At 42.0% G+C, this 70,896-nt stretch overlaps 5 protein-coding genes across 8 annotated transcripts; 1 reads left to right on the top strand and 4 right to left on the bottom strand.

The window, feature by feature from the left end:
* Positions 1–11,828: 11,828 nt before the first annotated feature.
* Positions 11,829–13,336, bottom strand: LOC310992216 (uncharacterized protein; the record flags this gene model as incomplete). Its single annotated transcript, XM_083980235.1, has 4 exons — positions 11,829–11,866; positions 11,946–12,470; positions 12,767–13,057; positions 13,277–13,336. 4 exons carry the CDS (start codon positions 13,334–13,336, stop codon positions 11,855–11,857), a joined length of 888 nt encoding a protein of 295 aa, XP_083836361.1. The 3' UTR covers positions 11,829–11,854.
* Positions 13,337–19,623: 6,287 nt separating this feature from the next.
* Positions 19,624–34,016, bottom strand: LOC310992215 (uncharacterized protein; the record flags this gene model as incomplete). Its single annotated transcript, XM_083980234.1, has 7 exons — positions 19,624–19,656; positions 19,732–20,348; positions 20,527–20,820; positions 20,890–20,945; positions 33,277–33,431; positions 33,478–33,771; positions 33,990–34,016. 7 exons carry the CDS (start codon positions 34,014–34,016, stop codon positions 19,651–19,653), a joined length of 1,449 nt encoding a protein of 482 aa, XP_083836360.1. The 3' UTR covers positions 19,624–19,650.
* An 88-nt stretch (positions 34,017–34,104) lies between these two features.
* On the bottom strand, positions 34,105–42,027 carry LOC310992639 (uncharacterized protein). Of its 3 annotated transcripts, XM_083980750.1 has the most exons (6): positions 41,718–41,800; positions 41,141–41,204; positions 39,779–39,834; positions 39,410–39,703; positions 38,607–39,223; positions 38,464–38,531 (listed from the first exon to the last, which is right to left on the bottom strand). In XM_083980750.1, exons 3-6 carry the CDS (start codon positions 39,807–39,809, stop codon positions 38,526–38,528), a joined length of 948 nt encoding a protein of 315 aa, XP_083836876.1. In that variant the 5' UTR covers positions 39,810–39,834; positions 41,141–41,204; positions 41,718–41,800; the 3' UTR covers positions 38,464–38,525. The 3 variants fall into 3 exon arrangements, 2 of the variants coding, with proteins under 2 accessions (XP_083836876.1, XP_083836877.1); XM_083980751.1 differs by lacking the exons at positions 41,141–41,204; positions 41,718–41,800 and adding an exon at positions 41,898–42,027; XR_014595705.1 differs by lacking the exons at positions 38,464–38,531; positions 38,607–39,223; positions 39,410–39,703; positions 39,779–39,834; positions 41,718–41,800 and adding exons at positions 34,105–34,361; positions 34,431–34,486 and having other exon boundaries at positions 41,141–41,244.
* Positions 41,903–59,194, top strand: LOC310992637 (equilibrative nucleobase transporter 1-like). 2 transcript variants are annotated; one of them, XM_083980747.1, is made up of 13 exons: positions 41,903–42,036; positions 46,976–47,200; positions 47,388–47,517; positions 52,206–52,252; positions 52,345–52,421; positions 53,577–53,669; positions 53,770–53,909; positions 54,246–54,358; positions 55,694–55,837; positions 56,440–56,547; positions 56,796–56,982; positions 57,549–57,672; positions 57,772–59,194. In XM_083980747.1, exons 2-13 carry the CDS (start codon positions 47,014–47,016, stop codon positions 57,901–57,903), a joined length of 1,482 nt encoding a protein of 493 aa, XP_083836873.1. In that variant the 5' UTR covers positions 41,903–42,036; positions 46,976–47,013; the 3' UTR covers positions 57,904–59,194. The 2 variants fall into 2 exon arrangements, with proteins under 2 accessions (XP_083836873.1, XP_083836874.1); XM_083980748.1 differs by lacking the exon at positions 41,903–42,036 and adding an exon at positions 46,369–46,491.
* Positions 59,195–59,965: 771 nt separating this feature from the next.
* LOC310992214 (uncharacterized protein) lies at positions 59,966–61,395 on the bottom strand (the record flags this gene model as incomplete). Its single annotated transcript, XM_083980233.1, has 5 exons — positions 59,966–59,971; positions 60,050–60,669; positions 60,856–61,149; positions 61,222–61,277; positions 61,370–61,395. 5 exons carry the CDS (start codon positions 61,393–61,395, stop codon positions 59,966–59,968), a joined length of 1,002 nt encoding a protein of 333 aa, XP_083836359.1.
* Positions 61,396–70,896: the final 9,501 nt, after the last annotated feature.

Genomic DNA, 70,896 nt, shown 5'->3' with positions numbered 1-70,896 from the left:
AGATGCGTCGTACAATGCCCCTGCTGAAGTTGTCTCCAGAGGATCTTACCAGCCGGTGCCACAACCTGAACCTCAGCCTGCTGTTCATAGAGCGCCAGCTGCACCTGCTGCATTCAGCTCTGTTTCAGGACCTGCTGAGTCAGGACACAGCAGGGAGAGACGGCCTTTTGGTGCTGTACCCCCAGGAGCTGCTCATCACCCTGGTTCTCGAGGTAACAAATGTTAAACTTTCTGGACAGCAGTGGAAAGAAACTACTGTAAACATGAGTTTTGATGCCATGTAGGCAACTGGGTAGCTGCGACTAATATTTAAAGGTCATGTCTCTAGAAATTTTGGTTTGGGTTTGCCAATGGTTTCAATTGCCAGGTCAAATAACTCTTGTGGTCTTGTCTCTTTCAGAAACTGAATGGGCTGTTGCACCTCCAAGTTTCTCTGGTGGGGCAAGGCCAGCTGCTGCTGCTGCTTCAGGTTACGTTAGTCCACCTTTTCCACCACCTGAACCTCTGTACCAGGCAGGAGAGTTGGCCCATTCTGAGCACAGCTTTGAGTCCGGTGACTTCGAGAGGGAGACGGAGGAGACGGGCTCCCAGCCCCCACTGCCACCACTTTACAACTCTCCTGGACCAAGCCACACCAGCCCGCCTTACCCAATGCCTGGACCGATGCCTGGGCCGATGCGTTATGGCTGGGGTTTCTATCCTCCTCACTACGACTACATGTTCCTGACTGGCCAGTATCCCCCCGGCACAGTCACTCACGCCAGCAGCAGCTTTGAGCAGGGGCGGGACCACTGGCAAGATGTTCACTATGTGAGAGACCACTTCGCGCAATACTCTCCATCTGTGCCACAGGCCGAGCCCATCAAAGGTCAGTTTGCACCCCGTCAAAGCGTGAAGGCAGCAGGACCTCCTATAACTCCCTATGGAAAAGGAGCTGCAGCAGGTTCACCTGGGCCTTCCCATGGACGCCCTGCACAGGCACCTGGCAGGCACAGGTAAGCTTGTATAACTTGGCACAAATGACATGTAGCTCTGATTATCATGTCCTAATGTTGTCTTCTCCCTGTCTTAAGGTATAGGCGATGGCTCGCTCCAGCACAAGAACAAATGTTTCTGAACCAATAAATCTTCTTAAAGTACTTTGGCTTGTTTGCTCTTTTGACCTAACAGTGACAACTATGGGGAAGCACATTACTAAATGTCAAGCTGGTCAAAGTCTTGTGACTAACCCTGAGGGGTATTGCACAAAACCTAGATAAGGGATTAAGCCGGGATATGTTGGGTATCCTGGCTGACATTAGCCTCACGTCGGTTGTTCAAAAGCAGGCTAAATGTATCCTGGTCAAGTTACTATGGTGATTTATTCTCTCTGCAGCCAGTGGGTCAGCAGTCACTTGATCAAAAATCAATGTGTTTCATACAGTTATTCCATGTTTTCTAAACAAACAAAATACATTTACAATATTTCCATGACCGCTATACTGTACATCACTGGCTTCTCATAAAAAGCAATGGCGCAAACACGTGGGTGCACTTTTTTTTTTTTTTTCTTTTGACACAAAATACATAACGCATTTAAAAGAGTTTTAACGTCTTTTACACACAAGCTCAACTAGGACCACAACAGCAGACGTTAACTGCTATATTTTCTATTGCTTTCACACAGTTTGTCAACACAGAAAACCTCATGTTCAAAGCTGAACATACAAGGCTGAAGGGAGCAGCAGTTCACTTTGTAGATTAGATTGAAACAAATGTATTTTGTTTCATTGCTTTTGAAAAACAGTTTGAGCTCACGCAAATACATCAATCTCAGCTGATTCCCATCTTTATACTGTAACATAGGAAACACACTCAGGTGTTGAGGCTCTTTCAGTCACATGGCCTATTTGGGCAGATGTTGTACAAAAGATGTGAAAAAAAGACCTGGCAGATTAGCATTGACTTTGTATTTGTCATTTTTACTGTATTTCTTCTGTTTGTAAATTGCATTTTCACACATCTGTGAATGACCAGCAGTTACAGTATGATACAGATTTTTTGCTTTACTGTAGAAATTTTTTCTCTTTTTTGTAAGGTGTTAATTCTGCAAAGCTGCTCTGAGAAGGGTTGTTCATTTTTTGTAGTGTTTGCAAAAAATAAACAAAATACCCACATTTACTAAACCCAACAAAAGCAAAATGTGGAGAGGTTCAACGAAACTACTAGATTAGACTGTCTGCTTTTGAACATGAAATTAACTGTTTTGGGAATTGTGTGTTTTAGGTGTGATGTGCGTTAACAGTTTTGAAAAAGTGTTTGACAAATGGGTCATAGGGATCGTAAAAAAAAAACTGTCATGTGAGCACATGGAAACTTCCAAAACAAAGAGGAAAACACATAAAAAGCACTGTCAGTGATCTTTTTGAGTCATCATTATCCTTCATTATTCAATGCAGGTCTTTATGTGATTGAACACAGGAATTTGCAGGATGATCGAGATGGATGTGCAGGGATAAAATCCTTAAAGTCCCCCTCCCGCGACCCTTTTTGGTTATTTTAAAACATTCTCTGTGGTCTTTAAATTGTGATTATGAAGTTTTTAGCCAAAATCACAAAACCTGTGCCATTTCCCAGGGCTCTTCTTCTGCACAGCACTAGCTCATTAGTAATGCACCTCTGGAGGGTGGGCGGAGACTGCGCTGCCCGGCACAGGCACCCCCGCCCCGCTCGCTCGCTTGCTGACAGCTGGATATTGTACAATTACCGATTCAGCGCATTTAGCGTAAAACTGCACACTGGGATTTGATCCCAGACTGGAATATGATCCTTGCTCATGGTGCAAGCTGCTCTACCAGGTGAGCTATACCTGTTATACAGATGGAAGATACACCGAGCTGTCAAGGCTTTCACCTCTGAGAGGTGAGAGATGCAGAGTGGGGCGGGAGCTTGTAGCACTAGTGCCCTCCCCTGGAGCTGTGACACGTCAACCCCAGTCTCCCTGAAACTGCCAGTTTGCGTCTGCCATTGGTTCACAGCAGTTTGAAGGCAGAAAAACTCAGAAATGCAATTTTGCACTTCCTTTTCTGCTGATATGTCCTCTTACATAAGAAAAATGCCACAGGAACATGTGAGAAGCACGATTTTCATGGGAGGGGGTCTTTAACTCATCATCACCTGTGGAACATTCAACAACACATCAAGGAGCATGGGAAGAGATTAGTGAGTCAGCTTGATGTGTAGAGACCAATCAGGCACTTTGCTGCAGTGACCTTGATGTGATTCGAACATGCAAACTTCAGAGTCAGACGCACTACCGTTGCACCACGAGGTCTGGGAGCTGTATACGCAATGGCATTTTATATGGATCGATACAGCAGGAATTCAGTACAAAGTTTATCTAATCTTAGCTCAGTAATCGCTCTAGTAATCGCTCCCCAATATAAAATCATGATGAAGTAGAAGAAGTTGAAGAAATGAGGATTCAACATTTTACCTATTAGAGTGATCTTTGTCCAAATAATATTTTCTGATTTGGGGAACTAATGATGGTGGCGGAGAGTGTGGAAAGTGCCATCTAATACAACAGCTCAATGTTTATCAGAGCTGTTAAATTTACATGAGATGGTAACTTGTATGTTCATAGATATGTAAGTGCTCTTTCATGGTCTTCTACTAAATGTTGCAGATAGAGATCCCTATTTGACCCTGATGTGATTTGAACACGCAACCTTCTGATCTGGAGTCAGACGCGCTACCGTTGCGCCACAAGGTCTAGAAGAACAGATGTAACGGCCCTTTAAATGAACGGCAATTGCTGAAGCTGGACTGAAGGCTGAGCTATGACGCTTGCTGCAGTTTGTCTTGGTTCTCACTGAAGTGAATCATTATCCCATATGCCATGGTGTTTCTAACGCTATATATTTTCCTTTATGAGGATTTGTTTTAACTTTCACTGGCTCAGATTCTAAACTTCTCACTGGCAATTGCACAGTCAACATTCTCCATGAAGTCAACTGTTTGACCACGACATGCAGCTTCTGAGATGGAGGTAGATGCCTCTGCCTGTGTATCACAAAGTCAGCATCAAGTTGCTGTTATAGGATTTAGGCTGGGCCGTACAATTGCAAAAGTGATCCTTGACACCTAACTTCTGAGCTTCAGTCAGTGACACCTTGAGCCACTGCTAAGTGATGCTGTTTGCTCCGCCTTCACTGGAGCCACTGACCAGCAGCTGCTCATGGTTAGCTCATTAAACTCTAACTAATTAGGGTGGCATCCTTTATAAGCCTCCATGGTTCACTGTGTCTTCAGTGTCGGCATTCAACATGATGTCTGCACAGGTTTTCTTGGGGTAAGTAGTGCTCTTATGTAGCCTTTTGTTTTCTTGTTGGTGAAGTTTTTTTTTCATTCTGTTGTCTTGTTTTTAAAACTGTTTCAGGGCTTCCCTCTTTGCTCTGCTGGCTGTGAGCGTACACTGTGGCCCTGTCAAAAAAGGTAAATGACTTATTTGTGTTTTTAAACCGTTGTTTAAATTCACTTCTGATTAACCTTTCTTGTTCTCAGGCAACGACCCCTCAGGCTTCTATGGTGGTGGTCACACAAACGACTATGGCTATGGCGCTTCTTCTGGCTCCTATGCGCCTGGAGATGCAACGTACAATGCCCCTGCTGAAGTTGTCTCCAGAGGATCTTACCAGCCGGTGCCACAACCTGAACCTCAGCCTGCTGTTCATAGAGCGCCAGCTGCACCTGCTGCATTCAGCTCTGTTTCAGGACCTGCTGAGTCAGGACACAGCAGCGAGAGACGGCCTTTTGGTGCTGTACCCCCAGGAGCTGCTCATCACCCTGGTTCTCGAGGTAACAAATGTTAAACTTTCTGGACAGCAGTGGAAAGAAACTACTGTGAACATGAGTTTTGATGCAATAGGCAACTGGGTAGCTGCGACTAATATTTAAAGGTCATGTCTCTAGAAATTTTGGTTTGGGTTTGCCAATGGTTTCAATTGCCAGGTCAAATAACTCTTGTGGTCTTGTCTCTTTCAGAAACTGAATGGGCTGTTGCACCTCCAAGTTTCTCTGGTGGGGCAAGGCCAGCTGCTGCTGCTGCTGCTTCAGGTTACGTTAGTCCACCTTTTCCACCACCTGAACCTCTATACCAGGCAGGAGAGTTGGCCCATTCTGAGCACAGCTTTGAGTCCGGTGACTTCGAGAGGGAGACGGAGGAGACAGGCTCCCAGCCCCCACTGCCACCACCCCCTCCACTTCCTGTTCACAACTGTCCTGGACCAAGCCACACCAGCCCGCCTTACCCGATGCCCGGACCGATGCCTGGGCCGATGCCTTATGGCTGGGGTTTCTATCCTCACTACGACTACATGTTCCTGACTGGCCAGTATCCCCCCGGCACATTCACTCACGCCAGCAGCAGCTTTGAGCAGGGGCGGGACCACTGGCAAGATGTTCACTATGTGAGAGACCACTACCCGCAATACACTCCCTCTGTGCCACAGGCCGAGCCCATCAAAGGTCAGTTTGCATCCCGTCAAAGCGTGAAGGCAGCAGGACCTCCTGCAACTCCCTATGGAAAAGGAGCTGCAGCAGGTTCACCTGGGCCTTCCCATGGACGCCCTGCACAGGCACCTGGCAGGCACAGGTAAGCTTGTATAACTTGGCACAAATGACATGTAGCTCTGATTATGTCCTAATGTTGTCTTCTCCCTGTCTTAAGGTATAGGCGATGGCTCGCTCCAGCACAAGAACAAATGTTTCTGAACCAATAAATCTTCTTAAAGTACTTTGGCTTGTTTGCTCTTTTGACCTAACAGTGACACCTATGGGGAAGCACATTACTAAATGTCAAGCTGGTCAAAGTCTTGTGACTAACCCTGAGGGGTATTGCACAAAACCTAGATAAGGGATTAAGCCGGGATATGTTGGGTATCCTGGCTGACATTAGCCTCAAGTCGGTTGTTCAAAAGCAGGCTAAATGTATCCTGGTCAAGTTACTATGGTGGTTTATTCTCTCTGCAGCCAGTTGGTTTATCTGCGAAGTCGGCAGTCACTTGATCAATGTGTTTCCATGTTTTCTAAACAAACAAAATTTACAATATTTTCCATGACCGCTATACATCACTGGCTTCTCATAAAAAGCAATGGCGCAAAAAATAGCATATCGATGGCCAAAACCTCCGAATTGTGGATTTCACTTAATGCTCCTATTTTAGTCGGTTTGCAAGATAACCCTGCCCTTAATTGTGACAGAAAAGTCACCTAACCAAAACCCTATCAGGTTTGCTGGGAAAATTTTGAAGCGCAAACCTCCATCTGCTGCAGCAGCCCTAGCTGGAATTTGGGATGCCTGTGTTGTGTAGCCCTGTCTAAATTTCTGTTGGGTTGTATTCCATTGTTCTAAATAAGACGACTAGTGAAGTATTTGATATAGTATCTTTGTCAAGTTAATGATAAGAATAGTCTGAATCATGCAGGATAGCATATTGGCACCCAAAAGGGTGAGTTTATCAAAAACCTGAGGAAATAATGCTTGAAACGGCACTGTAGAATGTCATAATTGCATAATTGAGCATACTAAATAAGCATTATTTTGTAAATATCGTGTTTGTTAGCCTAACTATTGCTAGGTAAAAACCTCCTTTCTGCATGTAGATTTGGCGTTGAGCATTTTGAACTTGTGGTTTAAGGTTGTCATGCTGCTTTGATGTGAACGTCATCATGGTTAATTGTTGATCAACTATGCAACACCATGGCAGACAGTTCAGTGTTTAAAATTTCTACATAATACAACTGTATTAGTAAGATTCTGCCTACAAAGAGATAGATTAAAGATGGCCGTCACAATTATAGATTTTCTTGGTAGGATTCACGTTTACGATTTTTTTATACATTAAATAATTTTACAACACTATGAATGTGTAAAATTAAATTGCTACAATAAAAATGCAATTACAATTCTGATTATATAAGAAATGTATTAAGTATTTATTAATATAGGACCAATTATTAATGTGGAAATGTTTGAAATATTCAAGTCATTAATTGTCAACAAATGTTTTTTGGTTTGTTTTTTTTCCCCCTACAAACACCCCTATATATATATATATTTATCAGTAGTTTATAGTAGTATAGTAGTTTATATATATATATATATATATATATATATATATATATATATATATATATATATATATATATATATATATATATATATATATATATATATATATATATATATAGGGATTATGGCAATAGTCGAATTTGCCAAAATGGTGAGCTATTCCTTGAAATTCCTGCCAATTCAGTGTTATGTTAGGTATAGGTGCCAATTCCTGGGTGCTCTGGTGCTCGAGCATCCACTGAAAAGGTTAACCTATGGGGCAGGGCTTCATTTGAATCAGTACCTATTCACCTGATTGGATGCAAAATTAATTTAATTTAGCATCCAATCATCTAACCCTTTTTCTTTTTTGCAGGAGTACATTGTAGTCACCATGTGAATGGTATTTTGTTCAGTTTGTTGTATTACTGGAGGATTTTGAATGAAATAATAAATACAGTATTCCATGCAATGTTTTGAGTTGAAAATAATGTTATTAGGCAAGTCAAGTTCATTTATATACAGCATCATAACAATATCCTCTGCCGTTAGACCCTCACATCAACTGAAGAAAAACTCCCAATATTATTTCTACAGAGTTTATTTACATCCAGTACTCTTTGTCATTATTTAGTAAAAAACTTGACCATGTTCATTTCCAGTGCATAAGAAAGCAAAGACACAGAATTTCAGGAGTTTCCCATTTAAGGGGATGGTTCAACATTTTGGCAAATTCTCCTATCACCATAATCCCTATAGTCATAGGAGTAGGTTAATCCCCTTTAATTATCGATGTATGTTTCGAGATCTGCGGGGCAGAGACGTGAGCTGCTCAGTGAACACACATGAAACTACATTTTTGAAATCACTCTGCCCAGCAGCTGGCAGCTGGCTATGCATTTGTCTCGAAAACAACTGAATGTTACATGATTATTTCATTGCGTGGTGAATGTGCAGATCACAATTTGTCCATGAGAGGTGGACAAAGATGGTTGGATTGTGTATTTGATGAGTTTTGAGGGACAGAGGACCTGTACCGTTCACCTCCATTGTGTTCCCTTAGCACCTTGCGTCTCTACCCCACAAATCTCAAAGGGTGTTATGTGAACAAGTGGAAAATGTTCAAATTTTTGACAAAAAACTATGCATCACTTTGGACCCCTCTATACATAATTACATCCAAATGACTCACAATTATATAAAGTAGACTTTGACTTTTTATTATGAAAGGAGCCTGATTGAGCCTTACACCGCTGACCAGCAAGACAGACTTGTCCTGTGGTTTTCAGCCTTCTAACATCATTATTTTATTTTATTTTTTATTGTATGGCAGCCATCTAGGGAAGGTTTTCACCACTGTTCTAAGCTTAGCGTTCTCCTTTAGTGGATAAAGGCGCCTTTCACCGTGATTCACTGGCGTCCCAAAGCTTTAGAAATGTCTTTGTAACACTTTCCAGACCGGTACAGTAGGTGTCACTTATTAGTTTTTTCATCTGTTCTTGAATGTCTTTCATTTCATTATCACAGTTAGTTCATGATTTAACTATGCATCACTTTGGACCCCCCTATAAAGTAGAGTTTTTATTATGAAAGGAGCCTGATTGAGCCTTACCGCTGACCAGCAGTGAAAAAGTATTTGCCCTCTTCCAAATTTCTTACTTTCTTGCAGATTTGTCACACTTAAATGTTTTTATTTTATTTTATTTTTTTTTTATAGTATTTTGGCAGGATTTTTGGGGATGTGTGAAAGTTATGGATGTGTGTGCAAAAGACGCTATATCTGACCCCCCCCATGCACACACACACACACACACACACACACACACACACACACACACACACACACACACACACACACACACACACACACACACACACACACACACACACACACACACACACACACACACACACACACACACACACACACACGTTTTAACCAAGGCGCCTGTCATCTCAACTTCAGTTTTCTGCGTTCCGCCAATACATCAATTTTCCGCGCGTAGTTTCTAAATAAAAGCTGACCGATATGTTTATCATGCTATTTAGGCACTGTCTTCTATTTTTTTCTCACAGAAATTTTTACCGAGGTCCAGACCTGTGTGTATCATGGCCTCGTAAACCAGCCTCTCGCGGAAATGCATTTCATTTCATTCCGAGGGAGAGTCTGGCCTCATTGCCGCTGTAAGCGTTTGGCCTGAAGGCCGAGCCAATCAGCGTCGCCGCTGTGATTGACACAGCACGTTGGCCAATCAGGGACCAACTGGTGCAAAGCCCCGTCACTACACCAACTTGCTGATTGGCTGAATGGGGTTGTCTGTCAACACTACTACCAAAGATATTAAACCGTCTTTGCTATTACTCCCGCCCAGCTCCCGCCCACCCCAAACGCTTACAGGGGGGATGAGGCCAGACCCTCCCGAGAAATGAAATGAAATGCATTTCCGTGAGAGGCTGGTTTACGAGGCTATATGTGTATCATGCATTGGATACCATTGACAAATAGCATTCTGCAAGAAAATATGTTTTTTTTAGTTTTCTCAAAAAAGTTATTTTTGATAGATAGATAGGTTTTGCATTTCAGCCATCGATATAGATTTATTTTTATTTTTTATAAAATGTTACAAAATATATTGGCCTAAATATTGGTTGAGGTAATAAGAAAAGAGTGGTGTGAGCACCTTCCAAATTTATACACTTCATCTGAACATTGTTATCAGCAATTTATTGAAGCACCAGACTGCATAATGTTTTTAATCAATTTTCACCTTTTGCACTTTAGCCACTTTTGCTGTATGAACTTGTTATGTACTTTAGATTACAAGGAATTTGTGCAATTAATCAACTTCCACTGCTCATTAAGGCAAAGTGCACAACTGTTCATTTGTGAAAGGAACGTGAGTTGTGATTATAATTTTCAGTCTGCAGTTGTAGCTGGGTGAGCCAACCAGCGTTTCCTGCTTTTGGTTTCGCGGACGCTGCCCGGCAGGTCATGGGAATAACGCCGCCGAATCGCCGTTTATGGTCGGAACTACGACGGTATCTGATCGTCTTCGAACCTCTGACTTTCATTCTTGATGAATGAAAACATTCTTGGCAAGACGTCCATCTTGCGCCGGTACAATAATTTCACCGTGCGTGTGGAGGCTCATGGGAAATGTAGTGTGAAAACACTTCGTTTTCCAAAACTCCTCGTTGTCCCTTTAAGACATGCTGAATACCCACATTGTTGTACGTAATTATGCAGTAGAGTGCAGATAGGGACTAGTCTGTCTAGCCTCTACCTGCTCTTTTTACTACTTAACCAACTCCTTTCATCATTGCCTAAGCCCAACCAGTGCAAAATGTTTTTTGGGGAAAAAAAGGCTATTAAAGGAACTGTCGGAAAGGTGAAAAAAGAAAAAAATACCATCATTCCAACCATAGAAGGCAAGAAGTGTTGAAATGATGGGACATTTGATAGAAAATTAATGTTGCCATTTAGACAAAAATAGAGGCCTATGTCGGACTGGTGGGATGTCGGAATGGCGGTTGCCCTGTAATTTTGTGATTACATGATTATTAAACAATGTTTTTGTCAAAATCATCCCTAAGTTGCCTCAAATATATTATATCTCTTAGCCATACAAATATTACACAGTTATTACCACAAATCATTAGTAGTTACTAATGCTAGAGGAAGAGAGACAGCTGTTGAATTTTCTGTCAAATATTCTAGATTTCCGCCTGGACATCTAAGCACTAAAATTTGTGCAGTGTTGCACTGTCTCACACTATAAGCTTTAAACTTGGCATGACTTATTCCCATACATTTGGGTACTGATTGATACAGGTTTGAGGCTGCTATCTTGTGTTTCCAAGTTGAAATTCACTTTAAAAACTGGCTCTTTAGGCGGAGATTGATTTTTACAAGTTCTAGCCCTATTTGCTCTTACACTGTTAAATACATTTTCATTTTGACACTTCCACAGACATCCCCTGAGTGTAATCTTTCATTTGATATCAAGTTTATGTATGTGGTCCTTGTGGTTGTGTAGATATTTGACATTTATTGTGGGCAGGTCATGTTAAGCAGGAAACCTGAAAATTTGCTTCCAAAACTCACAAAAATATTTTTCCATGTTGACAACCACCCTAGAATTTCACTTATAGGCCCCCCTCTAACAAAAAAAAAAAAAAAAAAAAAAAAAAAGTCGTCATCTTGTACCAACATGTCCGCAAAAGTCTTAACGGAAGCACTTTTCAGAATTGGCCCCCTGACTATCAGACAGCACCTCGTGGTCTGAGTTTAGAGATGTTTCGGAACCAAAGTCAGGGTCAACTTATAGTAAAGAAATGCATCTAACATGTGCGAGTTCAGCCATCAGTTGTGCTTGATCTGATTTCCTTGAGTTAGATGTAGCATGTGTGGGCTGGCAGCTGACAGTTACATTGAAGGTGTTGCTAGTGGCGCGCTTCCAGGCTAAAATAGATGTTCAACCACAGGCAAGGGAGTGAGCTTTGACGCAGTATCAAAAACTACATTCATTTTCAGCTCTAATGTATTACCACTGCATTCGTGACTGCCAAATCAATGTTCAAGAGCCACTATCACACATTTCTCATGTACACAGTCACAAGGCTTTGACCAGCTTGACATAGTCATGTGCTTCCCCATAGGTGTAGCCGTTAAGGTCAAAGAGCAAACAAGCCAGCCAAGTACTTTTTAAGAAGATTTATTGGTTCAGAAACATTTGTTCTTGTGCTGCAGCGAGCCATCAACTAGTAGCCAACCTTAAAGACAGGAAGACGACAACATTAGGACATGATAATCAGAGCTACATGTCATTTGTGACAAGTTATACGAGCTTACCTTGACTCTGTTGTAGTCCATGTGCCTGCCAGGTCCCTTTGCAGGGCGTCCATGGGAAGGCCCAGGTGAAGCTGCTGCAGCTCCTTTTCCATAGGGAGTTGCAGGAGGTCCTGCTGCCTTCACGCTTTGACGGGAAGCAAACTGACCTTTGACGGGCTCGGCCTGTGGCACAGAGGGAGAGTTTTGCGGGTAGTGGTCTCTCACATAGTGAACATCTTGCCAGTGGTCCCGCCCCTGCTCAAAGCTGCTGCTGGCGTGAGTGACTGTGCCGGGGGGATACTGGCCAGTCAGGAACATGTAGTCGTAGTGAGGATAGAAACCCCAGCCAGGGTAAGGCTTCGGTCCGGGCATCGGTCCGGGCATCGGTCCAGGCATCGGTCCGGGCATCGGGTAAGGCGGGCTGGTGTGGCTTGGTCCAGGAGAGTTGTAAAGTGGTGGCAGTGGGGGCTGGGAGCCCGTCTCCTCCGTCTCCCTCTCGAAGTCACCGGACTCAAAGCTGTGCTCAGAATGGGCCAACTCTCCTGCCTGGTACAGAGGTTCAGGTGGTGGAAAAGGTGGACTAACGTAACCTGAAGCAGCAGCAGCTGGCCTTGCCCCACCAGAGAAAATTGGAGGTGCAACAGCCCATTCAGTTTCTGAAAGAGACAAGACCACAAGAGTTATTTGACCTGGCAATTGAAACCATTGGCAAACCCAAACCAAAATTTCTAGAGACATGACCTTTAAATATTAGTCGCAGCTACCCAGTTGCCTATTGCATCAAAACTCATGTTCACAGTAGTTTCTTTCCACTGCCGTCCAGAAAGTTTAACATTTGTTACCTCGAGAACCAGGGTGATGAGCAGCTCCTGGGGGTACAGCACCAAAAGGCCGTCTCTCGCTGCTGTGTCCTGACTCAGCAGGTCCTGAAACAGAGCTGAATGCAGCAGGTGCAGCTGGCGCTCTAACAGCAGGCTGAGGTTCAGGTTGTGGCACCGGCTGGTAAGATCCTCTGGAGACAACTTCAGCAGGGGCATTGTACGACGCATCTCCAGGCGCATAGGAGCCAGAAGAAGCGCCATAGCCATAGTCGTTTGTGTGACCACCACCATAGAAGCCCGAGGGGTCGTTGCCTGAGAACAAGAAAGGTTAATCAGAAGTGAATTTAAACAACGGTTTAAAAACACAAATAAGTCATTTACCTTTTTTGACAGGGCCACAGTGTACGCTCACAGCCAGCAGAGCAAAGAGGGAAGCCCTGAAACAGTTTTAAAAACAAGACAACAGAATGAAAAAAAAAAAAAAAACTTTACCAACAAGAAAACAAAAGGCTACATAAGAGCACTACTTACCCCAAGAAAACCTGTGCAGACATCATGTTGAATGCCGACACTGAAGACACAGTGAACCATGGAGGCTTATAAAGGATGCCACCCTAATTAGTTAGAGTTTAATGAGCTAACCATGAGCAGCTGCTGGTCAGTGGCTCCAGTGAAGGCGGAGCAAACAGCATCACTTAGTCTAAACGAGGATCAGGTGCTGCCTTATCTCACTTTGTGCCCACGCTGATACATAAAGAAATCGTGTTTTATTTGCCTGTGTATCACAATGTCAGCATCAAGTTGCTGTTATAGGATTTAGACTGGGCCATACAAGTGCAAAGACGATCACAGCAGCAGAAGCCTTGACACCTAACTTCTGAACTCCAGTGACACCTTGAGTTTTGGTTGATGCCCAGAAAGACCACTGCCAAGTTTAAATCACGATCTGAGTTTAGAGAGATGGTTTTGAAACAAAATTCAGTTGTCCACTGGGTCAACTTAGCCAGTTACATTAAGGGAAACATGGTGTGGCAACTTTTCCTTAACATTTCCACAGAATGAGTTCAGTCATCAGTAGTGCTCAAATTCAGACCAGATTTTCTTGGCCTTTTGACCTCGAGTGAGAGTGCGATGTACCATGTGTAGGCTGGCAGCTGACAGTTATGTCCTTAACACATGACAATGGTTTTCCATTTGCTAGTAGAGCCCTTCCAGTTTAAAGTAGATGTTCAACCACAGGCAAAGGAGTGAGCTGTGACGCAGTGTGAAAATTCCATTCAATTTCAGTACTAGTGAGGTGTAATGTACCACCACTGCATTAGTGACTGCCTGACTGCCAGTTGCATGTGTTCATGTTCAAAAGCCAGTATCAGACCAGTACATTTCTCATGCACACATTCACAGCAAGGCTTTGACCAGCTTGACTTTTAGTCTTCAAGATGTGCTACTATGGCAAACCGTTTGAGCATTTATTCCATATCCTTGATATCAGGCGTCACTAGTTCAAGCATTGTCAGCACTAGTTGGACATCTGGTCACACTAGTTAGACATTTTGTCAAACTAGTTGAACAAACTAGTAACAACTTAAGCCTTACCAGTGAAGCCAAGAGCCAATGGTAATTTGTGCCATGGGGCAAGTAGTTCCACCCCTGTTATCTAGAAAACCATAGAAGAAGTTGGTCATGTGACCACATATTCTATATATATCCTATCAAGAAGGGAGACACATGGCTTGCGAGGAAAGCACATTTATGTTCAAAAAACAAGTTTTTGCCCTCCAAAGTAAAATTTCTATGATCAAGGTTTTTTGATTGCCGTGTTTGAACAATTATAGATAACTTTGAAAACAGTTCACACATGTTTTAGTGCTTTATTAAGCTAGACCATGAGTCTATACAGTTAGCATGATGCCAGCTCAAAACAGCTGGGGAATCCTTTTTTCTCAAAATGCTGGGCTTGGGGTAATTTGTGCCAAAGGGCCTGGGTTAAGTTGTGCCAGTGGCAGTGCTGTCTGTGTATAGGAGAAACATGGCAGTGGGCACTGATTTGCTTGAAACTTAACATGTGTGATGAGGGACCGCCCCTGAACACACCTGCCCAGTCTGGTTGTGCTCGTAGCCTGGTGGATGAACAAAGCATTGTGTTTCTTTGCGCCACAGCCCCCAGCGTGCCTCAGGCCTCCGCGACTGCATGGGGACAAGCGAGGGTCCGATCTTCGCCGCTTCTGGCTTTAATTTTGTATTGAATGTCTTGCTTTTATATAGTATTATCATTTGTGAGATTAAAATGATCTGTTTTACTTCAATTATCAATGGCACAATTTACCCCAGTGTATTTTCTCTAATGGCACAACTTACCCCGCACCGGGGGCAAGTCCTGCTGTAACATGTTATGTCAAAATGTCATAAGTAAAAGAATGTTATATCAAAATGCAAAAAAGGGGGGGGGGGGGGGGGGGGGAGCAAAAAAGATAAGATTATGATAAATATTTTTTATTCTGTGGGTAATGGGGGCGGGACTAGATAAGCTTTTGCTTCTCCCGCTTTCCCTTTCGGCCATGTGTATTGTATTATTTGAACTAGGATGAAGTGTGCTGACGATGATTTAAATTGACATGCCCGAAATAAACAAACTGATTGATTGATTGAAGTTGTGCCACAAAACCACTTTTTTTTCTAAAGCTATATTTCTGAAACATTCAAGATTCAAAGTGATTGTTCCCAGGGATGCACAACATCCTAAACTATATGTACATATATTAGTTGGGGGCATTATTATAATCCCCTTGCTTTAAAGGCAATTTAAGTAAAAATTGGCACTACTTACCCCGCTCTCCCCTACACTTGAAAGAGCCAAAATCACCAGTAGTGTGACTAGTAAGGATTTGCACCTTGCTAGTTAAACTAGAAAAAGTCACCTTGACCTTATTAGTTAACTAATGGGGCTTAAAATGTTTACTAGATGAACTCTAAGATGCTCACTAGTCACACTAGTAACACCTTTTTCTGGATCTCCCTAGTTAACTAGTGAAGTAAAAACATTTACTAGTTGAACTAGTGAAAGCCAATATATCCCCTAGAAGATGTCAACTAGTGTGACAAAAAGTCCTAACATTACATGTAGCTAGTGTGTCTCACTTGCTGTGCACAGACGTAGTTTACAGCAAGGACGTCCTTTCGGTTATCTATTTATTTATTTAGTGATCATGGTGTTTGGTGCAGAATAATCAATCAATAAATAAATAAATCAGGTCGGAAGCTACGTCAGACCGGGGGGGGAGGGGGGGGTTGTGGATTCTACAGGTGAAGACCACTTCCGCGTTCAAAAAGCTGCTCTGTTTAATCAATATTCTGAAGAAAGATCTGATTATTAGCCATAACGCTGTAACCATCCAAGGAAGACTGTGTAACAATATTATGTGCTTCTGCTGAGTCCAAAAGCCCTGTGTAATATCAACTTTATTTTAAGAAAACACGTTTTGTTTCCAATGTCATATCACGGAGAAGCACTACATTACCCATAATCCTCATATTTATCAGCGACGTGTCTAATTGGTTGAGCTTGCTGTTACCAGCAAATGAAAAAATAAAACAAATTGAGCTTATATTATTTTCTTAGTAACTAAAAGGTCTTAACATCTTTTTTGTTTTCAACATTGAATAAAAAAACGGTGCTATATTGTTAAAATTCAACAATAAAGTGCATACAAGTTGGCTTGACTTCTTTCTTTTTTTCATAATTTTCACCAGCATCTTTCTGGTCCACATCACATCACATTTAATGTAATTTTTAATTCAATGAGTGAAATTTTATTTTTTATCTGAAAAACATTATTATGAATTCAAGGGTCAGAGGTAACTGATTAGTGTTAAATTTAACCTTTTTGACCCTGTTTCCTTGAATAAATCACTAAGACTTTGATGCGGGAAGCTGAGATTTTGATTTGATTTTGTTCAGAGCACTAGGGACAAAGTTTCTGTAGAATTTCAGACCTGTCGGACGTCCAGAAGGGTCACAGCTGACAGTCCAGGCTAGTTTCTCGGCCTTCAAAGCCTAGATTTAGAAGCCTTTTGTCTAATAACGTCCACATTCTTGGGGTTATAAGGCTGAAAGTTTAATGCATTTGTCCGGGGCCTAAGGCCATCCACCATGTGCAATTTCAAACCCGTGCGACCTTCACAAGTGTCAAAGGTCACTGATTTGTGACCTTTTTGACCCCGTTTCCTTGAATAAAACACCAAGACTTTGATGCGGGAAGCTGAGATTTTAAAATGTGGTCCAGAATCTCTAGTAGATTGTGTGTGCAAAGATTCAGAGCTCTGTGACATTCAGAAGGGTCACAAATAGCCAAAAAGCAATGCTCCTTTCTCTGACCTCTTATTAACTCATTGGCTGCCATTGACGTCTATAGACGTCAATCTAATTACAACCGTTCACTGCCATTGACGTCGATAGACGTCAATTGCGTTTTTCAACGGGAAGGGCTGGAGGACGGTCTGGCGGAGCTTGTCCATCAATATCAGGCTTGTAAACTAGTGTAAAGATGTGTAGCGGCCTGTAGGGGGCAGCAGTGCCCTCTTTGGATGAGAGATCAGCATGTATTACGGTATGAGAAGAAGAAGCGAGATGACAAGAGATATGCTAAAGAAACTTATGCACGGAGCCTATGTGTTCCGCACGTCGGCTCATTATGTACCGTGGGTGTCGCGGTAGTTCGGAGAGGAAGAGGGTCGCGATCGTGAGAAAATGACGGAGATCATTGAAAAAGACACCGACGACCGACACCGACGCTGGACACCGGCGATCAAGCCGGGCCGAGCGGTGAGAATCAGCAGCTGACGGTGCGTCACCACAGACCAGAGCCCAGCTCAACTGACGGCTCGGTGGACGTGACCCGAGCGATTCCGTCCGGATCAACCAGGAGCAGCAGAGACTCGTCCCCACGCTCCAGAAAGACATGAAGGTAATAATATAATACATCAATGGTAAAAATAATAAAATAAACTAACTTGCTAGCGAGCTAACTTTTACTGCTTAGAGAAGGGCGGATCGCTTTGATCGGAAAGGTTAAAAAAAAAAAAAAACTCCACATCACACTTGACTACATCTATAAGAGATGTATTTTTATGGTAATTCTATATATTTCTATAATTTACAGGTGGTGGATCGAGCAGTGGTCGACCATGGGGCAGAGGTCATGTGACAGCTACAAACGTACAACAAAGTTCATGCATTTTTACTGATATTTGTAAATAAATTATTATTTTGCCATCAAAAGTCCTTTCTCAGTGTTGTTTTTGTTGTTTTATAGAAGGAGAACACTGTTCAGATGTGTGAGGTGTCACTAAAGCAAAAAATATCAACGTCAAAGTCACTGATCTGCTTGACATGTTTCTTTCCACAAAAAGCTCGTTTTCTCAGTGTTTTGGTCAAAAACTGCTGTTTTTGGCGAAACCAGCCTACGTTCTACTGCTGTTTACAAAAGAACGGAAAAAGGTAGAAACAAACTTTTTTTTTCCTATTGAACAAAGAGAGTCTACTTTTCTCTTGGTAGTTTTGGTGTTTATATAGTCATAGAACACAATATTCTGTGGGTCTTATAAGATCGTTCAAAATGCTCTAAAATGGCTGGCAGTATGGGGCTCTCTGCTCTGAAAATGGCTGGCAGCCAATGAGTTAAAGGAGAAATGTTTAAGCAGCAATTCTATAATAGCTTCCAGATGCTTTGGCCCAGGCTGAATTTTTAGCTAAAGGAGCTGGTGTACGATCAGGAAGTAGGGGAGCTGTGCATAAAGCCAATTGGTAAGTGTCAAAGGTCACAGGGGTCAAACATCAAAGTGAATCCAGCCATTCCTGCTTTTTCTCAACAAAACATACACGCTTTAAGTTATCATCATGAAATATAAATATGTTGTATATCAGAGAGTCCTTTATCAGAATATTTTGGTCCCGTTGCTCTAGGGGCCCCGGGGGGCCACTTGGCTTTCCCATGCTCCCACAGAGTTGGGTCTCGGGGTGATGGATAAGGGCCTCACCATGAGTCCACAGGCCAAGTTTCAAGTGATTTGGTCGGTTTCTATGGAAACAGCGGCCTCAAGGATACAGAGGAATGCGGCTGTTTGAAGCCCCGCCTCTCGAAAAGTAATGGCTCGATCAGGACCAAACACACATCTACGCGTTCGTCTTGGGCCCCCGAACCATGTATTAAAAAAAATCAGAACTGTACGACTTTTGGAAATGTGTTTTGTCTATTTCGGCTTTTCTGACTAAGAGGGTCTATCACGCTTTAAGTCTGACAGACTCTGAGTCAGAAAAGCCGAAATAGACACAACACATTTCCAAAAGTCGTACAGTTCTGATTTTTTTTTTTTTTTTTTTTTTAAAACGGGCACCTAATGAGTCAAGCATGTGACGAGGAGGGACAGTGACCGTTCGTCAGGCTGTTGACGCACTGGGGGTGTTGTCTTTGAAGCTGAAAATGCGTGCATCCACCACGACACGGTTTGCGTGGCCATCTCACGGAAGTTGGACTCATTGGCTTTCAGTGGAGACTGTTTCCGTGCTTCTTTCACGTAATTTTAACACATTACGTGAAAGGAGCACGGAATCTGGTACTAGGTGTTCTTTCTGTGAGATCAGGTTGCAATGTACCATCCCAAAAGTTCTGAAAATATTATGAAGGTTGAAAAGTTAAGTAGTGTGTTGTTACTATTTTTGTTCAACTAGTGGACAAAATGTTGAACTTTGTGACACTTGTTCAAATGACTTGAAGTGACACCTGATGTCAAGGATATGGAATAAGTTGCCACTTTTAGAGGTCAAAGAGCAAACAAGCCAAAGTACTTTTAAGAATAATTTATTGTGAAAAAAAACCATTTGTTCTTGTGCTGGAGCGAGCCATCGCCTATACCTTAAAGACAGGAAGAAGACAACGTTAGGACATATAAGAGCTACATGTCATTTGTGACAAGTTATACAAGCTTACCTTGTCTCTGTTGTAGCCCATGTGCCTGCCAGGTCCCTTTGCAGGGCGTCCATGGGAAGGCCCAGGTGAACCTGCTGCAGCTCCTTTCTGAGGTCCTGCTGCCTTCGGCATTGACGGGAAGCAAACTGACCTTTGCTTCCCGTCTCTGAAGTACTCTGTGCCACAGACAGAGGGAGAGTATTGCGGGTAGTGGTCTCTCACATAGTGAACATCTTGCCAGTGGTCCCGCCCCTGCTCAAAGCTGCTGCTGGCGTGAGTGACTGTGCCGGGGGGATACTGGCCAGTCAGGAACATGTAGTCGTAGTGAGGATAGAAACCCCAGCCATAACGCATCGGCCCAGGCATCGGCCCAGGCATCGGTCCGGGCATCGGGTAAGGCGGGCTGGTGTGGCTTGGTCCAGGAGAGTTGTAAAGTGGTGGCAGTGGGGGCTGGGAGCCCGTCTCCTCCGTCTCACTCTCAAAGTCACCGGACTCAAAGCTGTGCTCAGAATGGGCCAACTCTCCTGCCTGGTACAGAGGTTCAGGTGGTGGAAAAGGTGGACTAACGTAACCTGAAGCAGCAGCAGCTGGCCTTGCCCCACCAGAGAAACTTGGAGGTGCAACAGCCCATTCAGTTTCTGAAAGAGACAAGACCACAAGAGTTATTTGACCTGGCAATTGAAACCATTGGCAAACCCAAACCAAAATTTCTAGAGACATGACCTTTAAATATTAGTCGCAGCTACCCAGTTGCCTAAAACTCATGTTTACAGTAGTTTCTTTCCACTGCCGTCCAGAAAGTTTAACATTTGTTACCTCGAGAACCAGGGTGATGAGCAGCTCCTGGGGGTACAGCACCAAATGGCCGTCTCTCGCTGCTGTGTCCTGACTCAGCAGGTCCTGAAACAGAGCTGAATGCAGCAGGTGCAGCTGGCGCTCTATGAACAGCAGGCTGAGGTTCAGGATGTGGCACCGGCTGGTAAGATCCTCTGGAGACAACTTCAGCAGGGGCATTGTACGACGCATCTCCAGGCGCATAGGAGCCAGAAGAAGCGCCATAGCCATAGTCGTTTGTGTGACCACCACCATAGAAGCCCGAGGGGTCGTTGCCTGAGAACAAGAAAGGTTAATCAGAAGTGAATTTAAACAACGGTTTAAAAACACAAATAAGTCATTTACCTTTTTTGACAGGGCCACAGTGTACGCTCACAGCCAGCAGAGCAAAGAGGGAAGCCCTGAAACAGTTTTAAAGACAAGACAACAGAATGAAAAAAAAAAAAAACTTTACCAACAAGAAAACAAAAGGCTACATAAGAGCACTACTTACCCCAAGAAAACCTGTGCAGACATCATGTTGAATGCCGACACTGAAGACACAGTGAATCATGGAGGCTTATAAAGGATGCCACCCTAACTAGTTAGAGTTTAATGAGCTAACCATGAGCAGCTGCTGGTCAGTGGCTCCAGTGAAGGCGGAGCAAACAGCATCACTTAGTCTAAACGAGGATCAGGTGCTGCCTTATCTCACTTTGTGCCCACGCTGATACATAAAGAAATCGTGTTTTATTTGCCTGTGTATCACAATGTCAGCATCAAGTTGCTGTTATAGGATTTAGACTGGGCCATACAAGTGCAAAGACGATCACAGCAGCAGAAGCCTTGACACCTAACTTCTGAACTCCAGTGACACCTTGAGTTTTGGTTGATGCCCAGAAAGACCACTGCCAAGTTTAAATCACGATCTGAGTTTAGAGAGATGGTTTTGAAACAAAATGCAGTTGTCCACTGGGTCAACTTAGCCAGTTACATTAAGGGAAACATGGTGTGGCAACTTGGTAACACTTTACAATAAGGTACACAAAATTAGAGTAGTTAATGAGTAACTAATGAAGAACTAATGAGGAACTAATGAGTAGTTAGTGAGGAACTAAGCTACACAAAATTACAGTAGTTACTGAGGAACTAAGCTACACAACATTACAGTAGTTACTGAGGAACTACTGATTAATTAACTATTAGTTAATGGTCAGTTCTTCAGGAACCCCTGATCAAATTTCAGAGGAGTAGTTACTGAGGAACTAATGAGTAGTTAGTTAGGGAAATGAGATACAACAAAATTACAGTAGTTACTGAGGAACTAATGATTAACTAACTATTAGTTAATGGTCAGTTCTTCAGGAACCCCTGATCAAATTTCAGAGGAGTAGTTAATGAGGAACTAATGAGGAACTATTAATGATCAGTTCTTCATTAACTCATGATATAATTTCATAGAAAGTTAATCACAACTTGATGATTAGTGAACTAGTTACTTCATCAGTACAGAATCATTACTCAGTAACATGTCCAGTAGTTAACCTTTATGACCTAAAGTGACACATAATGAGTGGTTTTTCATTTCTTCATCTTCATCTTTACATTAGTAGTTCCTTAAAAAATCACAGACAGCAGGATTCTTTAGAAGATTTTATTCATTAATTTCAGACCACATACACATCAATATGACCGTCCATGTTGCCTTCGAAATAAATATGATAGTTTGTCACGTGTTTGGTAGGCTAAATGAATGTATCATGGGGCTGTGTAGTACTGTATACTGATCACACCATGGTTCACAGTAAAGTTGTTTGAGGTGCACAAAATTTAGAGTAGTTATTTACTATGAAACAAATTTGGAATGAATGAGGAACTCACTATTAGTTAATGGTGAGTTATTCAGTAACTCCTAATCAAATTACTGAGGAACTAACTATTACTTAATCATTAGTTACCCTTTTTGTGTACCTTAAGGTAAAGTGAGACATCAAAATGAGTAGGTAATAAGTACTGAATCATTACTGAATCATTAGTTACCCTTTTTGTGTACCTTATAGTAAAGTGAGAAATCAAATTGAGTAGGTAATGAGTACTGAATCATTAGTTACCCTTTTTGTGTACCTTATAGTAAAGTGAGACATCAAAATGACTAGGTAATGAGTACTGAATCATTACTGAATCATTAGTTACTCTTTTTGTGTACCTTATAGTAAAGTGAGACATCAATATGAGTAGGTAATAAGTACTGAATCATTACCTAGTCATTAGTTACTATTTTTGTGTAAGGTACACAAACATTACAGTAGTTACTGATGAACTAATGAAGAACCAAAATAATAATTTGCCTCTATGTGCACCAAAATAACTTTTGTCTTCACGGGCACCAAAATAAGATTTTACCTGCACAGGTACACCAAAATAACATTTTTTTTATGTCCACACACAAGAAAATATGATAGAATGTAAAAAAAAAGAAAAAAAGAAAAAGAGAAAGAAAAGAAAAGAAAAGAAAAACCTTTGTAGCTTTCTTGTTTTAATAATAGCCTAATAAAAAATAACAAGTGTGTAGCGTCCCCAGCTAAATGATGGTCACAAATGATGAAACTGATGGTTCACATTCCTTCATTCCATGGACCGTATTCAGTTGCAGACACACCGTAAGAGCTATGAGAAGAAGAAAATAAAATACAGTTACCTTTCCTTTTACATAAATGAAATTATTTTTAACTGCTTTTATCACATAAACAATCATGTAAGTTGACTCCCTTTTTATCTATTTAATCAAAAGACAATATCCAAATGGAGTGCTGTATTACCATGAAATAAATATTTTTAACCGTTTGTTTTTAATCCAATAAACTGTTTTTAACCTTACCAGACCTCACATCAAACAGACAAAACAGTCCTGTTGCATTAATAAAATAATCAACGAGTTAGCTTAGCTGTGAGATGGAGCTAAACTAAGCTAACTAAGCCGAGCTGGCCAATGCTAATAGCTACCGCTAACCACAACATGTTCCATACATGAGACTATCAATGGCGACCAAACTCGAGCCGGACATAAATATAACATGAAAAGGTAACAAAAACAAACCTTGTGCCCCTTATTAGCCAGGTGCTAGGGCGTTTCATGTAAGTTAGGCACACTTTTAGCATTGAAGACACTCTGGCCTTGCAGACACACTGCCGGTAAAATCCGTAGCACCGGAAGTTTATGAGGTCTCGGCGAGACGCTTTCAAAATAAAAGCACTGAATATAACGTCGGCTTAATATATAAGAAATAAAGCCCTGACCTTGACTAATGTTCAGAAACTAAATAAATAAACATAAAAACAACAAATGAAGTAGGCTAATGTTCTTATCATATTAAAGTGGAGGTGAAGCAGCCAGCCAATTTAACATAATTCATTAAATGGATTTCCAGTGTGCTTAAACTTAGACAAACTAACACATGAAACACAAGCATTTAGGAGAAAATGCGAGTTGAAAATTGCATTTTTTAGCTAGTGCGCCGCCATCTTGTCGTTCGACTGTCCGTGACGTCACAGGGTTGGTTGCCTCCGCTGGCTGACGGCCACAGACAGTGAAAGTGAAGGACATAGCTACAGACAGAGACGGTAAAACATGACACTGTGGAGGCACTGGATTAGAAGAGACACAGAGGAGACCTCTACTGTGTTGCTCCTTCTGTGAACTAGTTTTACAGTGTTAAAAACTAGAAAAAAACCCTCTTTTTTCATTAACTGCCGCTAAGGAGCCGCCGCAGCAGCGGAGCTGTTATCAAGACTCCTCTGCTGATCTTGGAGTGATCGTTTCTTACAGCATGTTTACATCAGTCTGGATGTGGTCCAGAGGAAAATTCTGATCAACTCTGAAAGTTGATCATTCACCGGATCAACCGACAACAACTTGACTTTACTCCGACAGTTTTCAGTTTAGCTGCCACAGCCCGTCCTCCCCCCGACCGGCCCACGTTCACACCGTGATAAGCATCAGTCACCGCGGGGGAGACAGGCTGGACCCTCCGGTCTCACACCGAGGGATCACACACACACACACACACACACACACACACACACAGCAGCGATCTGATGACAATGGTATTAACTGTAATAGCGCCCATCACCAATAAATAAGAAGGGAAGATCTCTGATCTCATCCTCCACACACCCAGCCCTCAGCAGAAGACTATTCAAACAATAAATATGTCTTACCTTTACAACAGGTGTCCAACACAGTCAGCAGCAGCAGTCATCCAGCTCCAACAGTTTAATAATCCACCGATATTCCCGTTTACATGGCGTTCCTCGCAGCCAGCGCGGCGTTTCATTCATTTGCATTGTGTGAAAAAAAAAAAAAAAAATTAGCGGCGGCAGCAGCCGTGTTTCTGATCAACCGGACCTGTGTTGTCCGGTTCCACCGCGTTGTTTACTCCCGGTGCAACGTTACTTCCACACGGACACGGTCCGTGCGGCTCGGACGCGGTGTGTCGGACTGTCTGGACCTCTGGACCGGTGGTCTGGACTCGGTACCAGCAGCAGAGAGGCTTCACTGTCTCTTCTGTCAGCCTCTCCTGTCAGGAGCTGAAGCTAAAGCTAACGCTAACGTTAGCTAAAACTTTTTTCACACAATGCAAATGAATGAAACACCGCGCTGGCTGCGAGGAACGCCATGTAAACGGGAATATCGGTGGATTATTAAACTGTTGGAGCTGGATGACTGCTGCTGCTGACTGTGTTGGACACCTGTTGTAAAGGTAAGACATATTTATTGTTTGAATAGTCTTCTGCTGAGGGCTGGGTGTGTGGAGGATGAGATCAGAGATCTTCCCTTCTTATTTATTGGTGATGGGCGCTATTACAGTTAATACCATTGTCATCAGATCGCTGCTGTGTGTGTGTGTGTGTGTGTGTGTGTGTGTGTGTGTGTGTGATCCCTCGGTGTGAGACCGGAGGGTCCAGCCTGTCTCCCCCGCGGTGACTGATGCTTATCACGGTGTGAACGTGGGCCGGTCGGGGGAGGACGGGCTGTGGCAGCTAAACTGAAAACTGTCGGAGTAAAGTCAAGTTGTTGTCGGTTGATCCGGTGAATGATCAACTTTCAGAGTTGATCAGAATTTTCCTCTGGACCACATCCAGACTGATGTAAACATGCTGTAAGAAACGATCACTCCAAGATCAGCAGAGGAGTCTTGATAACAGCTCCGCTGCTGCGGCGGCTCCTTAGCGGCAGTTAATGAAAAAAGAGGGTTTTTTTCTAGTTTTTAACACTGTAAAACTAGTTCACAGAAGGAGCAACACAGTAGAGGTCTCCTCTGTGTCTCTTCTAATCCAGTGCCTCCACAGTTTCATGTTTTACCGTCTCTGTCTGTAGCTATGTCCTTCACTTTCACTGTCTGTGGCCGTCAGCCAGCGGAGGCAACCAACCCTGTGACGTCACGGACAGTCGAACGACAAGATGGCGGCGCACTAGCTAAAAAATGCAATTTTCAACTCGCATTTTCTCCTAAATGCTTGTGTTTCATGTGTTAGTTTGTCTAAGTTTAAGCACACTGGAAATCCATTTAATGAATTATGTTAAATTGGCTGGCTGCTTCACCTCCACTTTAAAGGTAATTTACAAAGTGTCATTTGTCTTTTATTTTGGAAACGAGATCATCATTTCCTGTGCACCTTTACTGTGAGGAGCAGTGAATTCACTTGGCACAAGAGAAGCAATTGACCATGCCACAAGAGAAGCAATGGACCATGCAGGGAAAAGCAAAAGAAGGAAAATCCCATTTCGACGATATCTCGAGGATGAGGGTGTGACCGTACAGTGATATTTTAATGGTATCTGTCTTCTTTTTTTTTGGAAGATGTGTAAGATGACTCCTCAAATTTTACTATGCTAACTTTCTCCAAAGTGACCTAGCATAGCATCGATGCTATGGTCGGTTAACAGAATGTAGCATTGATGCTACACTTGCACACGTTGTACAAAACATTAAATAACCTGTTAACTGCATCTGAATCGCGGGATTCTTTGCTTTCCGAGGGTCCTTAAATGGTGCCTCTATGAAAGTATGCTCAAGTGTTGCATTGATGCTAGCTCGGTTTAGCTCTGTTCCCTTACCATGTGGTTACATGACGCATATCGTCCCTTGTTGTCATAGAGGCACCATTCGAAAAATCCTGTGATTCAGATGCTGTTCACAACTCGTCTCTATCATATACGGTTCATAAGTTATTTAATATTTTGACAAAAATGTGCAACCTCAGCATCAATGCTATGCTCGGTTTAGCTTCTTTTCCAGTGTCACGTGTTGTTGTAGAGGCACCATTCAAGGACCCTCGGAAAGCGGATAACCCCCCGATTCAGATGCTGTTCACAGCTCGTCTCTATCATAAACGGTTCATAAGTTATTTAATGTTTTGTAAAACATGTGCAAGCGTAGCATCAATGTAACGTTCGGTTAACCAAACTACGGTCAGTTTTAGAGGGCTAAATTCACTTTGGACAAAGTTATCTTACAGTAAATTTGAGGAGCAATCTCACCGAATTTGTATATTAAAAAAAAGAGAGAGATACCATTAAAATGTACTTATACTGTACGGTCACATCCTCATCCTCGAGATATAGAACGTCTCTGATATAGTTGAGATGGGAGCTTCTGCTCTTCCTTGCTCTGTCCATTACTTCTCTCATCGTCGTCAAATGAATTCACTGCTCCTCACAGTAAAGCTGCACAGGTGAGCCACCGGAATTGAAGATCTTGTTTCCAAAATAAAAGACAAATGACTTTTTTTTTTAAGCAAGTAAGTTACAAAGGTTTTTGTTGTTGTTTTACATTCTATGTCATTTTGGTGCACATGGAGGCAAATGATTATTTTGGTTCCTCATTAGTTCATCAGTAACTACTGTAATGTTTGTGTACCTTACACAAAAATAGTAACTAATGATTCAGTAATGATTCAGTACTTATTACCTACTCATTTTGATGTCTCACTTTACTATAAGGTACACAAAAAGGGTAACTAATGATTCAGTACTCATTACCTACTCAATTTGATTTCTCACTTTACTATAAGGTACACAAAAAGGGTAACTAATGACTAAGTAATGATTCAGTACTTATTACCTACTCATTTTGATGTCTCACTTTACCTTAAGGTACACAAAAAGGGTAACTAATGATTAAGTAATAGTTAGTTCCTCAGTAATTTGATTATGAGTTACTGAATAACTCACCATTAACTAATAGTGAGTTCCTCATTCATTCCAAATTTGTTTCATAGTAAATAACTACTCTAAATTGTGTGCACCTCAAACAACTTTACTGTGAACCATGGTGTGATCAGTATACAGTACTACACAGCCCCATGATACATTCATTTAGCCTACCAAACATGTGACAAACTATCATATTTATTTCGAAGGCAACATGGACGGTCATATTGATGTGTATGTGGTCTGAAATTAATGAATAAAATCTTCTAAAGAATCCTGCTGTCTGTGATTTTTTAAGGAACTACTAATGTAAAGATGAAGATGAAGAAATGAAAAACCACTCATTATGTGTCACTTTAGGTCATAAAGGTTAACTACTGGACATGTTACTGAGTAATGATTCTGTACTGATGAAGTAACTAGTTCACTAATCATCAAGTTGTGATTAACTTTCTATGAAATTATATCATGAGTTAATGAAGAACTGATCATTAATAGTTCCTCATTAGTTCCTCATTAACTACTACTCTGAAATTTGATCAGGGGTTCCTGAAGAACTGACCATTAACTAATAGTTAGTTAATCATTAGTTCCTCAGTAACTACTGTAATTTTGTTGTATCTCATTTCCCTAACTAACTACTCATTAGTTCCTCAGTAACTACTCCTCTGAAATTTGATCAGGGGTTCCTGAAGAACTGACCATTAACTAATAGTTAATTAATCAGTAGTTCCTCAGTAACTACTGTAATGTTGTGTAGCTTAGTTCCTCAGTAACTACTGTAATTTTGTGTAGCTTAGTTCCTCACTAACTACTTATTAGTTCCTCATTAGTTCTTCATTAGTTACTCATTAACTACTCAAATTTTGTGTACCTTATTGTAAAGTGTTACCGGCAACTTTTCCTTAACATTTCCACAGAATGAGTTCAGTCATCAGTAGTGCTCAAATTCAGACCAGATTTTCTTGGCCTTTTGACCTCGAGTGAGAGTGCGATGTACCATGTGTAGGCTGGCAGCTGACAGTTATGTCCTTAACACATGACAATGGTTTTCCATTTGCTAGTAGAGCACTTCCAGTTTAAAGTAGATGTTCAACCACAGGCAAAGGAGTGAGCTGTGACGCAGTGTGAAAATTCCATTCAATTTCAGTACTAGTGAGGTGTAATGTACCACCACTGCATTAGTGACTGCCTGACTGCCAGTTGCATGTGTTCATGTTCAAAAGCCAGTATCAGACCAGTACATTTCTCATGCACACATTCACAGCAAGGCTTTGACCAGCTTGACTTTTAGTCTTCAAGATGTGCTACTATGGCAAACCGTTTGAGCATTTATTCCATATCCTTGATATCAGGCGTCACTAGTTCAAGCATTGTCAGCACTAGTTGGACATCTGGTCACACTAGTTAGACATTTTGTCAAACTAGTTGAACAAACTAGTAACAACTTAAGCCTTACCAGTGAAGCCAAGAGCCACACTAGTGGCACCAAAATCCAAACTAGTCAGCTTATTGACAGACTAGTGGCCCACTGGGCTCAACTAGTAATGCTTAAAGTCTTACTAGTGATCTGCAAAAGCTCTGACTAGCTAACTAGTAGCAGCTATTCACCTCACTAGTTTAACCTCAAGGTTTTTTTTGTTTGTTTTTTTACACTAGTTAGGGGAGAGTGGGGTAATTTGTGCCATGGGGCAAGTAGTTCCACCCCTGTTATCTAGAAAACCATAGAAGAAGTTGGTCATGTGACCACATATTTTTGAAGGGGCATCCATTTCATTCATCCTATCAAGAAGGGAGACACATGGCTTGAGAGGAAAGCACATTTATGTTCAAAAAACAAGTTTTTGCCCTCCAAAGTAAAATTTCTATGATCAAGGTTTTTTGATTGCCGTGTTTGAACAATTATAGATAACTTTGAAAACAGTTCACACATGTTTTAGTGCTTCATTAAGCTAGACCACGAGTCTATACAGTTAGCATGATGCCAGCTCAAAACAGCTGGGGAATCCCTTTTTCTCAAAATGCTGGGCTTGGGGTAATTTGTGCCAAAGGGCCTGGGTTAAGTTGTGCCAGTGGCAGTGCTGTCTGTGTATAGGAGAAACATGGCAGTGGGCACTGATTTGCTTGAAACTTAACATGTGTGATGAGGGACTGCCCCTGAACACACCTGCCCAGTCTGGTTGTGCTCGTAGCCTGGTGGATGAACAAAACATTGTGTTTCTTTGCGCCACAGCCCCCAGCGTGCCTCAGGCCTCCGCGACTGCATGGGGACAAGCGAGGGTCCGATCTTCGCGGCTTCTGGCTTTAATTTTGTATTGAATGTCTTGCTTTTATATAGTATTATCATTTGTGAGATTAAAATGATCTGTTTTACTTCAATTATCAATGGCACAATTTACCCCAGTGTATTTTCTCTAATGGCACAACTTACCCCGCACCGGGGGCAAGTCCTGCTGTAACATGTTATGTCAAAATGTCATAAGTAAAAGAATGTTATATCAAAATGCAAAAAGGGGAGGAAAAAAAGCAAAAAAGATAAGATTGGGTGGGTAATGGGGGCAGGACTAGATAAGCTTTTGCTTCTCCCGCTTTCCCTTTCGGCCATGTGTATTGTATTATTTGAACTAGGATGAAGTGTGCTGACGATGATTTAAATTGACATGCCCGAAATAAACAAACTGATTGATTGATTGATTGAAGTTGTGCCACAAAACCACTTTTTTTTCTAAAGCTATATTTCTGAAACATTCAAGATTCAAAGTGATTGTTCCCAGGGATGCACAACATCCTAAACTATATGTACATATATTAGTTGGGGGCATTATTATAATCCCCTTGCTTTAAAGGCAATTTAAATAAAAATTGGCACTACTTACCCCGCTCTCCCCTACACTTGAAAGAGCCAAAATCACCAGTAGTGTGACTAGTAAGGATTTGCACCTTGCTAGTTAAACTAGAAAAAGTCTCCTTGACCTTATTAGTTAACTAATGGGGCTTAAAATGTTTACTAGATGAACTCTAAGATGCTCACTAGTCACACTAGTAACACCTTTTTCTGGATCTCCCTAGTTAACTAGTGAAGTAAAAACATTTACTAGTTGAACTAGTGAAAGCCAATATATCCCCTAGAAGATGTCAACTAGTGTGACAAAAAGTCCTAACGTTACATGTAGCTAGTGTGTCTCACTTGCTGTGCACAGTTGCCTACTAGTGCTGAGCAAATTGTTAGGCCACTAGTTCAAGGAATAGCCCTACATGTAAGAAAAACTTCCAACAGGTTTGGTCAAAACCTTTACATGTTCAGTGCGGAATCTGACTAGTGACAATAGCATCCACTAATTAACTAGTGAGATCCAAAAAAGGTGTTACTAGTGAGCATCTTAGTTTATTACAGGACAGTGTACAATACCATTAATCGAAGAGATGGTTGTACCAGATTTAGCCTCTAGGCTAATTTCCATCTGTAGTCCCAACATAAAACTCACAATAAAATACAGATTGCAAGAAAATAGCCCACGCCAGTAGCTTTCACTAGTTCAACAAGTAAACATTTAAGCCCCACTAGTTAAGGTCAAGGAGACTTAACTAGTAAGGTGCCAATCCTTACTAGCCACACTAGTAAGGATTTTGGCTCTTACAAGTGTAATTAGTGTAAAAACAAACTTGAGGTTACTAGCAAACTAGTGAGGTGAATAGCTGCTACTAGTTAGCAAGTCAGAGCTTTTGCAGCTAGTAAGACAGTAATACTTCAGTCCACAGGGGGGGATACATTTCATGGCAGGTGGAATTATTTCCCCCTGTAACTTTGGCTGTGAAAGGAAACTGCTCTTTCACCAAGGTTACTTAAAATGGTCTGAGTTACACACAGAATAAATGATTATGGTCAGAACCCTGTAACTTTGAAGGAAGAGAAACAATGTTGATCCGAGGCCAGCAATCTTGATTTGAAAAGGGAGTTTATTCAACAAAGTGTATCGTAGTGCATTATTTCAAGTTATAGTAACAAACGTGCTTGCCATGATACTACCTTGCAGAGGTGTGGACTTGGACTCGGGACTTGAGACTTGACTTGGACTCGAGTCCCGATTTTGATGACTTAAGACTTGCTTGATCAAATCAAAAAAAGACTTGGACTCGCTTGGGACTTGATGCCAAAGACTTGAGACTCTACTTGGACTTGAGAGCAAAGACTTGAGACTCTACTTGGACTTAACCCTCTTGACTTGAATTCAAGTCAAGTCACATGAAGCAAGCACAAATATTAAAATAATCACATCAATGTTATACTGTAGCAGCCAGTCAGAGACGTTCTATATGGAACCCACTCCTGTTATCAGTCTTGGCTGTATGATTAATGCCAACATACCAAAGCCAACCACACACATAAAGATAATCTGGCTGATTTTGCCCCGATTTTCCCCCTTCCGACCAAAGACAAAAATCGCCCAATTATCTTAGGCTTTTAAGATTATTTTATGAGATTCTGGTTCTGGATTGTGGTGTTTTAAGATTTAAATTCTCCCGACAATCGGCTCGTAAAATGGTTGGCGCCGACAATCGTAAATATTAAACATGTTCAATATTTACGATTGTCGGCTCCGATAATCGTGACCGTTTGGATCAAAAGTCGGCTTGTGTGTGGGAGAACTCGACAATCCTGAGTCACCGGCTCTGCGGAACGTGATGTGAAATTGAATGTAACCAATAAATAAGCGATCTGATGCAGCACACGTAGCATAACAAACCAGTGTGGCTAACGGCTCCATGGCTACCAAAGACGGTTTAATAGAGTATCTTTGATGGCTAGCATCAACAGAGAAGCTACGTCAGATCACATTCGATGACGCAAGATTTCTGGCGTGTTAATGTAGGCCTACGTCAGTTTTAAATAGCATAATAACTTAACAATTGAAGCGTGGTCATGATCTTTATGTATCATTATAATCGATTTGTTTGGGACTCGAAACAAAAATCTTTGGACTTGGTTGGGACTCGAAACAAAATCTTAGGACTTGGTTGGGACGCGAAACAAAAATCTTAGGACTTGGACTTGAGAGCAAAGACTTGAGACTCTACTCGAGACTTGAGAGCAAAGACTTGAGACTCTACTTGGACTTGCAACATAGGGACATTCTCCCACCTCTGCTACCTTGAGTAACTAATCATTTTGAGGGTGTCATTCAACCAATGTACCATCCCAAAAGTTCTGAAAATATTATGAAGGTTGAAAAGTTTAGTAGTGTGTTGTTACTATTTCAAATAGTAAGACTTTTTGTTCAACTAGTGGACAAAATGTCTAACTTTGTGACACTTGTTCAAATGACTTGAAGTGACACCTGATGTCAAGGATATGGAATAAGGTGCCACTTTTAGAGGTCAAAGAGCAAACAAGCCAAAGTACTTTAAGAATAATTTATTGTGAAAAAAACATTTGTTCTTGTGCTGGAGCGAGCCATCGCCTATACCTTAAAGACAGGAAGAAGACAACGTTAGGACATATCAGAGCTACATGTCATTTGTGACAAGTTATACGAGCTTACCTTGTCTCTGTTGTAGTCCATGTGCCTGCCAGGTCCCTTTGCAGGGCGTCCATGGGAAGGCCCAGGTGAACCTGCTGCAGCTCCTTTCTGAGGTCCTGCTGCCTTCGGCATTGACGGGAAGCAAACTGACCTTTGCGTCCCGTCTCTGAAGTACTCTGTGCCACAGACAGAGGGAGAGTATTGCGGGTAGTGGTCTCTCACATAGTGAACATCTTGCCAGTGGTCCCGCCCCTGCTCAAAGCTGCTGCTGGCGTGAGTGACTGTGCCAGGGGGATACTGGCCAGTCAGGAACATGTAGTCGTAGTGAGGATAGAAACCCCAGCCATAAGGCATCGGTCCGGGCATCGGTCCGGGCATCGGGTAAGGCGGGCTGGTGTGGCTTGGTCCAGGAGAGTTGTAAAGTGGTGGCAGTGGGGGCTGGGAGCCCGTCTCCTCCGTCTCCCTCTCGAAGTCACCGGACTCAAAGCTGTGCTCAGAATGGGCCAACTCTCCTGCCTGGTACAGAGGTTCAGGTGGTGGAAAAGGTGGACTAACGTAACCTGAAGCAGCAGCAGCAGCTGGCCTTGCCCCACCAGAGAAAATTGGAGGTGCAACAGCCCATTCAGTTTCTGAAAGAGACACCACAAGAGTTATTTGACCTGGCAATTGAAACCATTGGCAAACCCAAACCAAAATTTCTAGAGACATGACCTTTAAATATTAGTCGCAGCTACCCAGTTGCCTATTGCATCAAAACTCATGTTTACAGTAGTTTCTTTCCACTGCTGTCCAGAAAGTTTAACATTTGTTACCTCGAGAACCAGGGTGATGAGCAGCTCCTGGGGGTACAGCACCAAAAGGCCGTCTCTCGCTGCTGTGTCCTGACTCAGCAGGTCCTGAAACAGAGCTGAATGCAGCAGGTGCAGCTGGCGCTCTATGAACAGCAGGCTGAGGTTCAGGTTGTGGCACCGGCTGGTAAGATCCTCTGGAGACAACTTCAGCAGGGGCATTGTACGACGCATCTCCAGGCGCAAAGGAGCCAGAAGAAGCGCCATAGCCATAGTCGTTTGTGTGACCACCACCATAGAAGCCTGAGGGGTCGTTGCCTGAAAACAAGAAAGGTTAATCAGAAGTGAATTTAAACAACGGTTTAAAAACACAAATAAGTCATTTACCTTTTTTGACAGGGCCACAGTGTACGCTCACAGCCAGCAGAGCAAAGAGGGAAGCCCTGAAACAGTTTTAAAAACAAGACAACAGAATGAAAAAAAAAAAAACTTTACCAACAAGAAAACAAAAGGCTACATAAGAGCACTACTTACCCCAAGAAAACCTGTGCAGACATCATGTTGAATGCCGACACTGAAGACACAGTGAACCATGGAGGCTTATAAAGGATGCCACCCTAACTAGTTAGAGTTTAATGAGCTAACCATGAGCAGCTGCTGGTCAGTGGCTCCAGTGAAGGCGGAGCAAACAGCATCACTTAGTCTAAACGAGGATCAGGTGCTGCCTTATCTCACTTTGTGCCCACGCTGATACATAAAGAAATCGTGTTTTATTTGCCTGTGTATCACAATGTCAGCATCAAGTTGCTGTTATAGGATTTAGACTGGGCCATACAAGTGCAAAGACGATCACAGCAGCAGAAGCCTTGACACCTAACTTCTGAACTCCAGTGACACCTTGAGTTTTGGTTGATGCCCAGAAAGACCACTGCCAAGTTTAAATCACGATCTGAGTTTAGAGACATGGTTTTGAAACAAAATTCAGTTGTCCACTGGGTCAATTTAGCCAGTTACATTAAGGGAAACATGGTGTGGCAACTTTTCCTTAACATTTCCACAGAATGAGTTCAGTCATCAGTAGTGCTCAAATTCAGACCAGATTTTCTTGGCCTTTTGACCTCGAGTGAGAGTGCGATGTACCATGTGTGGGCTGGCAGCTGACGTTATGTCCTTAACACATGACAATGGTTTTCCATTTGCTAGTAGAGCACTTCCAGTTTAAAGTAGATGTTCAACCACAGGCAAAGGAGTGAGCTGTGACGCAGTGTGAAAATTCCATTCAATTTCAGTACTAGTGAGGTGTAATGTACCACCACTGCATTAGTGACTGCCAGTTGCATGCGTTCATGTTCAAAAGCCAGTATCAGACCAGTACATTTCTCATGCACACATTCACAGCAAGGCTTTGACCAGCTTGACTTTTAGTCTTCAAGATGTGCTACTATGGCAAACCGTTTGAGCGTTTATTCCATATCCTTGATATCAGGCGTCACTAGTTCAAGCATTGTCAGCACTAGTTGGACATCTGGTCACACTAGTTAGACATTTTGTCAAACTAGTTGAACAAACTAGTAACAACTTAAGCCTTACCAGTGAAGCCAAGAGCCACACTAGTGGCACCAAAATCCAAACTAGTCAGCTTATTGACAGACTAGTGGCCCACTGGGCTCAACTAGTAATGCTTAAAGTCTTACTAGTGATCTGCAAAAGCTCTGACTAGCTAACTAGTAGCAGCTATTCACCTCACTAGTTTGCTAGTAACCTCAAGTTTTTTTTGTTTGTTTTTTTACACTCGTTAGGGGAGAGTGGGGTAATTTGTGCCATGGGGCGACTAGTTCCACCCCTGTTATCTAGAAAACCATAGAAGAAGTTGGTCATGTGACCACATATTTTTGAAGGGGCATCCATTTCACTCATCCTATCAAGAAGGGAGACACATGGCTTGAGAGGAAAGCACATTTATGTTCAAAAAACAAGTTTTTGCCCTCCAAAGTAACATTTCTATGATCAAGGTTTTTTGATTGCCGTGTTTGAACAATTATAGATAACTTGGAAAACAGTTCACACATGTTTTAGTGCTTTATTAAGCTAGACCACGAGTCTATACAGTTAGCATGATGCCAGCTCAAAACAGCTGGGGAATCCTTTTTTCTCAAAATGCTGGGCTTGGGGTAATTTGTGCCAAAGGGCCTGGGTTAAGTTGTGCCAGTGGCAGTGCTGTCTGTGTATAGGAGAAACATGGCAGTGGGCACTGATTTGCTTGAAACTTAACATGTGTGATGAGGGACCGCCCCTGAACACACCTGCCCAGTCTGGTTGTGCTCGTAGCCTGGTGGATGAACAAAACATTGTGTTTCTTTGCGCCACAGCTCCCAGTGTGCCTCAGGCCTCCGCGACTGCATGGGGACAAGCGAGGGTCCGATCTTCGCCGCTTCTGGCTTTAATTTTGTATTGAATGTCTTGCTTTTATATACAGTAGTATTATCATTTGTGAGATTAAAATGATCTGTTTTACTTCAATTATCAATGGCACAATTTACCCCAGTGTATTTTCTCTAATGGCACAACTTACCCCGCACCGGGGGCAAGTCCTGCTGTAACATGTTATGTCAAAATGTCATAAGTAAAAGAATGTTATATCAAAATGCAAAAAGGGGGGGGGGGGAGCAAAAAAGATAAGATTATGATAAATATTTTTTATTCAGTGGGTAATGGGGGCAGGACTAGATAAGCTTTTGCTTCTCCCGCTTTCCCTTTCGGCCATGTGTATTGTATTATTTGAACTAGGATGAAGTGTGCTGACGATGATTTAAATTGACATGCCCGAAATAAACAAACTGATTGATTGATTGAAGTTGTGCCACAAAACCACTTTTTTTTCTAAAGCTATATTTCTGAAACAGTTTATTTAAGATTCAAAGTGATTGTTCCCAGGGATGCACAACATCCTAAACTATATGTACATATATTAGTTGGGGGCATTATTATAATCCCCTTGCTTTAAAGGCAATTTAAGTAAAATTGGCACTACTTACCCCGCTCTCCCCTACACTTGAAAGAGCCAAAATCACCAGTAGTGTGACTAGTAAGGATTTGCACCTTGCTAGTTAAACTAGAAAAAGTCTCCTTGACCTTATTAGTTAACTAATGGGGCTTAAAATGTTTACTAGATGAACTCTAAGATGCTCACTAGTCACACTAGTAACACCTTTTTTTGGATCTCCCTAGTTAACTAGTGAAGTAAAAACATTAGTTGAACTAGTGAAAGCCAATATATCCCCTAGAAGATGTCAACTAGTGTGACAAAAAGTCCTAACGTTACATGTAGCTAGTGTGTCTCACTTGCTGTGCACAGTTGCCTACTAGTGCTGAGCAAATTGTTAGGCTACTAGTTCAAGGAATAGCCCTACATGTAAGAAAAACTTCAAACAGGTTTGGTCAAAACCTTTACATGTTCAGTGCGGAATCTGACTAGTGACAATAGCATCCACTAATTAACTAGTGAGATCCAAAAAAGGTGTTACTAGTGAGCATCTTAGTTTATTACAGGACAGTGTACAATACCATTAATCGAAGAGATGGTTGTACCAGATTTAGCCTCTAGGCTAATTTCCATCTGTAGTCCCAACATAAAACACAATAAAATACAGATCGCAAGAAAATAGCCCACACCAGTAGCTTTCACTAGTTCAACAAGTAAACATTTAAGCCCCACTAGTTAAGGTCAAGGAGACTTAACTAGTAAGGTGCCAATCCTTACTAGCCACACTAGTAAGGATTTTGGCTCTTACAAGTGTAATTAGTGTAAAAACAAACTTGAGGTTACTAGCAAACTAGTGAGGTGAATAGCTGCTACTAGTTAGCAAGTCAGAGCTTTTGCAGCTAGTAAGACTTACTAAGACAGTAATACTTCAGTCCACAGGGGGGGATACATTTCATGGCAGGTGGAATTATTTCCCCCTGTAACTTTGGCTGTGAAAGGAAACTGCTCTTTCACCAAGGTTACTTAATGGTCTGAGTTACACACAGAATAAATGATTATGGTCAGAACCCTGTAACTTTGAAGGAAGAGAAACAATGTTGATCCGAGGCCAGCAATCTTGATTTGAAAAGGGAGTTTATTCAACAAAGTGTATCGTAGTGCATTATTTCAAGTTATAGTAACAAATGTGCTTGCCATGATACTACCTTGAGTAACTAATCATTTTGAGGGTGTCATTCAACCAATGTACCATCCCAAAAGTTCTGAAAATATTATGAAGGTTGAAAAGTTAAGTAATGTGTTGTTACTATTTTTAGTCAACTAGTGGACAAAATGTCAACTTTGTGACACTTGTTCAAATGACTTGAAGTGACCCCTGATGTCAAGGATATGGAATAAGTTGCCACTTTTAGAGGTCAAAGAGCAAACAAGCCAAAGTACTTTAAGAATAATTTATTGTGAAAAAAAACATTTGTTCTTGTGCTGGAGCGAGCCATCGCCTATACCTTAAAGACAGGAAGAAGACAACGTTAGGACATATCAGAGCTACATGTCATTTGTGACAAGTTATACAAGCTTACCTTGTCTCTGTTGTAGTCCATGTGCCTGCCAGGTCCCTTTGCAGGGCGTCCATGGGAAGGCCCAGGTGAACCTGCTGCAGCTCCTTTCTGAGGTCCTGCTGCCTTCGGCATTGACAGGACGCAAACTGACCTTTGCTTCCCGTCTCTGAAGTACTCTGTGCCACAGACAGAGGGAGAGTATTGCGGGTAGTGGTCTCTCACATAGTGAACATCTTGCCAGTGGTCCCGCCCCTGCTCAAAGCTGCTGCTGGCGTGAGTGAATGTGCCGGGGGGATACTGGCCAGTCAGGAACATGTAGTCGTAGTGAGGATAGAAACCCCAGCCATATTGCATCGGCCCAGGCATCGGTCCGGGCATCGGTCCGGGCATCGGGTAAGGCGGGCTGGTGTGGCTTGGTCCAGGAGAGTTGTAAAGTGGTGGCAGTGGGGGCTGGGAGCCCGTCTCCTCCGTCTCCCTCTCGAAGTCACCGGACTCAAAGCTGTGCTCAGAATGGGCCAACTCTCCTGCCTGGTACAGAGGTTCAGGTGGTGGAAAAGGTGGACTAACGTAACCTGAAGCAGCAGCAGCTGGCCTTGCCCCACCAGAGAAACTTGGAGGTGCAACAGCCCATTCAGTTTCTGAAAGAGACAAGACCACAAGAGTTATTTGACCTGGCAATTGAAACCATTGGCAAACCCAAACCAAAATTTCTAGAGACATGACCTTTAAATATTAGTTGCAGCTACCCAGTTGCCTATTGCATCAAAACTCATGTTTACAGTAGTTTCTTTCCACTGCTGTCCAGAAAGTTTAACATTTGTTACCTCGAGAACCAGGGTGATGAGCAGCTCCTGGGGGTACAGCACCAAAAGGCCGTCTCTCACTGCTGTGTCCTGACTCAGCAGGTCCTGAAACAGAGCTGAATGCAGCAGGTGCAGCTGGCGCTCTATGAACAGCAGGCTGAGGTTCAGGTTGTGGCACCGGCTGGTAAGATCCTCTGGAGACAACTTCAGCAGGGGCATTGTACGACGCATCTCCAGGCGCATAGGAGCCAGAAGAAGCGCCATAGCCATAGTCGTTTGTGTGACCACCACCATAGAAGCCTGAGGGGTCGTTGCCTGAGAACAAGAAAGGTTAATCAGAAGTGAATTTAAACAATCATAACAATTTAAAAACATGGGCAAGTCATTTACCTTTTTTGACAGGGCCACAGTGTACGCTCATAGCCAGCAGAGCAAAGAGGGAAGCCCTGAAACAGTTAAAAAACAAACAAGACAACAGAATGAAAAAACTTCACCAAAGAAAACAAAAGGCTACATAAGAGCACTACTTACCCCCAAAAAACCTGTGCAGACATCATATTGAATGCCGACACTGAAGACACAGTGAATCATGGAGGCTTATAAGGGATGCCACCCTAATTAGTTAGAGTTTAATGAGCTAACCATGAGCAGCTGCTGGTCAGTGGCTCCAGTGAAGGCGGAGCAAACAGCATCACTTAGTCTAAACGAGGATCAGGTGCTGCCTTATCTCACTTTGTGCCCACGCTGATACATAAAGAAATCATGTTTTATTTGTTGTTTGCTTATTTTCTTCTTTTTCAGGCAGAGCGTCACATTAACGTAAAATGTACTGCAATTTAATTAATACATGAATCCATCCACTTACTTAAAATTGTTGTCTTTTGGATATTTTTTTAGTCTTTAGACTTTAGACATTTATTGTCCCTCTTGGGAAATTCTTTTTCACAATCATGACCGTTTACATTTCGTTTCACCAGACAGATACAAACTCACACAAATTTTAAGATAACTTTTTGTCATCATTGTATAACACAACAAGATTCAGTCTGGGGCAATGGCAATGCTTACTTGTATTCTTTAAAAATGAATATAAAATTAGGTCCTGAGGAAACATGAAGTCCAAATAATGAACTGAGGAAATTGTCCTGATAGATCTACGCTCTAGTGGGAAATATAGCACTTGATATTCACAGAGGTCTTAGATTGTGTTCTTTCATGTACAATTTGAGTTAGTGTAAACGGATTTGTTCTGCGTGGACACAAATAACTTCCTGAAATTATTATTTTTTCCTGATTTCCCAATTTGAAAGCCTCAGTCATCTAAACATGAACTTTTATAGTCTCCCTCGTGAGACTTGCCTAGTCTAAATAAAACCTCATAATTTTATGTCTCTAATGCACTGTAATGTTTGTCATCACATTATTACATGGTTATTTGTTTCTGGAAACGGGTCTAAAATAGCTGGAAGTCATTAATTGTACTGCTAAGAAACTGAAAGAAATGATGTAATATATTTTCCGTATCCATTGGTAAAAGTAGCAGTAGGCTAATACAAATTCAGTCTCGGTGCTATGACAGCAATTGCCATGACTCAGCTTAAATGTGAGTAAATGACTGGGCAGAAACATTAAATCAAAGAAAATCATCATGTTCAATATTTAGTTTTAAAAGCGCTATGTGTCATAATGGTGAGCCTTTACACATTGTCCATTAATTCAGCTCAAATTGGATGTATAAACATTACTACTTACCATATTTCACATTGTGTTTTTATATTGAGGACATCACATCAAATTCCCAATTTGTTGGCACAAACTGTTGTAAAATGAATGGAGAGGAATAAAGTACAATGAATTAGAAAAGAAATTGAAAGTCAAAGGTATGGTTGGGTAGCCCTACATGCCCTACCTCAAATGGGGCTATTATTGTGGAAAATGCTTTTGATTACCTTTACATTAAATTTTGTTATCTATCTTTTCTATCTAAGCATCAACTTTGCATTGCAATTGCATTAAACTGCCACACGGTGGCGCCAACATATAGGCCTAGGCCTCTTCTCTCTTTTTTTTTCAAATCCCCCTGCTTACTGTAAACGTCGTCATCTTTACCAGTAACTCTACTGCTCATCAGATTTGGAGAATGGTGAGTTGGCACTGCTGTGAACTATCTCTACATTCATTTTTCAACGAGTAGAGAACAATTTAGACTATTTGAGACAGGCATCTATGGGACAGGCTTTTATTTAATTCTGAATAAATCTTATGCTCAACAAAGATGGACAAAATTTACTGGCAGTTTGTTTACACCAGGGGGCGTTGCTTCACTTACCACTGTCAGGGACCAGGCGGGAGGCGGGAGCAGCAAGCGCACCGTGCATTGCTTGCACTATGCGTGTGTGTGTGTGTGTGTGTGTGTGTGTGTGTGTGTGTGTGTGTGTGTGTGTGTGTGTGTGTGTGTGTGTGTGTGTGTGTGTGTGTGTGTGTGTTGAAAAAGCAGAAGTCACTGTACCCGCCCACGCTCCCAGCAACGCCACAGCATGTGTAGACCCTCCGCCTCCCGGTAGCCGTCGACCTCTAACAGCTTCCAGCCCATAATATGTGGATGGTATGGACAATGGTGCCGCCGCAGTAGGAGAGCAAAGCTTCACGTAAGTCGATAGTAGCCTACATCCTCCCACGATCAGACATCAGACATCAGACAGCCATTGTGTGGGAAAAAGATAATATCAGAGGGTGTGGATCTGTGTGATCGTATGGATTAGGCTATGTCTACAGTAGGCTATATTCACACGCTTGTAAACTGTGTTAGAGATGATGTGTTCACTAATGACACGACTACTTTTGTAGGCTACAGGACAGCGTGTAGGCTACTAGTAGACTAGTAGATGTTAATCACCTGTCATCATGCTTTAACTTGTTTCTCTGAGTCTGAACCGCCACAAACCATGACCCACTTAACTCTATAGAGAGAGAGAGAGAGAGAGAGAGAGAGAGAGAGAGAGAGAGAGAGAGAGAGAGAGAGAGAGTGGGTGGTTACTGGAGGAGAGTGTGCTGTGGTCGTGTGGAGACCAGCACGTGGTTACAACTTTCTTTTTGGTTAACTTTTAAGGCACAGTAATATTTGTGAGTTTCAGTATTTCATAACAGAAAATGTCAAAGATTGAGAAAAGCCTCAGAAAAACATACACACATACATAGGCTACATACATTTTTGAGGCAGATTTTACCAGTTAAACCACCCTCCTCACGTGTTGAGTGGTGCTGTATGTCACACAGCTTCATTTACACATTGGGTCACAGACTGATATGTTATTCTTTGGTTTTAGATTTTGATATCTGAATTATCCCATATTACCTCTCTGAGCTGTTGGACTATGTATTGATCAAGTTCTGACATGAACACCGTGAAACAGGGGCTTTATTTGAGGGAAGCAACAGAAAAGCTGAAAATCTTTACAGTCATTGGTTAATGTCAAGTTGGATAGAATAGAGTACAGAGCCAAACAAACAAAACAGCATGATGAACAGATTCTACTCAATAGAGTAATGTTTTACTCTTTGTGATGGGTTAAAATATTCTGCTCTTGTACTTATTAACTAGTTGTGTGTTTAGCCTGCTACCACAGTTCATTCTTGTATAGTTAACTAGAGTTCAATATATTACATCACATGTTGGTTCAAGTTTATTTTGAAAATGGCAGGTATTTTAGGTCATCAGATGATTGTATATGTCACATGATATGTCATCTTTAACACCCTCTTTATCCTAAAAATGTTTAGAAAGAAGAAGTAGTGGGGCGGGAGGAGAACCAGTCCCGTGGTTCATCTCTCCGTATTAGAAAGATAGTGACATCTGACCATGAGCTGTCCAAGAACTTGCTGATAGTGGCACTTTTACTTTTGGCACGACCACAGAGTGTTAGTGGTTATGCAAATTAAGGCTGGCGAAGTGATGGACTTCCTGCATCCTTGCGTCCCTAGGCTCCGAAAGCTCCACCACAATGTTGTGATAACTGATTTATGGTAATATAACACTGACCTTGTCCTTTACCCATGTTGGGACATACAAACTCACAGTTTACCTGGTGTTGACTCTCTGTTTGAAGAACAGTCTTGTGTCAAAGTCTAGTTTCTGGACCTTAGTATTTCACTACATAATGTGGTTTAGTCGTCCATATTCCCAGATTTGACTCCCGACTTCACATTTACTGTTCTCATCCACTTGACGCAACATGCACACCCACATCTTCAAAACTTTTATTTTGCCACATCGTAAAAATAGCTTAAGCCCCACAAGTAAGCAAAAGTTCTGTATATTGCTAACTGAAATAATATTTGTCACCTCACAATCACTTTTAATCTTGCCTCTTTTTTTTTTCTTCAAGCTTGTCTGACCAGTGGGAAGGGTGGTCCTCATAAGTGACCAAAAACAGGCGAACCCCACAAATGATATTAACAAGAATGTGTGTTAGGGTGCTGCTCCATTTAAAGCCATTTAAAACTGGGTTTTGGTGCCCATCACTACACATCACAAGTTGCAGATGAAAGCTAATCACCCGACCTGTGAGAGTTGATTAATGGGCCCACTGTCCTCCAGTGTCTTTGTGCAGTGTGTCTGCTGTGCTCACTACACAAAGTGGGGGGGTGGGGGGGCATTTGGTAATGGAGGTTTCTGCTCTCATTCTGCTTCTCTCAGAAAATCTTTGTATTGGAGTCAATGAGGAGCAGAGACAGACGTGGCCACACTTAGAGGCTGACAATTCAAATTCTGTGAGAGACGGAACAGGTTTGTCTACAAATTTTGAAAAAATCATGTGTGCAGAGCGTAAATTGTGGCCAGGAGGAGTGTGGAAAGACAAAAGTTTCAGACGATTTCAGACAACTTCTCCCACTCTGACACGAATATTCCGTGCAATACACACCCATTATAATCTCATAATTTCTCCAAATATGATCATGGTCATTGATCAGGGATTGATCAAAAACTATATGACCTATCAAAACGTGGAATAATGCACCAATACACAAGACTTGTGTCTACTGTTTAAAGTTCAAATGAAGTCTCTAGGTGAAAGTATGCCTGAGTAGTAGACGTTTGTAAAACTCCAATGATTGTTCTTTCAACAAAAGTTTGCCCCTGCAGCTATTTCATAGCTTTGCTTTACTTTGCATTGTGGTTTGTTGATAGTCGTTTCAGATGATAATAAAACTAATGCCACCATTATCATTTAAACTGTAGTGGGTAACCAGAGGGAAGTCATGTGGCGCAAGACCTTTGCTGATCCTGTTTTTACTTAGTATTGTGAGTATGTACTGTGTAGCTATGTATACATGTCGTGCCCATCAGTCGTTGGTTTTAGGAAGTGAGAACGAGCTTGTTTGCGTGAACCATCGTGTCTCATGATGAGATGACGATGGTGATCAGGCATATAGTAGGTCTGTTTTATCAATCCAGCAGTGGCCTCTGCCAGTTACCAGCCTCTCCTTGACCTCCACCATCTGGCTGGATACCACTAAGACATAATACCACATACCATAGCCACATTAGCAAAACAAAAACCCACTAAATGCACATTTTTAATCTTATATTCAATGTTCTATGTTCTGATAACTGTATCGTTTGCTAAATAATTTACACAAAATTTACGGTAACACTTTACTTTAAGGTCTGATCATAAGAGTGACATGACACTGTCATAAGAGTGACATGTCACAGTCATGAACATGTCATAAACCTTATGTCATAACGTTGTTATTAAGTGTCATTCAGTTAACCCTAACCCTACAAACCCGGGTGTTATGACATTGACATAATGTTTATGACATGTTCTACAGTGTCATGTCACTCTTATGATCATACCTTAAGTAAAGTGTTGCCAAATTTACAAAATAAACCATGATTTTATCATCCAACAAAATAACCAATAATAGCCCCCATGCAGACCTAGACAATGAAAAGGAATCTGAATTGTGGACGTTATTTTCTCCCTTTAGCACTGACACGTAGTAACAGAATTCCTTTGATAAAATATGATAAGTCACAGATGCATTTAACCCTGAAAAGAAAAATATTAACATTCAGAGATTCTCATATCACACAGATAGCATGTTCTGAGGAGATTGCATTAGTGGCCACCACTTGTAAAGCTGCTCTTCTCAGCCACTTTGTATTTCATAAATGTAAGATTGTGCTGTGATTTCAGCTGTATTTACTTATGGACACTCAGAGAGAAAGGTAGAAACAGAATATATTTCTTATTTATACACAGCCTCTGGCAGGGATCCACAATACTTACTTACTGTGCTCTGTGATATATCTGTCTGTTTTTTTAATGTGAGGACTGCGGATGGAAACTAGCTCTGAGCTAAATCCGGCACACTTACAGGATGCCACGGCGTTAACTGTTCATTAATGTGCACTGTCCTCAAATAAATAAACAATAAAAAAAAAGAATTATTTACTTCAACTCCAGAGAGGATATTAGTGTATTATTTCTATTTTCCTTTAGCATCCTGGGTCAGTTCATAGTCAGTTCATTAGACTTTCCTCCAGCCTGTGAAGGAGAGATAAGGCCTATCAATGATGCTTATGTAGACTAAGTTATGATCACAGACTGTATAAAGATGGATGTAACCTCTGTGACGTCACCCACAGGTTTGACAACCCCTTCCTGTGAGTATCTGACTCCGCAGAACTCCTTTCTAATCCAAAACAGATTACCAAGCTTTGTGTCCTCATTGGTTACGACACAAAGGGCAAGTTTCTACACAACATTTTCCGGGTGGTTTTGTGTTGCAAGTCACATGACATTTTTTTGAGCCTACCAGCATCCTTATCTGGAGCGTGTCTTCGAGCTTCAGTGCAGTCTGGCTTGTCGGGAATGGATGAATGTTTATTTATTTTCGCCAGTTACCAGCACCCGGAGCAGAGGCAGTTTTATCTGCTGCACAGCAGAGAGAGTTATAGGGAAATGTGAAAAACAAGTAGGAGGAGGGAAATAGTGACGGTAGAATGAGGAAGGAAACTGGCCTATATATAGAGCGTGCAAAAGCTGAGAGGTGGAGTTTCTAAGATCACATCTGCTGTCTGGTGTCTGCTTTGTGTGAGTACTAGTGAATAGTAAAGCTGTATGTGACAGCAGCTGTGCTTTGTTGTCTTTTTCAGATTTCCTTTTTGTGGATTCAAAAGAAGGTTACTTTGTTTAAAATCTGTAGTTGTGCAGTATGTTTTAAGTATTTCCTCCTGTTGTTTTGGGGAATATATGACCAACCAGTCACCCACTAAAGATAACCCTCCTTGCACTATCCAGCTGATTTAATGCGGTCCATCTGTTTTTTGGAAATGAACTAACCCAGTGACCGGGGCTTAAGTTTGTCTTTGTGCCCAGATGTTTCTAGTTGTAGCTCATTCTTAGCTCGGCTTGTGAAACTAACACTTACTAACATGTTCCACTGAAGTGCGTTTTCATGCAGGAACGTGTTATGTGAGGACATGTTGAGTGTGTAAGGGGTCATTTCACCACTTAACCCTTTCTAAATGTGTCAAACTACCAATTACATGTTTAACTTTTATTTTCTGTTATGCAGGTGCAGTAACAGACGTGTGTGAGACAGAGTGTGGGACCATGAGGGGTTGTGAGAGCATCTCCGCGGCGAAACGCTGGATCACCTTTGTGACAGGTCTGGTGGAGTGTCTGTGTTTCGCTGGAGCTGTGTTTGGATGGGCTTCACTGGTTTTTGTCCTCAAGACGGATGGCTACTTCAGCTCTCTGTGCGTCAACACAACAGGGACCAACTCAACGCAGGTCTTAGGTCAGTTTGATGTCCTCACTTCTATAACCTCAAATCCTCAATGTCCATAGAAACTATCCAGTAATTTTTTTAGAAAGTGGAAGTTTAAAATCATTTTCCACTCTTGATTTTATTTGACCATTGAAAATGTCCGTTTCAGACTCAGATTTTCAGTCTCCTCATTGTTTTTTTATTTGTGTGTCTGCAGATTGCAGTGGACAAGATGAGCAGTTTGCACTTGTCTTCACCATCGCCTCCTTTATGAACAATTTCCTGACACTTCCCAATGGTTTCCTCTTTGACCGGTTTGGCACTATGGTGGCTCGGCTCCTAGGAACGTGAGTCCAACACCTTTTCCAATTACTAAAGAGAAACTGGTCAGTGGAGGTTAAACACTCCAGAAGTTAAACAGTAGCAGGCAGCAAAGTAGTTAAGAGGTTGAAGGAGGTGATGAAAGTTGCTGGTGAAGAACAAGACAAGTTGTTCATTAGTCTGATCAGAAAGCATTAAGTGAGAGGTGAGGCACGGTAAGTATTATTTAATTCTGCATCAGCTAGTATCACAGTCATTAATTATAACAGATTTAAGATTCTTCAAACTGATGTGAATCAATTGTAAAGCTTGAAGCGTCACTGCTATATTCTGGTAGGTTTTGGAGTGCTGAAATTTCATTGAAGGGATACGGCAACATTTTTTTTTTTCCGTGTCTTGCCTCACTCCCAAGTCCATGACAAGCAGATAGACACCCTCCTTTCGACTGTGCGTGCAGTAACAAGGGAGATACAGGCAGAGCTGGCGCACCACTAATTAGCTTAGCTCAAACGCTGGAAGTGCATAGGTAGTGTTAGCCTGCCTCCTAGCCGAGCCAAAATCAGCAGTCAGAAGCTGATTTCATTTTAGCTCTAAACTCTGTAAATATATCACTTTATCGACATTTCAAAAAATTTTGGGCGAGAAAGTAGTCGTTTAGATCAGCAGTGTGTCCTTAATTTGTCTAAATACCAGCTGTTTCGGACGAATTCGGCGCTACTCAAGCTAGCCGTTGTGACCAACGCACTTCCGGTTCCGGTTACTTTCACAAAATAAAAGCACCCGTTGCCCTTTACATACAGAAAACCATGACGATAGAATTTGTGCTTTTACTTTGAAATAGGAAGCCTACCCTCGATGTAGCTAGCTTGAACCAAAATAAGTTACCGTCTTTGCTTGAACCCTTTGACCGATCTTGTCCCGTTACCAGCATTCGACCGCTCAAGATGCCTTACCAGAGAGTTTTGTCAGCTCTAAGACGAAGATCGGCCCCCCGGTTTCCTTTTAGAGTTGCTGAAGAGTTTCTCTGATGACTTTAGGTGGAGGCAGGCTAACACTACCTATGCACTCCCAGCGTTTGAGCTAAGCTAATAGTGCGCCAGCTCTGCCCGTATCTCCCTTGTTACTGTACGCACAATAGAAAGGATGGTGTCTATCTGCTTGTCATGGACTCGGGAGTGAGGCAAAAAAATGTTGGTGTATCCCTTTAATAATAATAATAATAATAATAATGCATTTTATTTATAGGCGCCTTTCAAGACTCTCAAGGTCACCTTACAATAAAAACAATTAAAAGTACAAATAGTAAAACAATGAGACAAGCAATAAAACAACAATAAAAAAACAACAACAATAATAAATAGCAACAATACAGCAACAGTGAACATTGTGTTAGGGGGGGTAGGCCAGTCTGAACAGGTGAGTTTTGAGATGTCACATTTGCACTGGAGATTGGTTTTATACCCCTTCAGGAGGTGATTACATTACCAGCTGTGTTCTCACAAAGCAGGACAGGGGTGGAGTCATGAAGTGAGGATGTGGTATTGTTTGTATTCATTAAAGTTGTTGGTGTGGCATTAAAGCAGAAGTAAGTGATATATTTGTGTTAATATAAGTCTTAAATAGTTATATCTTCCGACAGCAATCACTTACATAGAGTGTTTGGACCGAAACACGGGTCTGTCAGTCACTCTGCTCTGCTCTGAGCCGAGGAGAAAACATTTATCGTATCCTACAGTTTTTATCCAATGAGGAGAGAGAACGGCATGCAGGGCTGTGTGTGCAGCCAAGGGACGCCGTGAATGTGGTGACGTAGGGACGAGGACTGTTATGGTGCGTTCAAGGCAACTCGTAACTCGTGTTTTTCCGACCTGTGAAGTCATACCAGTTCGATCTGGTACGAGTTCACGGGTCGGAAGTTACGAGTGGCCGTTATAGTGACTTTCACCGGTAAAACAGGTCGGAAAAACACGAGTGGGTTGCCTGAAACGCTACAAAGTCGTAAGTTGTGACTTGAAGCTGTAATTTACGGTTTCAAAAGCCTACCTGGAACGCAGCATTAGCCAAAACGACCGGATCGCTTACTTCTGCTTTAAGTGCACCTGGCCTGCTGATCAAGTACAAATAGTTCTGCAACAAAGTGCAGCATCGTTGTTGGTGAATAATTACAATAACAGTGACAAGTGACAGCAGGAAGCTGCTGATGAACTACTGTTTATTGAAGAATCCCGTCAAAGAAAAACTGCTGCAGTAAATCATTATGTATTACATTTGTCTTACATTTACTTCATTACAATATCAGTTTATTATAGTGATTTGTTTAGTGTTGCTGAAGTTTCTTACTGTGTGTTTTACCTTATAAAATAAAAATAACAATAAGAGAACCTTTAAAGTACCTGATCAATAAGAGAACCATTCAGATCAATCAGAGAACCGTTAAAGTAGATCAATGAGAGAGCTATAGTGGCATGTGGTAATAAAATCTTACCAATCAATCAGTGTGTGGTATCGTATTCACAGAGAAATGTAGTTCCTATGAGGAAAAAAATAAGTATTTGCCAGACAGCTGACGTGATGTGTGTATGTGTTGAAGAAAACTAGTCAAGATTTTTTTTTTTAAATTTAGTGGCATGTTGTGTGAAGTGTTCATACATGATGAGAACAGCTGTGGGAAATGGTTGAAATAGTTGAATAAGCCCGGCTGCACATGGTGGTGGGCCAGTTGGAAAAGCGAGAAGTGAAGGCAGAGGCCAGAACAGCTCTCTGGAGGGGTGTTATGTAAAATAATTGAGGTTTCCAGGGAGCAGCCAACAAAATGCACTAATGGAGATGGAGCACACACACAACAGAGCCTGACACTCAGTAATGCGGCATGGAGATGAAATGTCTTATGCTAAAAGGGAGAAACAAAAGGCAATGAAATGCCAAACCTCTGAAAAAACTGAAGCTGTAAAAAAGCTAAAATAAGAGAACTGTGAAGAAACAGAAAGGTTAGGAGCATATATCACCAGAGGATCGAGCAGTGTCAGAGAGAAATGTTGTTTGTGCAGAAGTCCTCCCTTCACTCAAGACACCACACGGACACACACACACACTAACATACCTGGCCAGTTTGTTGACCCAGGTATATCTAAATCCACAATAACAAACTGGAGCTAGGCATGTCCATATGTTTCCAATGAAAAAGGGTGGAGGGAAAACAAAAAGCATAGGAATGCAAATAGTTAGGGCGAGATGGAGGAGGATGGATCCAGGATGAGCCAAAAGAAGGAAATTAAAGGGATAGTTCACCCAAAATTCAAATTTCACTCATTATCTACTCACCCTCATGTCAACTAAGAGCTGTGAGAATTTTCAGAGTCCTCCGTTCCTTCTCTGAGTTACGGGGGGGTCTGCGCAGCAGTATTTGTCCATATAATGGTTGTGAATGGACACCAGAGCTCTTCGTCCAAAAAGACACACCAAAAAACATCCAAATACCTCCATACTGCTCGTCTGTAATGTCCCTCTTGTATTGAAGCCCCGACATGAGAAATTGTTCCGAAAAAAATTAAATAAGTCTATATTTTAAGCTTGTTTGTAGCGGAAGCTCCCAGTGTCTCAGTTCACTGCTCTGCCTGTGTAAGTGCAAATCTCACGTGATTTGCACTGACCGGCGGAACAATTTCTCATGTCGGGGCTTCAATACAAGAGGGACATTACAGACGAGCAGTATGGAGGTATTTGGATGTTTTTTGGTGTGTCTTTTTGGACGAAGAGCTCTGGTGTCCATTCACAACCATTATATGGACAAATACTGCTGCGCAGACCCCCCCGTAACTCAGAGAAGGAACGGAGGACTCTGAAAATTCTCACAGCTCTTAGTTGACATGAGGGTGAGTAGATCATGAGTGAAATTTGAATTTTGGGTGAACTATCCCTTTAAGGTCAGCCAGAAGTTCTCCAAACAGAGCTGCCCTTGAATCTGTGTTTGCTGTGATAATATTTTCTAACATTTTTTTGTAATTTAATTGCTGATAGCGTGTAATTACATTTTGTTGGATCTGACAAAATACAACAATTTCATTACTTGAATAAAAGTAGACAGATACTGCTTGTATTTGATTAAAATAACACTTATTACTTAATACTTAACCAGTATTTCTGAATATGTCAAACATAATTTTCACCAGTATGTGTGAAAGCATCATAAGATATGGCCACAGATGCTCAGCGGCAATATCTTCATCCATCTCTGCCAAAGCAGTTAAAGGGATAGTTCTACATTTTGGCAAATTGGCCCATTGCCATAATTCCTATAGGTTTGTTACCTTTATTTGTCGGTGTAAGATGTTTTTAGAACAGCGGAGCAGAGCTGTGAGCTGCTCAGAGCTACGCTACGGAGGCTAATGGGATTTCTTGGTTTCCCTCATCAAACTCATCAAATACACAATCCAAAAAGTCCAAAACGCTGTTTGTTGTGACCTGCACATTCACCACGCTATGAGATAATAACGGATCGTTACGAGACGAGTTGTTTTAGAGGCAAATGCAGACACTGCTTTGTCAAAAGATCTTTTGAGTAAAAAGTACAATATTTGTGCTTCAAATGTAGTGGAGTGACAGTTATAAATATCCCCACCAAGTAATACTCAAGTAAATTTACCTCGTTACTGTACACCACTGCCAATATGCCAATAAAACTAGGTAATAACTCTCTGTTTTTTCCTTCCACCAGTGGCCTTTACACCTCAGGGACCTTGATGGTGGCTTTTTCGAGTTCAGGTGAGAAATATTTTCGTCTAGTTGTTGTACAGAGGTTTAACAACTAACAGGTGCAGATTCTCATTTCTCCCATTTTTGTGTTTTTCCATCAGCTCTGTCCAACATGCTCTTCCCGGCCCTCTCCCTCCTGGCAGTAGGAGGCATCCTGTTTCTGATGACCAACATGCAGGTACTAAAACGATTTGCACTAACATTTACGTTTCGTTATATTGAATTTGTCAGATTTATGTTGTTGTCAGTGGGACATTTTTAAGATTCAATGAAAAGTGAAAGTTAATTTCTTGGATGATAGAATTTAAAGTTGAAAATTCAATGTTTTCTCCCTGAGAAACATGAACAGTAGGTTTCTGCCACATAATTTCATGACATAAGTTTTTGTAGACATCTGATGACTTCATGTGTTCTCTGTTGGTGGAGCAGCACTTAAAGCTGCAGTGACCAGGACACATGATCAAGAACCACTAACTCTAACTCATCCTATGACCCATTTTTGATGAGAGTTGATACAAATACAGAGTTGTAAGAGCTTTTTTTGGAAGTAATGCTTGTTTGGCTTTATGACTTAAACTGAATCCAGATATAAAAACAGGAGCCTCTGTGCCTCCCTGTGCAGGGCTTTTCTCAGGCTGAGCGCATGATCTGGTGGAGAGAAAACAAACACAAAGCCCTCGGGTCAAACTGTGACATGTAATGAGTCTGAATACTTGTTACTTATGTAGCTGTGACTCCACTATCACATCCTCATATAGAAACAAGTTAATCAGCTCAGATAAGTTTTCATAAAATGCCATTTAACAATCCATGAGAAGAGATGGATGCCATAAAGTCAAATGTCAAAATAACATGTTAATTTTGATTAATTAACCACAGAAAAGATGAATTACGCTGAATAATTAACAGCGATCTCTGGTGCTCTTTGACCTGCTTCTGTTCTGGTGTTGTGCGTGTGAGTATTTATCGCGATAGAAAGTCTGACATACAGCAAGGGTGGACTGGACTGTCCTGTTCTCCATTGTTGCTCATTGTTTACATGCTTTCTCTGTTGGTAATTGTATGACGTTACTCAGCTGCTCATTTTAGTGTCTCTCATGCTGTTTGGTCTGAATTTATCTTTAAAAACACATTTACTGTAAATCAAGTCCACTGCTGCTGTCACAGCAAATATTGATGTATGTATTTAGTTTGAAATAATTCATCACAGAGCATGGAATTGATTACATTCATTTTTGCTTAACAGCCACCAAAAACAATAGTACATTCCCCTTCACAGACACTTCAACGCACCGTTTGTGTGTATTACTTAATTTTGATTTCCCTCTAAAAGGTAGGAAACCTGTTTGGCTCACGTCGCTCCACTATCATCACTCTTTATAACGGGGCCTTCGACTCTTCCTCAGCGATCTTCCTCGTCATCAAGGTGAGAGGAGCCTGTTCATGTCATCTGATGGATATATTCATTCATACTATTTACAAATTCGTAAATGATGATCTCCTCCCTGTCTTGTTTTCTCCTGCAGTTGGTACATGAGTCTGGTATCTCTCTCCGGGCCTCCTTCCTCTTTCTGTCCGCCTGCAGCGTCATTCACCTGCTCAGGACTTTCTTCTTGATGCCCAGAAAATCCATTCCCTACCCGCTGCCTGATCACTACACATACGGGTATGAATCCCCAGCACAACACACGTCACTCCTCCGAGTACATCCTATAAATAATCCACCAAAAATTAGAATACCTCATTCAGAAGTTCTTGTTACATTAATTGACTTCCTGATATTGCAAAGCAAAAACAATGCTTTTTTATTTTTTTTGTATGTTTCCAGGCCAGTTTATTTTCACAGTACTATCCCACCTCTTCATGGAAATATCCTTCATATCCTGTTATGTGATTGAAGAGAGTTAGGACTCCAGAGTTTGTTTATTCAGGACAAAAAAGTAGACTCCCACAGTTTCCTTTGGCTGTGGCTGACTCCACTGTGACCTTTGACCTCTCTCAGGATAACCTGTGGTAAATCAGAGACTCCAATGAGCTCCAAGGTGGCAGCAAATGGTGAAACACACGAGGCAGAGGAGGCAACACCAATGAAAACGGATGTCCCTGTGAAACAAGGTTTGTGTTTCTTTCATATTTTTACCATATGGGCAGATGTAGTTATTTCACTTTTCATCATTCATTCATCATTTTTGGTTTTAATTTTCACAAAAAAAATGTTACATTGACTTTTCAAAAATAAAGCTGCTGAATGACTTAGTAGGCTCTTCTTCATGATGCATCCATACGAAACCTTAGTGAAGTCCATGTCCAGTTTTAAGGGTGTTAAAGCAGATATCAGCTTCACGGCCGTTTCGGCTAATGCTGCGTTCAAGGCAGGCTTTTGAAACCGTAAGTTACAGCTTCAAGTCACAACTACGACTTGGTAGCGTTCCAGGTAACCCGTAGCTCGTGTTTTTACCATCCTGTTGTCTGTGAAAGTTCCCTATAACGGCCACTCGTAACTTCCGACCCGTGAACTCGTACCAGATCGAACTGGTATGACTTCACAGGAAGGAAAAACACAAAGTACGAGTTTCTTTGAACGCACCATGAGTTAGCAGCCCCCGCCCTTGTCAGGCATCAATTGGTCCTCGTGCTACGTCACCACATTCACGCGCATCCCTTGGCTGCACACACAGCCCTTCATGCCGTTCTCTCTCCTCATTGGATAACACTTGTATCCCATAAGGAAAATTTTCTCCTCGGGTTACAGCAGAGCAGAGTGACGGAGAGACTCGTGTTTAGGCTGAAATACTTCATGTAAGTGATTGCTGACGGAAAATAGGACTATTTAGGACTTATATTAACAAAAACATTCCACTGATATCTGCTTTAATTGATGCAAAAATCAAAAAGACTGGCAAGCAGGTATTGCACCAGAAATATCAAAACAACACTTGCAGTGATTCAATAATGGTAATGACGACAACAGTGATGATGATGGTCAACAAAAGAATAGCGGAGCAGCTCTGATTCCATTTTTTGTCAACTCCCACTGCCACGGAGTGAACAGGTAAAGGAAGAAAAAAAACACACCATCCATACAATGATGCAATAAGTGAAGCCTAAACAAATACATTACATCAACATGCTGTATTTTGGCTCCTACAAATGTTATGGCATTAGTGTTGTTGGGTCTTGTACTAAAACAAATGTGTCTTTATGTCTTTGTAATGTATCTCTGTAGCACAATATACAACAGTGTTGACAATGCACAATAATGTGACCTTCATCAAAGAAAAAGCAGCTCCTGTTGATTTGATACACATGGCCATCCATGTGGTGCTTTAGATTACAATGTGATTTATTGTGCAGCTATAACAGCAGGATATAAAGACAACAGTGTGTGTGAAATGTATTTCATATTTTCCTTTTTTTTGTCCTTCTTCCATCATCTCTCCTCCCTCTCAGAGAAAACTTTCCGTGAGTGTTTCCTGTCCAGATTCTTCATGCTGCACCTGCTCTGGTTGTCGGTGATGCAGCTCAGACATTACCTGTTTATCGGCACCCTGAACCCCATGCTGCACAGGCTGACTGCAGGAGAGCCCTCGCTAGGTACACACATACAAACACTACACCTCCCTCTCATAGTGAAAGCAAAAGTATGTAAAAAAAAAAAAAAAAACCTTCCTCTTCAAGCAAACTTCCCAAGAAGTCAAATTAATACTCACTAGTTAATCTATGCTTCAGCACATAACATTTAGTGTCATTAAAAAGGATAAATGTAAGCTATACATGGCACTTACAGGAATCAGCACAGTTTTATATTGTGTTGACCCTTCTGGGACACCATAGTTACAAACAACAGTGGCAAACAAAAGGGAGAACAGCCACATTATGTAGAAGTTACAGGCCACATATCTTACCTCTTACTGTGTAATCAAATCAATTGTCAATTAAATTATCACCAGGTTCTTCATTAAACATTAAAATCATGTTTAAATCAACTAAATATGTTAAATTATAACTTACATGATGAAGTTAATCTCCAAACATTTCATAGCTGCACACTGTATGTGTATAACTGTTTTCTACACCTGTGCACCCTCAAATCATACAATGAAGACATGATAGTGAATCCTCTACCATATTTTTCCTTATCACTCATAAGGTAGTCGTTGTCTAACCATCTCATCTTTGCCTGTGTGTCCCTGCAGTGAGCCAGTACATCAATGCCTTTGCTATCACCCAGTTGTGTGGGGTGCTGTGTGCCCCCTGGAACGGCCTCATCATGGACAGACACAAGGGCAAACCCCGAGCAGAAGGTACGAGAATGACTCCCGATGAACCCAAACACATGCAGTTTGAAAAGTACTCTTTAAGAGGAAATGTATTGGTATCATTATTCATCTCTTGTACAGAGCATGTTGCTTACATTTTGTGGATGTGAAAGCATGAAAGTCAGCAGGATCTTCAGATGTCCTCCAGGGGGCGCTGACCTATCTATGGAGACATAATTATTTGGAGGAACAGGTGTGTGTTTTCATTACTAATGTTTTATGTGTGTTTATAGGGGAGAGTGAACAGGAGGCGGACCTGCGGGCCTCGGTGCTTTCTCTCTTCCTCACAGGACTGCAGTGTTTGTTGTTCTCCATTTGTGCCGCCACCCCGTACCTGCCGCTGCAGTACCTCACCTTCGTCCTGCAGGTGTTAAACCGCAGTTTCCTCTACGGCGGCAACGCAGCTTTCATCAGTGTGGCGTGAGTATCAGCATACATGTATCTCCTGCACATGGCAGAGAGAATTTTTGATGAACCCTCACTTGCACAATATGCAAACACTGACCAGTAAATGCGACAGGAACTCTGGTTTTCTCTACCAGACCAAAGACATTCAGGTTAGGTTAGTTTCTGTCTCTAAATTCCCCATAGAAGTGAGTGTGGGCATGAATGGTTTCTTGCCCTTGCAGTATGGCTATGCAGTATGGCTAATGGATGGACAAGTGGAACCGCTTAAGAAATATTATACATGACGAAATTAAAGTCTATTTATTATTATTGATGTATATTTTAACCTGTGCAATGCATACTGCTCATATAACACCATGCACAAACTGTTGCATTGGTGCAGTAAGATAAAAATTGCTATGCATCCATCCATTTAATGTGATCATCATATGTTTTTATACTGCTTATAAATCAGAAATTAGGGGTTGCATTTCTCAAAGATGTCTTTCAATGCTAAAATTATATATATATATATTCTCATTGTCTATACTCATCTTTTCCACCACTGTCTTTTTGCCCTGTCATCACTTTGTGTTTAGTTTCCCTCCATGTCACTTCGGCAAGCTATATGGTCTGGTCATGGCTTTGTCTGCAGTGGTGTCTCTGCTGCAGTATCCCTTCTTCGCCCTGGTGAAAGGAGCTCTGGACGGAGACCCTTTATATGTGAGTAGATGACATACAACTGATGCAGCTGTAAATTCCACCTATTTGATCTTGTCTTTCACCTTATTTGATAATTATCTCCTCCTCGTGTGTCTGCAGGTGAACGTGGCTCTGACGCTGATCAGCCTGCTCGCCTTCATCCATCCCGTGTCTGTCTACCTGCACTGCCGCAGTAGTGCCTCCAAGCGAGCCAACAGCAACGCTGTCGCTGCTTCCTCCTTACGTTTGTAAAATGAGACCATGACCACAATGACCATCCTCTTATCAAATGCGAACTTGACATCAATCACTTCAGTGCATTTCAAAATGTAGGAAAACATGGCTCTGACAGCTGTACCCAGCACCTTGCTTTACTACAGTCTGAGCCATAGAGGTCTCCGCAGGCAAAATTACACACATCCATCATAATTAAGAGCTTCTGGTGTGCGGCCTGCTCCGACCGACCCTCTGTATGATCTATAGTCCTGGTGATCACTCAAGGCCTGATAAATAATGCTGATCCTTTAGAATTTCACTGAGGGTTTTCATAAAACAGCTCAGGATAGTTAGCAAGATTATAATTTGGATTGTACAATGTACAAAAAAAACCAAAACATAATCACCGTCAATCTGATTTGTAGGCAAGGACCACAATGCTGCTGTGACACATTTTACCTTTGTAGCTCCTGCAGTTTTTTTTTGCAATTTATGCAAACGGTGTGTTGCATTTGGCCATATTGCAATTTAGATTTTATTTCAAGTAATTGTACAGCCATAGTTGACATGTACTCTTGCTTTTTTTGTATTCTGTGTCATGCCACCCATCTCACACCATGGTTATGGTGACAAAGTGCCAAAAGACAAAGCACTTTGTAAAAAGTTGAAAGTGTTACAGATGATGTTAATAACGTGCAGACCTCTTCTATATTCTGTATTTTATTACACTTTAAAACAGTAAAGGGCCAACAATGTTTTCTGTAGTGAATAAATAAGGGACATTTGAAGAGGCAGCACAGCTCTGACCTCTGCTGGACTCTCTGTTAAACTGTTACTATTACTGGGCCAAACCTAGTTAGATGACAATGTTTTGCTTGTTTCCAACAGCCTCAGGTGTTTTTTGTGTAGGTCAGTAGCAGAATGTGTCATGAAGGATCCTGTATCTCCAGGGAAAATGTGCCATAGTTAATCTTGGCATTGGAAGGATTATAAAGGGATGTTTTTCTTATTTTGTGTTTTCTGCAAGTTCACCAAGTTTTTTCAAACAGTATGTGTTTTTAAGTTGTCAAAGTACTTTTGTTTACAGCCAAATAGCTATTGAACATTGTTGAAATGTATAAATATGCAGACTCATAGTGCTCAAATGAAATAAAATGAAATGTACCTTTTGATATTAACTTTAATCTGTAGTTAAAGGGCAGCCTTATTTAACTTTTTTTTTACCAGATGTGAGAAGAATACATGTGCTACAGAAAATAAAATAGGGAAGACTATGAATTACACAACTCGTGATTATTAAAATAAACATTTATCAGCTGAACCCTGATTTTTGTAAAGTGACTCCATGATTTTTAGGTTATTTTCAATACTTTGGATATTTAATGCAACATCTGTTGCACAAGGTCCAATACTTAACAAAATCTAGTAGTCCATTTTATTTGTGAGGAAGACCAGTTACTCAACGCATGACATTTGAGTCGGACAAATAAGTACAACCAAAGACTGTGTGATGTGATTTTGACCATATTGTCTCTTGACATTCTGTTTGTCCTAATCACCAACTTAGCAAGACAAACATTTAAGGTCAGCATCAAGTTGCTGTTATTAGATATACAACAGAAAATGTGACTAACAATAGGGAAAACATGGTGTGGCAACTTTTCCACAGAATGAGTTCAGCCATCAGTTGTGCTCAAAGATCCGATTTTCCTCGAGTGAGACGTACCATGTGTGGGCTGGCAGCTGACAGTTACATTGAAGTCCAACACATGACAATGCCTAGGTTTCTGAGCACTTCAGGCTAAAGTAGATGTTCAACCACAGGCAAGAGTGAGCTGTGACAGCGTCAAAATGCTGTCAGTTTCAGCTCTAGTGAGGTCTAATGCATTACCACTGCATTAGTGACACCAAAACTAGCATGTTCAAAAGCCAGTATCAGACATTAGTCACAAGGCTTTGACCAGCTTGACATTTAGTCTTCAAATGTGCTTCCCCATAGGTGTAACCGTTAAGGTCAAAGAGCAAACAAGCTAAAGTACTTTTTAAGAAGATTTATTGTTTCAGAAACATTTGTTCTTGTGCTGGAGCGAGCCATCGCCTATCCCTTAAGACAGGGAGAAGACAACATTAGGACATGATAATCAGAGCTACATGTCATTTGTGCCAAGTTATACAAGCTTACCATGTCTCTGTTGTCTCTGTTGTAGTCCATGTGCCTGCCAGGTGCCTGTGCAGGGCGTCCATGGGAAGGCCCAGGTGAAGCTGCTGCAGCTCCTTTTCCATAGGGAGTTATAGGAGGTCCTGCTGCCTTCACGCTTTGACGCGGTGCAAACTGACCTTTGATGGGCTCGGCCTGTGGCACAGAGGGAGAGTTTTGCGGGTAGTGGTCTCTCACATAGTGAACATCTTGCCAGTGGTCCCGCCCCTGCTCAAAGCTGCTGCTGGCGTGAGTGACTGTGCCGGGGGGATACTGGCCAGTCAGGAACATGTAGTCGTAGTGAGGATAGAAACCCCAGCCATAAGGCATCGGTCCGGGCATCGGTCCGGGCATCGGGTAAGGCGGGCTGGTGTGGCTTGGTCCAGGAGAGTTGTAAAGTGGTGGCAGTGGGGGCTGGGAGCCCGTCTCCTCCGTCTCCCTCTCGAAGTCACCGGACTCAAAGCTGTGCTCAGAATGGGCCAACTCTCCTGCCTGGTACAGAGGTTCAGGTGGTGGAAAAGGTGGACTAACGTAACCTGAAGCAGCAGCAGCAGCTGGCCTTGCCCCACCAGAGAAACTTGGAGGTGCAACAGCCCATTCAGTTTCTGAAAGAGACAAGACCACAAGAGTTATTTGACCTGGCAATTGAAACCATTGGCAAACCCAAACCAAAATTTCTAGAGACATGACCTTTAAATATTAGTCGCAGCTACCCAGTTGCCTATTGCATCAAAACTCATGTTCACAGTAGTTTCTTTCCACTGCTGTCCAGAAAGTTTAACATTTGTTACCTCGAGAACCAGGGTGATGAGCAGCTCCTGGGGGTACAGCACCAAAAGGCCGTCTCTCGCTGCTGTGTCCTGACTCAGCAGGTCCTGAAACAGAGCTGAATGCAGCAGGTGCAGCTGGCGCTCTATGAACAGCAGGCTGAGGTTCAGGTTGTGGCACCGGCTGGTAAGATCCTCTGGAGACAACTTCAGCAGGGGCATTGTACGACGCATCTCCAGGCGCATAGGAGCCAGAAGAAGCGCCATAGCCATAGTCGTTTGTGTGACCACCACCATAGAAGCCTGAGGGGTCGTTGCCTGAGAAGAAAGGTTAATCAGAAGTGAATTTAAACAATCATAACAATTTAAAAACATGGGCAAGTCATTTACCTTTTTTGACAGGGCCACAGTGTACGCTCATAGCCAGCAGAGCAAAGAGGGAAGCCCTGAAACAGTTAAAAAAACAAACAAGACAACAGAATGAAAAAACTTCACCAACAAGAAAACAAAAGGCTACGCAAGAGTCAGCACTACTTACCCCCAAAAAACCTGTGCAGACATCATGTTGAATGCCGACACTGAAGACACAGTGAACCATGGAGGCTTATAAGGGATGCTACCCTAATTAGTTAGAGTTTAATGAGCTAACCATGAGCAGCTGCTGGTCAGTGGCTCCAGTGAAGGCGGAGCAAACAGCATCATTTAATCTAAACGAGGATCAGGTGCTGCCTTATCTCACTTTGTGCCCACGCTGATACATAAAGAAGATTGTGTGATTGATGTGATTTTGACCATATTGTCTCTTGACATTCACAATGGTTTGTTTGTCCCAGAAGGGCAATTCAGTTCTTATAAGGTCACCAAGCTTAGCAAGACAAACATTTATACACATATACATACTCAAACAAGGCAGCACTGTATTTGGCAAGTAGGAAATTAAAAAAAAGTTAAAATATGCAAATGAGATAGAATAACCAACTCAAAAGAAAATTATAGCTGCCGCGCAGCGATGGGTCGGGTCCGGGCTATTTTTTGGCAAGTTTAGGCAAATTCTGAGCAACAAACAGGAGAATAGGGAGACAGAACAGTTGACCTTATAATTATATAAATATATTACCTGCACCTTCTGGAACCAAAGACTGTTGTCTATCGCACTGAGCTAATTGGCAAGTGGCAGTGCTATGGTCACTTCACAAAATGAGTAAGTCATTCACTGTCGTGCAGGCAGATTTGAAACCACTGTAAAAAGAAAAATCAGTTTTGAGGTAAGATTCTGATATGTATTTGTCAAACATCTACTAAGACTCTAAGATTTTGTACATTTGTTTCACAAAGTCCACCTGGTATTTTCATGTGTTATCATCATCATCACGCTAGCTGGGGCTTGAACCCACATCTTCTGACACCAAGAACCAGCTCCTAACTCACTGAGCGCAAGACCTGCTGTTTCTCTTCTCAAATAGACTCAGGGAGTCACAAGCCAGGCAGCAGGTGTCAAGGCAGATTTCAAAAATGGTAAAAATGTCACAAATTCTGTTAACTAAACAAAAATCTGATAATACATAAATTGCATCATGACAGCATGGAAATGTTGGTGATTTGTTTTTAACGATAAGTGTTTTGCTTCACAAGAGAAAATGCCACTCTTACATTGACTGCAGTTGTTCCCATGAGAGCAGAATTCGAAATGTTCTCAAAAATTCAGTTTTTGAGATAAAATTCTGATATTTGCCAAACTTCATCAACCATGACTCCAAAATATTCTCAATTTTTTCAGGAAGATTGAAAATGTATTTAGCAATAATTGGATAGTATATGTTTACAGTCAAACATTTTCATGCACTGTAGCTCAATTTTTGATAAATCAAAAATCCGAGAAACAAGTTTTGTGGAGGACAGTCTGAAGATGCTCTCTAGCAAGTTTGGCATCAATTGAGCAAAAATTGTGGGAGGAGATACATTTTAAAAGTTTTAGAAAAAAAAAACAGAGTGATGGACTTGTACAGAGTTTAAGTGAACAAAAGTTTCAGCAGCATTGGGGTGACATTTGGTGAAAGTTGCATGTACTGTTGGTTTTGTAGGAATTTTTAAATGTGCTTGTGTGCCCCCCCCCCCCCCCCCCCCCTCCCTCCTTGGAGTTGAGTAAATCTGGCATGGGTCGGACATTTCTGTAAAGTTTCGTGAGTTTTCGCCCATGGGAAGGTCACAGCAGCAGAAGCCTCGACACCCAACTTCTGAACTCCAGTGACACCTTGAGCTTTGGTTGATGGCATCATCTGTCAAGTTTAAATCACGATCTGAGTTTAGAGAGCTGGTTTTGAAACCAAAGTCAGTTGTGTCTAAGTAACAAGAAAACATGGTGTGGCAACTTTCCACAGTCCCTGGCCTTTTAGACCTTGAGTGAGAGTGTGATGTACCATGTGTAGGCTGGTAGCTGACAGTTACATTGAAGTCGTTACATGACAATGCCTAGGTTTTCCGTTTGCTAGTGGAGCATTCGAGGCTAAAGTAGATGTTCAACCCAGGCAAGGGAGTGAGCTGTGACAGTGTCAAAATTGCATTCAGTTTCAGCTCTAGTGAGGTCTAATGTATTACCACTGAATTATGCATGTTCAAAAGCCAGTATCAGACAGTAGGGGAGACCGGGGTTGGTTGGCTACAGGGGTTGGTTGGCACACCCCTGTTTTCTGGCCTCCTGTTGGTCACAGACTCACAAATGTGACATCAAAATGATCATCTTTTTGAGCTGCACCTATCTAGTTTGTTAAAACATCTAAAAATGACTCACTTTTTTGCTGAGGGCAAAATATCTGTTTTTTAGTACCAAAAGTAAAAAATTGCCCCCCGCACTTAAAGTGTTATAAAATTGCTTTGGATAAAGATATTGGAAATGTGTTACTTCCAGTTTGTAGAGATAGGAGTCAGCTTCAATTTGATATGAAACTTGAAAGTCTTTGATGAGTGATGTTACCTGGGCAACATCATATATTCACAAAAGTGGGTTTGTTTTGGTCGGGGTTGGTTGGCACACTCATGTCGGGGTTGGTTGGCACACACAAACCAACCCCAACATGCAGTATACATATATTAAATGTGATTAAACATAATTTCATACAATTCAGTGCACTGAGTGCAAGAATTGAGCACAGGACTTATGCAGTGAAATGGGCCACAAAGCCTACATATGCCAATACTGTAATTCCAGTGATTCTATATAGGCCTTAATGTAAATGATCTGCATCCACCCCACACGGCAAATCTAAAACACAGTGAGATAGAAATAAATAAAAATACAAAGAGGTGATATGCTATATTTAAGAATAAATTATATGTTCATTGAATATTTTCTGTTAAAAAAAAAAAGAAGCTCAAATCATTAAAGCAGAAGTAAGTGGTCCGGTCGTTTTCGCTAATGTTGCGTTCCAGGCAGGCTTTTGAAATCGTAAATTACAGCTTCAAGTCACAACTTACGACTTTGTAGCGTTCCAGGCAACCCACTCGTGTTTTTCCGACCTGTTTTACCGGTGAAAGTCACTATAACGGCCACTCGTAACTTCCGACCCGTGAACTCGTACCAGATCGAACTGGTACGACTTCATGGTCGGAAAAATACGAGTTTCCTTGAACGCACCATAACAGTCCTTGTCCCTACGTCACCACATTCACGGCGTCCCTTGGCTGCACACACAGCCCTGCATGCCGTTCTCTCTCCTCATTGGATAAAAACTGTAGGATACGATAAATGTTTTCTCCTCGGCTCAGAGCAGAGCAGAGGGACTGACAGACCCGTGTTTCAGACCAAACACTCTATGTAAGTGATTGCTGTTGGAAGATACTATTTAAGACTTATATTAACACAAATATATCACTTACTTCTGCTTTAACTGTTTGATGTTCTGTGTACGTGTCATCTTGTTCGTGGCCTTAAATGCCCTTTTTTAGTGTTATACATACAATATATGCATGCATATACATGCCATCTTCTTAAATTTGAAAATATTAGAATCAAATTTCCAATTTATTATTATTTGGTTGCTTCATCCATTCATTTTTATATTGTGCCAACCAACCCCACGAAGTGTGCCAACCAACCCCGTGTCGGGGCTGGTTGGCACAAGTGCGCAGTATGATTTTAGAATATAACTGTGGACATTGAAATGTGTTTTGTTTAAGCAGAACTATGCAGGATTTCGGCTGTAATTATTGTGGCTCAGAGTCACTGTGATGGTAGAGTGACCTATTATGAGGTGAATGGGGTCTAGGCCAATGCGCTCACCCCCCCCACTGGCTGAAAACCGCACTTGCAAGATCAGTCCTCCGTCTCGGTGTAAATCTCATCAATGGATAGAACTATCGCGAGAAACTGCCTTACGGCAGTACGAGATAAGAACGCAGATGACGTCATGCATGTCATGAATCGTGATTGGTTTGAGTTCGGAAAGTCGGAGGAAACCATGGAAACATGTTTGTACTGATGAAGTTCGGCTTGTGGCTAACACGCAGCTAATGCTAACAGACACACACCATGGATCTTTTATAAGATAATGTAATACATCATGACACACACACCTTCGCGTTTTGGAACCTTTATTCATGTGTGTATGTCTGTGTCTTTGTCTGTGTGTGGCCGTAATTAGCGTTAGCTCCGTGTTAGCATTAGCTCCCTGTTAGCGTTAGCTCCGTGTTAGCATTAGCTCCGTGCTTAGCAAACACCGCTCTCTACCTTCAGCAGTAAACACAAGCACGTGTACGGAGGGGGTGGAGGAGGTGGGGCGGCGAGTTTTTTTTTACGACAGTGATAGCCTATGTGCCTCCCAGAACTGTGGGGGAGCCCCGGAGAGGGAAAAAAAGAGAAACCAACGAAGGAGCAAGCTATTTCCGGCCAAGTTGCATAGTTCTGCTTTAAAGCTGACACCTTAACCTTTCATTTAATGCTGGTTTGAATATTCTCACATAAATGATGCCAGAGTGCTATGGCAAAGAGTGAAAAGTGTGCCAACCAACCCCGGTCTCCCCTACATTTCTCATGCACACAGTCACAAGGCTTTGACCAGCTTGAAATTCTTCAGTGTGCTTCCCCATAGGTGTCACTTTTAAAGGTCAAAGAGCAAACAAGCCAAAGTACTTTAAGAAGATTTATTGGTTCAGAAACATTTGTTCTTGTGCTGAGCGAGCCATCGCCTAGTAGCCAACCTTAAAGACAGGAAGAAGACAACATTAGGACATGATAATCAGAGCTACATGTCATTTGTGCCAAGTTATGCAAGCTTACCTTGACTCTGTTGTAGTCCATGTGCCTGCCAGGTGCCTGTGCAGGGCGTCCATGGGAAGGCCCAGGTGAACCTGCTGCAGCTCCTTTTCCATAGGGAGTTGCAGGAGGTCCTGCTGCCTTCACGCTTTGACGGGGTGCAAACTGACCTTTGATGGGCTCGGCCTGTGGCACAGATGGGGAGTTTTGTGGGTAGTGGTCTCTCACATAGTGAACATCTTGCCAGTGGTCCCGCCCCTGCTCAAAGCTGCTGCTGGCGTGAGTGACTGTGCCGGGGGGATACTGGCCACTCAGGAACATGTAGTCGTAGTGAGGATAGAAACCCCAGCCAGGGTAAGGCATCGGTCCGGGCATCGGTCCGGGCATCGGGTAAGGCGGGCTGGTGTGGCTTGGTCCAGGAGAGTTGTGAACAGGAAATGGAGGGGGTGGTGGCAGTGGGGGCTGGGAGCCCGTCTCCTCCGTCTCACTCTCGAAGTCACCGGCCTCAAAGCTGTGCTCAGAATGGGCCAACTCTCCTGCCTGGTACAGAGGTTCAGGTGGTGGAAAAGGTGGACTAACGTAACCTGAAGCAGCAGCAGCAGCAGCTGGCCTTGCCCCACCAGAGAAAATTGGAGGTGCAACAGCCCATTCAGTTTCTGAAAGAGACAAGACCACAAGAGTTATTTGACCTGGCAATTGAAACCATTGGCAAACCCAAACCAAAATTTCTAGAGACATGACCTTTAAATATTAGTTGCAGCTACCCGGTTGCCTACATGGCATCAAAACTCATGTTCACAGTAGTTTCTTTCCACTGCTGTCCAGAAAGTTTAACATTTGTTACCTCGAGAACCAGGGTGATGAGCAGCTCCTGGGGGTGCAGCACCAAAAGGCCGTCTCCTCACTTCACCGCTGCCGTGTCCTGACTCAGCAGGTCCTGAAACAGAGCTGAATGCAGCAGGTGCAGCTGGCGCTCTATGAACAGCAGGCTGAGGTTCAGGTTGTGGCACCGGCTGGTAAGATCCTCTGGAGACAACTTCAGCAGGGGCATTGTACGACGCATCTCCAGGCGCATAGGAGCCAGAAGAAGCGCCATAGCCATAGTCGTTTGTGTGACCACCACCATAGGAGCCTGAGGGGTTGAAGCCTGAGAACAAGAAAGGTTAATCACAAGTGAATTTAAACAATCATACAACAGATAAAAAACATGGACAAGTCATTTACCTTTTTTGACAGGGCCACAGAGTACGCTCACAGCCAGCAGAGCAAAGAGGGAAGCCCTGAAACAGTTAAAAAAAAACAAGACAACAGAATGAAAAAATTTCACCAACAAGAAAACAAAAGGCTACGCAAGAGTCAGCACTACTTACCCCCAAAAAACCTGTGCAGACATCATGTTGAATGCCGACACTGAAGACACAGTGAACCATGGAGGCTTATAAGGGATGCTACCCTAATTAGTTAGAGTTTAATGAGCTAACCATGAGCAGCTGCTGGTCAGTGGCTCCAGTGAAGGCGGAGCAAACAGCATCATTTAATCTAAACGAGGATCAGGTGCTGCCTTATCTCACTTTGTGCCCACGCTGATACATAAAGAAGATTGTGTGATTGATGTGATTTTGACCATATTGTCTCTTGACATTCACAATGGTTTGTTTGTCCCAGAAGGGCAATTCAGTTCTTATACTGTCACCAAGCTTAGCAAGACAAACATTTATACACATATACATACTCAAGCAAGGCAGCACTGTATGTGGCAAGTAGGAAATAAAAAAAAAATTAAAATATGCAAATGAGATAGAATAACCAACTCAAAAGAAAATTATAGCTGCCGCGCAGCGATGGGTCGGGTCCGGGCTATTTTTTGGCAAGTTTAGGCAAATTCTGAGCAACAAACAGGAGAATAGGGAGACAGAACAGTTGACCTTATAATGTTCATTTCGCACCAGTTGAGGATTGAACCTGCACCTTCTGGAACCAAAGACTGTTGTCTATCGCACTGAGCTAATTGGCAAGTGGCAGTGCTATGGTCACTTCACAAAATGAGTAAGTCATTCACTGTCGTGCAGGCAGATTTGAAACCACTGTAAAAAGAAAAATCAGTTTTGAGGTAAGATTCTGATATGTATTTGTCAAACATCTACTAAGACTCTAAGATTTTGTACATTTGTTTCACAAAGTCCACCTGGTATTTTCATGTGTTATCATCATCATCACGCTAGCTGGGGCTTGAACCCACATCTTCTGACACCAAGAACCAGCTCCTAACTCACTGAGCGCAAGACCTGCTGTTTCTCTTCTCAAATAGACTCAGGGAGTCACAAGCCAGGCAGCAGGTGTCAAGGCAGATTTCAAAAATGGTAAAAATGTCACAAATTCTGTTAACTAAACAAAAATCTGATAATACATAAATTGCATCATGACAGCATGGAAATGTTGGTGATTTGTTTTTTAACGATAAGTGTTTTGCTTCACAAGAGAAAATGCCACTCTTACATTGACTGCAGTTGTTCCCATGAGAGCAGAATTCGAAATGTTCTCAAAAATTCAGTTTGAGATAAAATTCTGATATTTGCCAAACTTCATCAACCATGACTCCAAAATATTCTAAATTTTTTCAGGAAGATTGAAAATGTATTTAGCAATTATAGCTGCTGCGCTATGGGATCAAATAAGGGTCATAAAGATTCTGTACTTGTACAATGATGTTCAAATGTGTAATGAAGTTTTGTGGTTGTAAAAATATTTTGTGCCCGTGTAAAAACAATTTGTGCATGTGTAACACAGTTTTGAAGTTGTAAAAAGATTTTGTGCATGTGTAACACAGTTTTGAAGTTGTAAAAAGATTTTGTGCATGTGTAAAACATATTTTTATCCATGGGAATATTTTGTACATGTAAAACTAAATCCGACCGACACACAAATTTCCCACCTTCAAGTACGACCCTGAAGTTACAAGTTTACAAAACTCAAGTTACAAGTACGAATTTTGACCCTGTTTTGACGGCTGAATGAATAGCCAATCAGCACATTGCTTACTGACTTGCCAATCAACCCGGTGCCTACCCATGTGCCAACCTACCATCCAATCAAAGGGCAGCCGCGATCTGAGCGCATAAAGAGCAGGTTCTTTTTACAGTCTATGGTTTAGACCTTATTTTTACAGTCTATGCCGGTTTAGACCCCCCACAGCACTTTTGGATTGCGTTGATTTACCATGGACACGGTTATTGACTTTGTGGTGGTTTCACAAACTAGCTAAAATAGCCTGTCATGACACCGAGTCCACCGGTTTCTTAACAGAACAACAACAAAAAACCGGTGCTATCTTCCGTGCCTGTGGTGTTGTGCAGCTGAAGAGACGGGGCTTCACCTCTACGTCAGCTATGGAAAACGCGAGTGTGTCGCTCACTTTAAACCTAGGGGAGAGTGGGGTAAAGTGAGACACTTTTTACATTTGCTCCCCTCTAAGCGAGCTAAAATGATTTATCAGTAAAATTTACACATTTCCCATTAATTCAGGATGTTTCCTAGCAATGGAAATTATCAGAATGTATTCAGGACGAAGGCCAGTGAAAATATGATTGTTTTAAAAAAAAGTGGTCTCGTGTCTCACTTTACCCCAGCTCAGGGGTAAACTGAGACAAACCAGAGAAATCAATGGGGTAAACTGATCCACTTACTTTTTCCACTCTGAAACTATACCATAACAACACATGTTGTAACAGCTAGAGTCCTGACAGCTAGCTTGTCAACCACACTTCCCAAAACTAATGTCGGACTAGTAACAGAATCATGGGGATTGGTCAATTAAGCACTTTTTTTTTTTCTAAACACAAAGTGACTCAAGAACAAAATCAAATACAACACAGAATGTTTTAATTAAAGCAGATATCAGTGGAATGTTTTTGTTAATATAAGTCCTAAATAGTCCTATTTTCCGTCAGCAATCACTTACATGAAGTATTTCAGCCTAAACACGAGTCTCTCCGTCACTCTGCTCTGCTGTAACCCGAGGAGAAAATTTTCCTTGTGGGATACAAGTGTTATCCAATGAGGAGAGAGAACGGCATGAAGGGCTGTGTGTGCAGCCAAGGGATGCGCGTGAATGTGGTGACGTAGCACGAGGACCAATTGATGCCTGACAAGGGCGGGGGCTGCTAACTCATGGTGCGTTCAAAGAAACTCGTACTTTGTGTTTTTCCTTCCTGTGAAGTCATACCAGTTCGATCTGGTACGAGTTCACGGGTCGGAAGTTACGAGTGGCCGTTATAGGGAACTTTCACAGACAACAGGATGGTAAAAACACGAGCTACGGGTTACCTGGAACGCTACCAAGTCGTAGTTGTGACTTCCCAGATAGCAAAAACCTTTTGGCATCCTTTTGGCCCAAATCTGGCTGGTCATTTTGGCAAGATTATGGCCAGGCTTCCGGGCCCTAAATGGCCCAAAATAGGCAAGCCAAAAACAAACCAAAAGGAGGCCAAAACTCACCCAAAACTAATTGTGGCCTTCCAAAATACAGCCATAGCTGCCCCAAAAGAGCCCCAAATCCCCAAAATCCAACCAAAATCCAGCCAAAAAGTAGCCAAAACCGACCCAAAGAGAGCCCAAAAAGTAGCCAAAAGTGACCCAAAGAGAGGCCAAAACTCACCCAAAACTAATTGTGGCCTTCCAAAATATAGCCATAACTGCCCCAAAAGACCCCAAATCCCCAAAATCCAGCCAAAAAGTAGCCAAAACTGACCCAAAGAGAGGCCAAAACTCACCCAAAACTAATTGTGGCCTTCCAAAATATAGCCATAACTGTCCCAAAA

This window comes from Trachurus trachurus (genome assembly GCF_905171665.1).
Source record: "Trachurus trachurus genome assembly, chromosome: 10".
Classification (NCBI taxonomy): Eukaryota; Metazoa; Chordata; class Actinopteri; order Carangiformes; family Carangidae; genus Trachurus; species Trachurus trachurus.
Note: the sequence above shows the minus strand (reverse complement) of the source record. Positions and strands in the feature narration are given on the sequence as shown.

What these genes read in the sequence shown, in the direction of transcription:
- LOC310992639 (XM_083980751.1), bottom strand. Translation starts at nt 39,809, where the DNA reads ATGAGCGTACACTGTGGCCCTGTCAAAAAAG. An exon ending in CTGTGGCCCTGTCAAAAAAG is followed by an intron (nt 39,704 to 39,778) that starts GTAAATGACTTG and finishes TCTTGTTCTCAG; the next exon opens with GCAACGACCCCTCAGGCTTC. An exon ending in TCATCACCCTGGTTCTCGAG is followed by an intron (nt 39,224 to 39,409) that starts GTAACAAATGTT and finishes TGTCTCTTTCAG; the next exon opens with AAACTGAATGGGCTGTTGCA.
- LOC310992637 (XM_083980747.1), top strand. Translation starts at nt 47,014, where the DNA reads ATGAGGGGTTGTGAGAGCATCTCCGCGGCGAAACGCTGGATCACCTTT. An exon ending in GGGCAAACCCCGAGCAGAAG is followed by an intron (nt 56,548 to 56,795) that starts GTACGAGAATGA and finishes GTGTGTTTATAG; the next exon opens with GGGAGAGTGAACAGGAGGCG. An exon ending in TGGACGGAGACCCTTTATAT is followed by an intron (nt 57,673 to 57,771) that starts GTGAGTAGATGA and finishes GTGTGTCTGCAG; the next exon opens with GTGAACGTGGCTCTGACGCT.